Source organism: Antechinus flavipes, chromosome 2 (genome assembly GCF_016432865.1).
Source record: "Antechinus flavipes isolate AdamAnt ecotype Samford, QLD, Australia chromosome 2, AdamAnt_v2, whole genome shotgun sequence".
NCBI lineage: Eukaryota > Metazoa > Chordata > Mammalia > Dasyuromorphia > Dasyuridae > Antechinus > Antechinus flavipes.
This window is the reverse complement of record NC_067399.1, coordinates 263,089,294-263,161,382: the sequence shown is the minus strand read 5'-3', so window position 1 is coordinate 263,161,382 and position 72,089 is coordinate 263,089,294. Positions and strand designations below refer to the sequence as shown.

At 34.6% G+C, this 72,089-nt stretch overlaps 5 protein-coding genes across 5 annotated transcripts; 4 read left to right on the top strand and 1 right to left on the bottom strand.

The window, feature by feature from the left end:
• The first annotated feature begins 5,213 nt into the window (after positions 1–5,213).
• LOC127549175 (olfactory receptor 4F3/4F16/4F29-like) lies at positions 5,214–6,167 on the top strand. The gene has a single exon (XM_051977007.1). The coding sequence runs from the start codon at positions 5,229–5,231 to the stop codon at positions 6,165–6,167; it is 939 nt and encodes a 312-aa protein (XP_051832967.1). The 5' UTR covers positions 5,214–5,228.
• A 13,937-nt stretch (positions 6,168–20,104) lies between these two features.
• LOC127549167 (olfactory receptor 4F3/4F16/4F29-like) lies at positions 20,105–27,363 on the top strand. Its single transcript, XM_051977002.1, has 2 exons — positions 20,105–20,529; positions 26,850–27,363. Exons 1-2 carry the CDS (start codon positions 20,105–20,107, stop codon positions 27,361–27,363), a joined length of 939 nt encoding a protein of 312 aa, XP_051832962.1.
• Positions 27,364–40,721: 13,358 nt separating this feature from the next.
• Positions 40,722–41,660, top strand: LOC127549164 (olfactory receptor 4F3/4F16/4F29-like). The gene has a single exon (XM_051976998.1). It carries the CDS (start codon positions 40,722–40,724, stop codon positions 41,658–41,660), a length of 939 nt encoding a protein of 312 aa, XP_051832958.1.
• A 15,633-nt stretch (positions 41,661–57,293) lies between these two features.
• LOC127546622 (olfactory receptor 4F3/4F16/4F29-like) lies at positions 57,294–58,253 on the top strand. The gene has a single exon (XM_051973647.1). It carries the CDS (start codon positions 57,294–57,296, stop codon positions 58,251–58,253), a length of 960 nt encoding a protein of 319 aa, XP_051829607.1.
• A 7,175-nt stretch (positions 58,254–65,428) lies between these two features.
• On the bottom strand, positions 65,429–66,373 carry LOC127549158 (olfactory receptor 4F3/4F16/4F29-like). Its single transcript, XM_051976991.1, has one exon. The coding sequence runs from the start codon at positions 66,371–66,373 to the stop codon at positions 65,429–65,431; it is 945 nt and encodes a 314-aa protein (XP_051832951.1).
• Between the last annotated feature and the right edge of the window lie 5,716 nt (positions 66,374–72,089).

The window sequence follows — 72,089 nt, the reverse complement described above, 5'->3', positions numbered from 1 at the left end:
ACAAAGTCATAGATCTGTTTCTATGGTGAGTGGAGGAAGTTCTCATACTGTGTATTCTCCCAGGGTGATGAAAGTAAAGCTCTTTTAACTACTTATGTGGTTCATGCTATATACCCCATGATATAAGATTATTATTTTATATGAAATTACTATATACTTTCTTCTTTCACTTGATCAGATTCACTGCAGAAAGCCAGATGAAATTTGGTGCAATAAAGTGACTGATTTTATGTTGAAGTCTGAAAATATGTTTGTTTCTCATGTTTTCTAGATATATCTTTGTTGCTAAATTAGTCCAGAAAAGGGTCAAATGGCCTTTTTCACAAGGAACATTCACATCTCTTCCTAGTTATACTTTATTAACATTTCTACCTAGTTACCATGGGAAAACCAGCAGAATCCTAGGAGACAAGTCCTTTGGTGAAATGATGTCAAGCTGGTAAAACTATTCTTTACAGCATCACTTGGCTGCTAAAGATCTGTCTTTTTGCACTTAGCAGAGTTTTATAATGCTTTTAGTGCTTCTAGTGACTACAAATATTCAGAAGGCTGATTTTTGGAATCCTTTCTGCACAGCTATAGTATCAGGTCCTATGATATAACAGGTAAGTGAGAGACATAGGAATAATTCTCCAACAAATAAAACTGTACCAGCAGAAGATCAGATTTGGCCAGATCTCCATGTTTCAGGGTGAATAGATGATGCTGGGAGCAGCATCATTCATTACATGTGACTGTGATGGTTTGGAGTGAAGGCAGGTCTGGAGCTGACCTATTCAAGGAAAAGAGTCAACAGAGAGAAGAAGCTAAATCCATAAAGGGAGGATCAATGTGAAGAGTTCCTATGCCATGGATATATACCTGGAAAGAGAACTTGATTTCATCTCCTGACAAATGTGTTAGAGAAATAAGAATAAAGATAAAAATTTAAAAATAATTTAACCATCTCCTCCAAACTTAAGGAATTTTCTTTTTCTCAGTGAAAATGTCTACCCTTCCCCCTTTCTTTAGAATATTTATTCCCTTTGTTTACCTTAACTTGCTACCTTATGCTGTCTGGATTTCATGGTTGACCATTTCCAAGGTAAGCTCTTTTAAATACTAGGTTCTAATGATTTCTAGATTTTTTTTCCTATATCTGCAATGAAAGTGGCAATGTCTTATCATTGGATTTTTAGTCCAATCCTATTGCCTGATGTTTCTGGAGAAAGTCACAAAATCCTAATGCCAAGTTCATTGTAAATTTACCCTATTCCAACTCAACTGAAATCCTATTGCTATTAATTATTTTTCATCGCTTATGAATCTTAGTTGCATACCTGTAGTAGTAATTCTAATCTTTCTCATATTCTTCAACCTCTCATATTACATTCCCTAACATTCTGTAGATGATCTTGTCTCCTACTTTAATAAAAAATTAAAGTCATCTACTATGAACCTCCTTCTCTTTCATTTTGTACCTATCACCACACTTTACCACTTCAATATTTTGCCGTCTCTTTTCCTATTCTCTTCTATTTTCTCATTATTTCAGAAAAAGAGCCATGGTGGTAACATCTTCCCAGGTTAATTCTCCTAACTGCATCTTTGAGATTATCTCCTTTTGCTTTCATCAGATGTTCCAAGTGATTTATCAATTGGCTGTCTTTTCGGATCTTTAATTCTTCTCTTTTACACTCATTACTTTTCCTTCATTTATAAACCTCTCCTATAATAAAGAACAAAACAAAACAAAACAAATACCCATCCAGTCAATGCAAGCAATCAGGATGCTGTTTATTTCATTTCTAAAAGTAGTGTCTAAGCTAATTTCACTTTAGTTCTACAAGTATTCATTGAGTACCTGAAAAGTATGAGTCAAGAAGCAGTGTGACAAAATGGACAGAATCTTTGGACTTAGATTCATGAAGATGCGTGTTGGAGTCAAGTAAACTTATCAAAAGTCATCAATCATTATAAAACACCTACTATGTTCCAGACAATATGGTAAATTCTTCTTTTTATACATATTACCTAAACTATATCACTGGAAGGAATTTTCAATCTAGATTAAAAATACAGGTTCTTTTCCTCCTGCTTCCTCCCACAAAAGTGGCCAAATCACTTTGATAATGATATGGATACAAAGATTCAAAGGTAGAAACTTTGAATGTCATACTCTTGATCCTGGCCTCTCCTCCCATTTAAGGCTTCTGATTTTTATTCAATAGATAGTGATTGTTGGAGTAAAGACTATTGGAAGTTTTGTGATGTGATTAGAGCTTCTCTTTAGGAAGACTGCATGTCAGTAGTGTCTAGTTTAGATAGAAAGGGAGAATCAGAAAGACCATAAAGGAGATTATTACAGAAATGTCAATTAAAAATAAAAATGGAATGAATCAGGGTAGCAGAGCACAGAAGCTGGTTTGGGGGATGGGATACTTGCTATCTCTCTACTCCCTTAAGAATAGTTTAGAATTAGATTAAGAAGCAGCTATTTATCACTGGCAGTTGGCTTTTAGTTCTGAATTAGGAAGGCACATTCAATGGTAAAGGATTCATAAATGTTTATTGATTAATTATAAAGCCTTGAAGAACAGTTTAAATTTATAACTTCACTGTTCTTTGTATTCTTTTGCCACCTTTTTTTCCCTGTCAATGTCTTAGTTCTTTTCCCTTCCTTATTATTATAGACATTTTGCCTCTTTGAAATATTCTTTAAAAATTTTCATTTTCTTGTTCTCATCATATTTATTTTAGTTCCTTTCCTTTTTTTTTTTTTCTTGATCATTTCTTCCTCTTTGGCATTTGCCAGGGATTCATTGAGTATGGGAGATAAGGGCTGCTATTCCACAGATAGAAATATATAATAATAGTGTCAAGGTACCCTCTGTTTGAGAAATCCTTAAATATCTTGGCAAAAAATTTTAATTAGACAAACTTCTTTTCTTTCTACTTGATATACTTGGAAATAATAATGTTATTAATAAATAATACTAAAGAATGAAGTGAAAATAAATATATTTTTTTAAAGAGGTGGGGTAGGAATAAGAGAGTAAGGTACAAAATTATTACCAGAAACAACAAGCAACTTAAGGAATAACTTTTAGAAGACAGAGATGTTAATCAATCTACCCATTTATTAAGTGTTTCTTTTATAACTTGGACTACTAAATAAAGCAAAACTTTTTTTCTGCAAAAAGTATAAAGATAGAGTTGGAGAAATAAAAGATTGAGACATGGAATAACTTAAAAACTTGTATAAACAGAATTAAATTTTGTTATATAAATGGAGAACAAGGAATTCACTGTATCATGGGCTTCCTTTAAATTCCAGCTAAAATCCCATGTTTTATTGGAAGGCTTTATCAAACCTTTTTAATAAGAAGTATCTTCTGTTTGTTAATTATTTTTCTATTTATTCTGTACATAGCTTGGTTTGTATATATTTGTATGTTTTCTCCTTATTAGACTGGAAGATCCTTCAGGGAAGAGACTGTCTTTTTACTCCAAGCACCTAGTACAATGCTTGGCACAAAGTAGACTTTTAATAAGTGTTTATGGATTGATTGATTAATCATAGGACCTAAAATTACACAGGATTTTATACATGATATAGGCCATTGCTTTACAGATCAAGAATTGAAGGCATGAGAGCTTAAGCAATGTGTGCAAAGTTCCACAGGGAGTAACAGCTGATTAAGAATCAGGACTGGGATGTAGGACTCTTTCCATTAAACTAAAGATATTTGATGCCTTTCCTGCCACAATTCCACAGTATACTTTTAGTCATCCTAGCAGTGTTAATAATAGTTAATACTTGAACCTGGGTCTTTTGATTTCTCAGCGAGTGTACTTTCTACCATCCTGTGTTTTTTTCTAGAGATTAAGACTAAGAGTATACTGACTCTAAATAATGGTTGAATCAGCTCACAACTCCACTGAAAGTAGTTAATATCTCCATTTTCCCACATCCCCTCCAACATCTGTCCTTTTCTTTCCTATTAGCTTTTAAAATTATATCTCCTGAATCTAGTTTTCAGATCAGTTATTTTTCCAATGAGATATTTTACATTTGCTTCCATTTTCCCATTCTTTTGGTTTTGCTTTATTGTTTCTTGATATCTCATAAATCATTATTTTTTCATTTTCCAAATTCTAATTTATTTTTTTAAATTGAGCTCTTCTAAAAGGATTTTTTTTGGGGGGGACTGAGATATTTTTATTCTGTTGTTTGTTCATTTTCCCAGACTATTTTTGACTTTTAACTCTTTGCTAAAGTTAAACTCTGCTTTCGGGATGGAAGGTTCAGTATCCCAAGCTTTAGGGGTTTTGTACATCAGTCTTCAGGGCTAGTTCTGATAGTCTTTATGCTTTCAATTTTTCCAAGTTAGTATGATGTGTTTACTTTTCTCCTGGTCTGTTTTCTTGTCTCTGAGAGACCATAAGCACTCTTTTTTCTTTTACTCTGGAACTATGACTAGGGTCTCTGCTCCACTGTGTCTGCAAGCTTTGGGTATGCTGGTGCTCTTTTTTACCCTAGGATTGCCACACAGGACTGTGATTCAAATCTGAGTGTGGAAAAAGAGTCCTGTCCCAAGTGCCAGCAAACAGAGCTCTGTAATTTTTTTCTGACCAGTCATCTCTTGCCCTTTCTACCCATCTTGCTATAAATATAATAAAAACTATATTACAACAGCTAGGTCAAGATAAGTGAGAATTAAGAATCTTATACTCAAATCTTACCTTTTGAAGTTATTACTATATAAAAATTGCCCTTGTTTTAGATTAATGGAAATGTACAGTGAATTAGAATAATGCTACCACATCATGGGATTCATTACTTCCACTATTCATTTTGTCCTACCTCATATTCTGAGTCCCTTTCTACTTTCTAAAACAGAACTCCAATAAATCTAATCAAATATTTTTTATTTTGTTTTTATATGAAGCATGAGTGAAATGGTATGAAAAGATAAAAAAGTATAAATAATAATAACCTTTCTTCTTACATGAACTTTTGTATTTATTACCTCAGATGTTTCGCACAAAAAACTTCTGAATTATAATAGGCAACAAAGGAAGTATTATTAGATTTCCATAGTTTTTGTTACACATCAGTGGCCCTTGAGTAGTGTTTATTGAATTGACTTGAATTCTGGGATAACATTATCATATCCAGTAATCTGAATTCTCTCTTTATTCTCTTTCTACAGGCAACTTCAGAGGTTGCCTTGCTGACTGAATCAATGGACAGAATGAATTACACAGCAGTGTCTGAGTTTGTGTTCTTGGGACTTACTAATTCTTGGGACATTCAGCTTTTACTCTTTGTGTTCTCCTCTGTGTTCTACCTAGCAAGCATGCTGGGAAATTCCCTCATTGTGTTTACAGTGACTTCTGACCCTCACTTGCACTCTCCCATGTACTTCCTACTGGCCAACCTTTCCTTCATTGACCTGGGGATTTCCTCTGTCACTTCCCCAAAGATGATATGTGACCTTTTCAAAAAACACAAAGTCATTTCATTCTTTGGCTGTATCACCCAGATGTTTTTTATTCATTTGATTGGTGGTGTTGAGATGGTGCTACTTGTAGCCATGGCTTTTGATAGATATGTTGCCATATGTAAGCCTCTCCATTATTTGATTATTATGTGTCCAAGAATGTGCACATTACTTCTGGCTGCTGCCTGGATCATTGGTTTCATTCACTCAGTGGTCCAAATGGCTTTTGTGATTAACTTGCCCTTCTGTGGCCCCAATGAGCTAGATAGTTTTTATTGTGATCTCCCTCGGTTCATCAAACTTGCTTGTACAGATACATATAAACTTCAATTCATGGTCACTGCCAACAGTGGCTTCATGTCCTTAGGTGTCTTTCTCATTTTGATCATATCCTACATTTTCATCCTAGTCACTGTTCAAAAACATTCATCAAGTGGTTCTTCTAAGGCTCTTTCCACTCTTTCAGCTCACATCATTGTGGTAATTTTCTTTTTTGGTCCAATTATCTTTTTCTATGCATGGCCATTTAATTCATCACATCTGGACAAATTTCTTGCTATCTTTGATGCAATTCTAACTCCCTTTCTGAATCCAGTCATCTACACACTAAGGAACAAGGAGATGCAATTGGCAATGAAAAGAGTGTGCAGTCAGTTTGTGAATTTCAGAAAAATCTCTTAAATGACCTAATGAGAAAGCAAGAACTTCCAATTTCCACAAGAAGAAAGTCTAGAAAAAGAAATTGTAAGGGAAGAAAATGAGTTTGATTTTAAAAAAATGTTGATTTTGAATTTCTAGGTAGACCCAATGGGAATTTTCATGTACAGATTTGGAAACGAGTTTAGAGATGGAAAAAAGCTTAAGGCAGTAAATTTGAATGTTGCATACATGAAAACATAGCTCTAACAATAAATATGCATGGAATTATCATTGGAGAGAATAGATGGAACAGAAAGGAAATCTAAGGGTAGAAATTTGAGGGAATTTACTACAATTGTGAGATGAAAGGAAGCAAATGAAGACTAGTGAAAGAAACAGAAACATAAAGGGTCAAGATTAGATTGAGAAGATTCTTATGTTAGAAAACTCGAGCATGAGGAGAATATCTATAAAGAGGTGTTTATTGACAATTAAAAATTGAGGAAATAGCTAAAAGTTTTCGTTATCTTCTTATCATCAACTCTAGGGCAAAATCCTTTCTTATTTATTCCAGGTGCATTAACTCTAAGGGAAAAAAATCTTTTTTTTGCAATTGAAAAACAACTCCCTATCCATGTTGATTCCTATGAAGAAGACTGTCAATGACTTTTTGAATAATTAAAGTACTACTACCATGCATATTACATATGTACTATTTTAAAAGAATTTGGTTTTGGAGTCCCTGAAAAAAATTTTAATGAAATTTTTTTTGTTGCTTGATACATGTGTTTAGTATGTACCTAATGAATCATTCCCTAGGGTCTTCTTGATTCTGTTGGATTAGAAACTCTAAAATTTTTGAAAAAGGACCTTTCTTTATTTAAAGAGACCAGATTTTGTTAATCTTTTGGCCATTTGGCCCTTTTTTGATGGCTATTTTTAAATTTTGGTCTGGGTCTTCATTAAAACTTGGTCTCTGAGACTCTTGTGTGAATATTTGAAATTTTAATCTCCGCTTTTCAAGCTGAAGTTTGATTTTATATATAGTTCTTATTCTAGATTCAAATACTTTTCATGAAGAATTTTATTGGTTTTTCTATTACCAACTAAAATATTCATTTATAAAATTCAATTCAACTCAATTCATTTTAAGTATTTCTTATAGTCTGGGCCATTTATATGCCTATATGCTGGGCATATAAACAAAATAGAAAGAAGTTCATGTCATCTAGAAATTTATCTTTTACTTAGGGTGGTATGGATTCAGCATATATAAAAACAAGAAAGTAAAAAAACATACAAAATAATAGATGGAGAGAATGCTAGTAACTGAAGGAATCAGGACACACCATGAATATAATCATGAAATTTAACCACACATTTTACAGGGGACTATGATTCTTTTTTCCTCTGGAATCATGATTAGTGAGATCAAAGCTATTTGGCTTAGAATAAGACATGTCTGGGATTTTCTTGATTACATTTTTGTTACAAGGCTTCTTTCTTCTCTTCTTACTTCCTCCCTCTCTCCTTCTGTCCCTCTCTGCTTCTTTCCTTCCTTCCTTCCTTCCTTCCTTCCTTCCTTCCTTCCTTCCTTCCTTCCTTCCTTCCTTCCTTCCTTCTTTCTTTCCTTCTCTCTTTTTTTCTCCCCTCTTTTCTTCCTTTCTTCCTCCCTCATTCTCCTCTTTTCTTCCCTCCCTACTTTCCTCCTTCCTTCCTTCTTTCTTTTTTTCTATCTTTCATTTTTTCTTTCTCCCTCCCTGCTACTTCTCGTTCTCTCTGCCATCTTTTCTCTCTCCCTCCCTCCCTCCATGCCTCCTTTCCTTCTTCCTCTCTCTTCAGAGATATGGGGCAATCATATTTATATCCTTTATGTTCTCACAGAAAATTTCAGATATAGTCTTTCTCATAAGCTGGATGTGTAGAATTGCTTGGTCTTCAGAAGAAGGGTTGATTACTAGTCTTCTGTTCTTTCCTTATTAGTGTTCCTTTATTATTTGCTGTAATTTGTTATTTTGTTCTCTTTAAATTTGCAAAAGTTTTTGTCACTTCATTCATTTGTGGCAATCAGATTTCATCAATTTATTCACCAAATTCTTGCTAGGATTATACTATGCACTTTGATTAGGACTGTGGCATTTGCAAAGAAGGATAAAATTTTGTCACACTCTCAAGAAGCTTATAATCTAGTGATATGTGGAACTCAAGAAATCTCAAATAAGGATGCAAATGACAACAGTTCTAGAATGATGAAAAAGCAATGTAACAACTTAATGCCAAAGATGTGGAATGGGCTATGTCACAAAAACCCTGAGTTTAGGGAAGGGAGAGATCATTTTAGGTTGGAGTGGTCAGGGAAGTCTTTATGGAGGAATCTTGTAGTATGGGTAGAATGCGGACATATAGGCCTAGGATATAAAGTAGAGTATTTCATATGGAAAAAATAATAAAGAAAAAAGCAAAGAGCCTGGCAAAAATTGCATGTTTAAAGGAAAATAGACTTAAAACTCAAAAGAGAGGTTGGAATGAAATTGGGGTTTGTGTTGAATTTGATAAACTCCATCATGAGACAATGTACATAAAATATTTAACAAATCTTAAAGCACTATGAAGAACTTTATTATTATTATTATGAAATAATAGAGAATAAATGAAGGTCATTGAAAAGTTTTAGGAAGATCAATATCATATCACAGTGGATTAATGAGAGGATGGGAAAGAAAAACTACATATAGAAGTATTTTCTTGTAATTAGTTGGAATATCCTAAGTGAGAGCCAATGAGGATTTGAATGAGGTGGTAGCAGTGGGACTAGAGAGAAGGAAAAGAATATGAGATATTAAGGAGCTAAAAAATCAATAGAGGTGACTATTTTGATCTTGAGTGCAGTGGAGATAGGAGAATCCAGAATCAATCAGTTTGTTTGATAAAGAAAATACTGTAAGAAATAGAGAAATTAAGAATGAGAATCAAATTTTAGGGGAAAATTATTGATTTAGACCAGTACGTAAGTAGAGAAGTAGAAAACTACACAGGATAGTTTTTGAAGTTTGAGAATAGCAAGGATGGTCAAGGAGGATATAATTGTGAACAATGTCAGGGCCCTAGATAGAACATAAAGGATCTTGGCTTCAAGATTCTTAAGAGGACAAATGAAATCAAAAGGTGGCATCTTTTAGAGAGCCCAATTCTGATTTCTCCTTTCCTCATGAATTTTTAGCTCACAAGAAACTTGCATTCATTCATTGACTAATATTCAAGTTTATTAAAACTGGTTGTGTGATTTGACCCATAAAGGGGTTTTTATTAATAATCTATATCAACTTGGAATGGTGTTTCTAGTGTATCGACTCAGGAATCTCCCCTCAGTCCCTTTCCTATTCACTGTTTCAATTATTTAATTGACTAAAGGAAACACAGACTGGAAGGGACACATTTGATATTATAGGCTTGGTGCAAAAAATGGTTTGCCCACCAAGAATGATGAGATTAATTCAATAAGTGAAGGTCAATGATACTAAATGTAAAGTTTTGGATATCAATTAAACAATAATCTTACAAAAACCAAAGATGTATAGAAAATAGTCTGTGTGAAGCAGATTTTGGGTTTTAAGATCAAAATGAGTCAGCATAGTAGATTGGCAGCCAAAGAAATGCTCTCTTGGGTTACCTACAGTAGATATGATGAGTAAAATGAGAGTGATGATATTTCTAGTGTAGTATGAATAGAGAAAACCACATTTACAATATTTGTTCCTTTCAATTTATTTTAGTTCAGTTCAAAAAGGATATTGACAAACTGTAGAGCACTGATAGGAAACTAGAAATTAGGACATGTGAAGAATACTAACACTAAGGTGAGGAATTTTAGTTATACAAAAGTGAAATGGGCTACCCAAGAAGATGATCAAATTCCCTTCAATTGGGAGTTTTCAGGAAGTGATATAAAGTCTACTTGTGAGAAAATTGTATGATTCCCAAGTGAAATTCAGGTTGGAATAGATTAGTCTATAAGGTTCTTTGTAACTTTGAGATTCTGTGATTTCGTGATTGTTAGAAAGGCAAGAATGCTTGATATCATCATTTTCATTAGTTGGTGTAAATAAGAGCTATATTTCTTTAAGAGATCTTTAAATTTTAATTCTATTTAAAATACTATTGCAAAATATATTTAAATATATTAAAATATTAGTTTGAAATGCATTGTAAATGTATTGAGATACAATTGTAATCTAGAATTAAATGCCCCAAAATGGTATTTCTGTGTAATGGGCTGAGGCTTGAGTTAATGCACTGAAGTCCCAAGCACGTGAGGCTAAATAGTAATTGGACCATACTCTATTAATATATATACTTGGAGAAAGAATGGCCCCCACCCACTCTGTGCAAGTCCTGATGTGGTGTATAGGAAATGATGATTTTGGTGGGTGGAGGCAAGGGGGCGGAAAAGGGAAGCGGAAAGACTGATGGCTGGCATCTTGTCACAGCTGCTTGCATTGCTATTGCGACTGCCCTTCACCTCCGATCCCCTTTTCATCTGCAATCCCCCTTCACCTCTGCTAGCTGGCTTCCTGTTGCAGCTGCCCATATTGCTGTCACAATCCTTATTCATCTCTACTAAGAATAAAGATTGAAGATTTTTCTTTTAACCTAAATTCCTGACTCCAGCTGATCTTAAATACACGGTCATCACATTTGGCGTCTCCAAGTATATTTATTAAGAGAGTATGGTCCAATTACTATTTAGCCTCACGTGCTTGGGACCTCAGTGCATCAACTCAAGCCTCAGCCCATTCTGTATACACCAAACAGAAAAGAGAATTATATATGAAACTGTGAATTTCTATTTCACTTGCTTCTTAATATGTGTATGTGTGTTCATACATGCACATAAACACATATACATACAATTACATGTAATATTTTCAAAATTGTTGTCTGTGATTCTTTTAGAATTTCATTGTATATGTTTAAAATGTTTCAACCTTTTTCTTTTAAAAAATATTGTTATTACCTTCTTTCCTTGACCATCCCTTTCTTCCTCCTTCCCAGTGCTAGATCCAATTAAAATCTGACAAAAAGAAAAAAAAATGTGTCTTTTCTTGTACTTTGAATCCATTATCTTTCTGTCAGAATGTGGGTGACATGATCAGAGTTTTTGAATTTTTCAGTGTTTTTAGTCTTTACAATGTTATCCTTGGTCAAATTTTTTTCTTGGCCCACTTCATTCTCCATCAGTTCATATTATCCAGGATTCTTTGAAATAATTTGTTTTGTATTCTCTTATGGCACAATAACATTTTATTTCATTCATATGCTATTCCCCAAATGAGAGGGGCATTGTTAAATTCTAATTTTTTCCTTTTTCATTCCCCCTTCTTAATTCTCTCTACAAGGTCATGAAGTTTATTTTGCATGTGATCATTGTTTTCTAAGAATTACTCTTCCTGTTATCCTGCCTTCCTCACTATTGCTTCCCTGCTATTTGATGTATCTCTATATCTGTGAATGTTTGACCATTTTTTGTTGTTTATATATGAGTGAGATTCAATTGATATTTATTTTCTCCTTTTTCCTCCATGTTTGTATACTATTTTCATGCATCTCAATTTTGAAAAATATTAGGTTCCAATCCTTTTTCCTCCTTTCATCATGATATTCCTTTATTTTTTAAAAATCTTCCCCCCTTTCCCTTCTTCAAACATTCAGAATAGAACTAATACATTCTTAGACCCTTCATTTTCTTGCTTTAACTGCCTCAGTACTCTGAAGTCATTAAGTTTATGAAGAGAAACATATTTCTTTCCCTTCATGAGGATATGGTCACTATACCATCACATAGTACATTTCAACTCCTCAAATTAGTTTATCTTCCTAGATTTCTCTTGATTCTTGTGTTTATATTTCAAAGCTCCTTGTAGTGTTTTCATTAGGAATGCTTGAATGTTCCCTATTTCACTAAAAATTCAATTTTTCTGTGTGCTATTTAAACTAAGTTATTCTTGTTTGTAAATTTATATAATTTGTCTTTTGGAAGAATGTATTCCAAGATCTCTTCTTTATAATATTGCCTTCTACTATGAGATCCTGATTGTGATACCTTTTTACTGGAACACCTTGTTTCTCGATGATTGTCTTTGTGTGAGCTTTGGAGTTTGATTATATTTTTCTGGGATTTTTCCTTTTGGGTTTTTTTTCTCAGAAGACTATCAATGATGATCTTCTATCTTCATTTTTCTTTTTGGTTCTAAAAGATCTGGACAATTTTCATTTATGATTTCTTAAAATGTAGAATCCAGGCTTTATTTTTTTAATTGTGGTTTTCAAAAAGTCCTAAGATTCTTAAAATTATCTTTCCTTGATCTGTTTTCTAGATCAGTTGCTTTTGATATTATATATCACACACACTCTTTATTTTTTTCAACATTTTTAGCTTATTCTAGAATAGTTATTTTCTCATGGAGGAATTGATATATTTGGTCTATTTTAGTTTTGGAGGAGAATGTTAGTTGGATAAGTTTCACTGCTTTTTCTTTTAAGTTACTTATTCTCTTTCCAAATTTTGTCTTCAGGGTTTTTATTTAATTTCTTATCTCTTGCTTAATTTCATGTAAATGTTAATTTAATCTTAAAGTCATTTTTTTCCTTTAAGACATTGCTTGCAATTGTTACAGAGCTATTTGCTCATTTTCTTTTTCAGGGGTGAGAGAGTCTTTGAATCTAAGATAAATTTAAAAAACTCTCTGGAACTTTCTTTCATTGATTTTTTTCAGTTATAGCTCCTGAATTGGAGCTTTGTCTAAGAGATATATCTTTGCACTATGTTTATGGGTCAAATGACTTAATATACTTTGTCTTATTCTAGATCCTTTGGTGCTAACCATAACCTCTCAAGATTAGCTCTCCCACCCCTTCATCTTTGAATTTTTAGATCGCCAAATCTTAAAGCTCCTCTATAGCAAGGCTTCTTCTTCAAGTATTTTATTTTTCCAAATACATGCAAAGATAGTTTTTAACATTCATCTTTGCAAAACATATTTCTAATTTTTCTCCCTCTCCCCCTCATGCCTTTCCCCAAGACAGAAAACAATATGATATAGGTAAACCATGTGGAATTCTTCTAAACTTAATTCCATATTTCTATGCTATTCAAGAAATATCATATCAAAAAAGAAAAAAAATACAAGAAAGAAAAAAAAAACACCTAGCAAACAAACAAACAATAACCCAAGGTGAAAATAATAGGCTTTGATCTACATTCAATCTCTGTAGTTCTTTTTCTGGATGTGGATAGTACTTTCCAGAGCAAATCTATTGGAATTATTGGAATTGCCTTGAATCAAATCATTGTTGAAAAAGAGCCAAATTATGGCTAAGTGTGGTGTTCTTTTTCTTTTAAAATAAGTAGAATAGTTCTCTCTGGGGGAGAGGGTAGGTTCCTCTGGGAAGGTTTTTCTGGAGGCAGTCTTAGTATCAGTTCAGATCAATAATTATCCCAAAACGCAGCCAGGTGATAAAAGTTCAGATCTTTTATTGTCTCCAATATAACCCAGTTAGCTTAGAGACCTATCTCTCTGCTTGGTTCCAAGAGCTCCTGCCGTCTTGTCCTTTGCCTCTGCTCCCTTCAACCTCCAGCCAGCACAAAGATTGAATGAATCTCTTGTCTCCTTCACTTGGGGCTCGGCTAACTTTCTGGCGAGTCTTTCAGACCAGCTTGGTCTCAGTGGGGGAAGTGCAGCAGCCCAGCCACCACAGGGGTGTGAGATGAAGATGAATCTGGTTGTGCCTCTGAGAGAGCCTTCTCAATCTTCAGTTCAGCTTCGACTCGTGGCTTCTTCTGATTTGATGCTCTTCTCTTCATGTAATTTGGCTGAATTCTGTCTGGGAGCCTCTGTCTGTATCTTACATATGAGAGAGAAGAATTGTGGGATATGAGAGAGAGGGATTATGAGTTTTCTCCCATAGTGCTCTCTGGCCCTAAGAGCTTTAAGGGAGGTGTGAATTCACAAAGTTACCAAGTTTACTTTGTGAATCTCACATACTTGTGAACTCCAATGAGTAAAGGTATAAACACAAGCATTGTATTAATTAGTTCTACTTAGTACCTTGTTTCAGGTTCTGGCCAAAACATCTTCTTGTAAGATCAGATCAATAATCTATCAACTCTAATGAGTTAGCAGTTTGTGAAGATTCCAACAGCTAAGCATCTTAAATAATGGGTTGTGATCTCATATAGGGTTGTGTAACTGAATGTGGGAGTTGGAAAATTAAGATTTATTATCATGTTTTATTTGTATGTCTATTTTATATACCTATATATTCAGAGTTGTATAAAAATTTCTTAGGCAAAAAAAGGATCACGAGTGGAAAAAGTTTAAGAAGCTCTGCTCTTTGGCATGACAGGACAAAATGCTAAGAACTTTGTCCCAGTATAAGCATTGCTGTACAACTTTGTTACTGCTGATCCCTAGGGCTTCTAAAGTCCCCATTCTAGGACTTTCTGATCCTATTCTAGGACAGGTTTGATAATCAAGGAAGAGAGAGAAGGGAAAAAGCATTTATGCAATACCTCCTTATGTGTTTGCTACTCAGCTAAGTATTTTTTATTTAATTTGATCCTGGTACCAATTCTGCAAGATACACATTATTCCTCCCTCTTTTTACAATTGAGGAAACTGAGATAAAGATTAAATAACAAGTCTTTCAGACTACACGTCCAACACACTATATAGCTGTCTTGAATCACTAACCATTGTAGGAATTAAACAAGGAACAGAAGAGGTTGACTCCATCTCTGAGAAAAACAGACGAACAAATACTTTTCCCATTCTATAGTAAGGCAGTGAAATATATTATTTGGTTGATATGAATGTTGTAATGTTAACAAAGTCTCTTTCACTTGGAAGCATTTGCAATAGGAAGCAGTGTGGGGATGGTCAGATTGACTTTATAAAGTTATAAAATGTTTTGTTATATTAAAATTTTACTCAGATTCCTAATTATGACATCTAGGCTTTTTGAAAATTGGGAGTTCATGACAAGAATTTTATGAGAAATTTGTTATCTAAAGGCCAATTTAGTCAAGTACATGGAGGATTATAACATTTAAAAAAATCCATCAATAATTTTGAATTTAATGAATTGAGATATAAGAGTTAAGTACTATTTATGATTGGTCTTATTCAAGGAACTAAACAAACTATGCCTAAAATATTTTTTACTTTTGAGATAAAACTCATCTAGTGCATTATCTATCAATTTAATTCCATTTAATACAATCTAATCTGATATAATATAACAAGCATATTTTAGGCACTTGTTGCATACTCTCTAGATAGAAATCCCGGAACCTGTCTTCTAGGGCCCCCATAAATAGAATGATTATTTTATGATTCAGTACAGTGCCTGACATATAGGAAGTATTTAACAATGTTTATTGATTGTTTGACTTCATTTTTAAAAATTCTTAGACTAAAGAATAAAAGATATTGAAAGAATAAGTTTGTACTTGACTTACAAGTCAAGATTTTGGAAACAATTTTTAATTCTCATTCAACAATTTGTGTGAAATCATATTCAGAAACTCCAATGATTTATACTGATAGCAAGAAGGTATGCAACCATCTAGGTATAATCTATAAATATTCCTTTCTTTTTATCTCTTTAAAAAAATAAAAAATCTTTATTAACTACAATCATGGGGTTTGTAATACCAACAAATATGAGTAGATGAGTTTACTTGTACAAGTTGTAAATTCTTCCTTGGTGACACTACATCAAAGTATATATATATATACACATACATATATATTAATATATTTATATATACATACAAATGTATACATAATATTATGTATAATTATATTACATATAATTGTACACGAGATAATTTGTATCATGATTTGTTATATACACATATGTATATATGTTATTCATACAAATATATACATGTATATATGAATATGTTAAAGAATCAAAAGGTCCTTTTCAGAGGAAGTCTGTTCACTTCTTCCCTAAGCACTCTTTATTAACAGGCTCTTCTTATAGTTATCATGGGAAAAACAACAGAATCCTAGGAGACAATTCTTTTGGCCAAATGATATCAGACTGGCAACCTCATTCTCTGTAGCATCACCTGGCTGCTACCATTTAGTGTTGTTATTTCCATCTATGGCAGTATTGTATGAGTTTCTTAGTGCGTTAAGACAAAATAAGCAGGAAAAGGGTGAGGTTTGGCAGACCATCCAATTTCCTGATAATTCTCCAAAGTAAGACTGAAGAAAAGAGTTCATGAAGAGATGAAAGCTGGTGATATAGAATGAGGATTAATGTGACAGAAGAGGTATGTGAGAGAGATTAAAATATAATCTCCAGAAGGAACTGTAGATAGTCCAAATGCTAATGTTCCACGATGAGATGATATTAGGGGCAGACTTACCCATTGCACAGAATAAATAAAGAGTTATTGTATATAATAGGAAAGGGAATGGAGTTAATATGATTATATAGAATTAGGAAGGACCTCAGAGGATTAATTCAACCCTGTCATTTTACTCAGGAAAACATGAAGTCTCAGAGACATTAAGTGCCCTCTCCAGCATCATCCAGAGAGGAGAAGATGAAGAATTTAATCCTAAATTTTCTGACTCCTAAGGCAATACTCTTTTTGTTATTCTGCATGGAACAGGATAGTCAGGATGAATTCCCTATTATGGAGATTATCCATTAGGAAAATGACTTGATTTTATCTCCTGATTAATACCAGAGAATTGTAAGGGGCCCAAGAGTAAGGATTAAAATAAAAAATCAAGGAAGAATTAAAATTATCTCCAATCTCCTAATTTAAGGAATTTTGGCTTTTTTGAAAGAAATCTTTATTATCCCCCATTCTGTCAGTATATTTCCTTTGTGAAGTTTAATTTTTTTTTCTCTGTGGAGTCTGGTTCATGACTAATCATACCCATGGTAAGTTAAGTGGTCCTCAAAACTTCACTGTTCCCCCATCCTAGCTGATAATTCCTTATTCTGGGGGCACTCCATTATCTGTGTTCTTTTGTGCTTCTCTTTTAGCCTATTATTACCAGAGAAGTCCAAAAGGTCATACTGAATCTCTTGTTAATCTATTTTCACTAAGTGGTAATTTGAAACCTCTTCCAGGTTCTTCAAGTGAACAACTTCCTTTATTCTTGGGATTGAAGGGAGTGATATTGTCTACTATTTTAGAAGAAAATATTGAGATTATTTACTGGGAGCATCCTAATATCCCCCTTTTTCTTGTCTCCTTATTTTCTCACCAATTCAAAATATGTCCTATCTTCATTCATTCTTTTCCATATTATCAAAGACAGTGGTATGGAGATAATTCCTTTTGAAAGTTAATTTTTCCTTCTGTACTTGTGAAACCATCTTCTTTTGCCTTCATTAGTTTTTTTAAGTGAAATCTCCAGATTTTCCTCTCTTTTCATTGAGTTCATTTCTCTTGTTTGCAAACTCTTCCCCCTACAATAAAAAGAGTGTTTCATTGATATTGAGAAGCAAGTAGAGGTGTAATCTTTCTCCACAATTTAAACATCACAGGAGGGAGCATGATAGGCTGGATATGACACTTGGAGTTATGAAGACTTGGGTTCAACACCTACCTTTGACAAATACTGAGGAAGTTTCAAAACAAAAATCCCATATCAATGAGGTCCCTCTATTATAGGGACAGAATAGCAAGAGACCTTAGATATTAGGAAAGTTGGTGGGTAGTGCAGTGGATAGAGCACTGGACTTGGAATCAGGACTACTTCTCTTTCTGAATTAAAATCTGAATTCAAAACTTATTAGCTATGTGATCCTGGGAAAGTCACTTAAACCTGTTTACCTCAGTTTCCTCATTTGTAAAATGAACTGGAGAAGGAAATGTCCAACTACTCCAAGAAAACCCCAAATGGGGTCAAGAAGAATTGAATATGATTGAAAAATGACTTAACAATAACAAATTATTGCAGGCCCTATAAAGACACAGAGGATATAAATGCTCCCTGTTCTTAAAGAGTTTCCATTTTTATCTGGGGCTACAACATGTATATACATATTACATATAATATATATGTGTGTGTATGCACATATTTATACACACACACACACACACACACACACACATATATATACATTTACCTACTATATATGTACAGAACAAACAAAATAAATTTAAAGTAATTAGGGAAGAAGGGTAGTAGCAGTTGTAAAGATTAGGAAAGACAGTTGAAAGCAAAGGTTGAGTTATACCTTGAAGGAAAAGGTGAGTTTTTTTTTTTTTTCTGAGCAAGGAAGATGGTCAATGCTAAAGGACAGAGAGAGGTGGTAGAATGCCTTTTGTGAAGAATAGAAAGAAGACCAGTTTGGCTGCATAGCAGAAAGAGAGTAACATACAACAAGACTACAAACTGAATTGTAAACTTTCTCAGTATAGATATTATTTTATTTTTATCTTTGTCCCCAGTTCCTAGTTTAGCTGCCATGTAGTAGGCACTTAACAAGTTCTTGTTGATGAATAAATATTTTAAAAGTGAACTGATAAAAGTAAATAAATGCAAGTAAAACATCAGGCTATGTTTTAGAGTGTCATTATTTTCTTTTGGTAGCAAGGATTTGGAAAACTACATGCAGGAACTTTCATTTCATTAAGAAGATATTGAGGATAGATGAAGAAGTAGGGAATAGAGTATACCATATTATGAATGTTGAAAAGTACACAGAATATAATTTAGGAAGGGTCAGAGGCTTAGTATTTTAGAAGGCATGGTATCAAGAAGCGAATAGTGTAAAACAAACTAGGAAATATAGGGTAGCTTCAGGTTGTAGATATCTTTGAATTTCAGACTAAAAATTCCAAATTTGATTGGGTTTCATGCAGAGCGGTTGAAATCTTTTGAACAGTTGGTTGACATGATTTAATCCATATGTTAAGAAGTTTAAGCTGGAAGAGATGTGAAGAAGGGATTGGTGAATTGAGAAAGTGGAGGAGGAAAGATAAATGTAATCAGAGGTTACTATAATAGTTTATATAGGTGAAAATTAAGGCCAATAATAGGAGAATAATGACACTGGAGAAAAAAGAAGAGGGGATATATTTAAGAGGTATTTTGGAAATAAATGTACCAAAGATTTTGATTAGAATGTGATTTACAGATTATTGTTGAATAGGAGAGAGGTAAGGGATAGAGGGAAAAAAACTGGAACTCAAAATTTTCCAAAAATGGATGTAGAATGTGGAGTAAGAGAAATTAAAAAAAAACTACCATTTTTTGGAATGCATATATATATATAGCTCAATGATGTAAACAGCAGAATTTGTCACTGATGCAGGGCTTCTTCCTTGTTTTGTATACCCAGTGCTTAGAGCCAGGCACACACATAATAAAAGTGCTTGTTGGCTGATTGAATGACCCAAGTCCAATGCATTCTTTGTAACCACAGGGAGAAAGAGAGTGTGAATCAGAGGCCCTTAATGTTTTTGATAAGATAGGAGGAGTCCATGGTACAAAAAAGAAGTAAAAGAGTATTAAATTTTCCATGGAAGTAGTCATCAACAAAAATCACAACCACAGGGGGATATAGATGAATTTCTTAATTCTTTCTTTTTCTTTTCAGATTCTGCACTGACCATTCTTCCCCTTATTTCTCCTCCCTCCACTCCTAACCATTTACTATGCAGCCATCATGCCTTTCCTTTCAGGAAAGTCTTTCTAGGAAGTAGTTAGAGAAATGCCATTGAAGGTTATGGTGTTAACTTTGGGTAGTGCTCTAAGTCAGTCACTTTCCAGTTAAATTTCAGTGATATGAATTGGTTAATTATGCTTTGCAAAATGTAGACCTTTGCCAACTAGCTGTTGAGTTGACTTGGATTCTGGAATATTATTTAAATATCTAGTAATTGGATTCTTTATTCTTTTTTTAATATAATTTCAGAGGAAGCTCTGCTGACTGAATCAATGGATAGAGTAAATCGCACTGCAGTGTCTGAGTTTGTGTTCCTGGGACTCTCCAATTCTTGGGATATTCAGCTTCTACTCTTTGTATTTTCTTCTGTGTTCTATTTGGCAAGCATGCTGGGAAACTCTCTCATTATGTTCACAGTGTCTTCTGATCCTCACTTACACTCTCCCATGTATTTCCTGCTGGCCAACCTCTCCTTCATTGACTTGGGGATTTCCTCTGCCACATCTCCTAAGATGATATGTGACCTTTTCAGAAAGCGCAAAGTCATTTCATTCTCTGGCTGCATTACCCAGATATTCTTTATTCATTTGATTGGTGGTGTGGAGATGGTGCTACTTATAGCTATGGCCTTTGATAGATATGTTGCTATATGTAAACCTCTCCATTATTTGATTATTATGTGTCCAAGAATGTGCACATTGCTTCTTTGTTCCGATTTTTTTTTTTTTTTTTTTTCCCCCTCCCTCCCTCCACCCCCTCCCCTAGATGGCAAGCAGTCCTCTACATGCTGGATATGTTGCAGTATATCCTAGATACAATATATGTTTGCAGAACCGAACAGTTCTCTTGTTGCATAGGGAGAATTGGATTCAGAAGGTATAAATAATCCGGGAAGAGAAACAAAAATGCAGATAGTTCACATTCGTTTCCCAGTGTTCTTTCTTTGGGTGTAGCTGCTTTTGTCCGTCATTTATCAATTGAAACTCAGGTCTCTTTGTCAAAGAAATCCACTTCCATCAAAATATGTCCTCATACAATATCGTTGTCGAAGTGTATAATGATCTCCTGGTTCTGCTCATTTCACTTAGCATCAGTTCATGTAGGTCTCTCCAAGCCTCTCTGTATTCATCCTGCTGGTCATTTCTTACAGAACAATAATATTCCATAACATTCATATACCACAATTTACCCAGCCATTCTCCAATTGATGGGCATCCATTCATTTTCCAGTTTCTAGCCACTACAAACAGGGCTGCTACAAACATTTTGGCACATACAGGTCCCTTTCCCTTCTTTAGTATTTCTTTGGGATATAAGCCCAATAGAAACACTGCTGGATCAAAGGATATGCACATTTTGATAATTTTTTGGGCATAATTCCAGATTGCTCTCCAGAATGGTTGGATTCGTTCACAACTCCACCAACAATGCATTAGTGTCCCAGTTTTCCCGCATCCCCTCCAACATTCATCATTATTTTTTCCTGTCATCTTAGCCAATCTGACAGGTGTGTAGTGGTATCTCAGAGTTGTCTTAATTTGCATTTCTCTGATCAATAATGATTTGGAACACTCTTTCATATGAGTGGTAATAGTTTCAATCTCATCCTCTGAAAATTGTCTGTTCATATCCTTTGACCATTTATCAATTGGAGAATGGCTTGATTTCTTATAAATTTGAGTCAGTTCTCTATATATTTTGGAAATGAGGCCTTTATCAGAACCTTTAACTGTGAAAATGTTTTCCCAGTTTGTCGCTTCCCTTCTAATCTTGTTTGCATTAGTTTTATTTGTACAAAGGCTTTTTAATTTGATGTAATCGAAATTTTCTATTCTGTGATCAGTAATGGTCTCTAGTTCATCTTTGGTCACAAATTTCTTTCTCCTCCACAAGTCTGAGAGATAAACTATTCTATGTTCCTCTAATTTATTTATAGTCTCGTTCTTTATGCCTAGGTCATAGACCCATTTTGATCTTATCTTGGTATATGGTGTTAAGTGTGGGTCCATGCCTAATTTCTGCCATACTAATTTCCAATTATCCCAGCAGTTTTTATCAAATAATGAATTCTTTTCCCAGAAGTTAGGGGCTTGGGGTTTGTCAAACACTAGATTGCTATAGTTGACTATTCTGTCTTGTGAGCCTAGCCTTTTCCACTGATCCACTAATCTATTTCTTAGCCAATACCAAATGGTTTTGGTGACTGCTGCTTTATAATATAATTTTAGATCAGGTACAGCTAGGCCACCTTCATTTGATTTTTTTTTCATTAGTTCCCTTGAGATTCTCGACTTTTTATTGTTCCATATGAATTTTGTTGTTATTTTTTCTAGATCAATAAAATATTTTCTTGGAAGTCTGATTGGTATAGCACTAAATAAATAGATTAGTTTAGGGAGTATTGTCATCTTTATTATGTTCGCTCGGCCGATCCAAGAGCACTTAATATTTTTCCAATTATTTAAGTCTGACTTTATTTGTGTGGAGACTTTTTTATAATTTTGCTCATATAATTCCTGACTTTCCTTTGGTAGATAGATTCCCAAATATTTTATGGTATCAACAGTTATTCTGAATGGAATTTCTCTTTGTATCTCTTGCTGTTGGGTTTTGTTGGTGATGTATAAAAATGCTGAGGATTTATGGGGATTTATTTTGTAGCCAGCTACTTTGCTAAAATTATGAATTATTTCCAATAGCTTTTTGGTAGAATCTCTGGGGTTCTCTAGGTATACCATCATATCATCTGCAAAGAGTGATAGTTTGGTTTCCTCATTGCCTACTCTAATTCCTTTTATATCTTTCTCGACTCTTATTGCCGAGGCTAGTGTTTCTAATACGATATTAAATAATAATGGTGATAGTGGGCAACCTTGCTTCACTCCAGATCTTACTGGGAAAGGTTCCAGTTTTTCCCCATTGCATATGATGCTTACTGATGGTTTTAAATATATGCTCCTGACTATTTTAAGGAAAAGTCCATTTATTCCTATGCTCTCAAGTGTTTTTATTAGGAATGGATGTTGGATTTTATCAAATGCTTTTTCTGCATCTATTGAGATGATCATGTGGTTTTTGTTTGTTTGGTTATTGATATAGTCAATTATGTTAATAGTTTTCCTAATATTGAACCAGCCCTGCATTCCTGGTATAAATCCTACTTGGTCATAGTGTATTATCCTGGTGACAATTTTCTGTAATCTTTTTGCTAATATTTTATTTAAGATTTTAGCATCAATATTCATTAGGGAGATTGGTCTATAATTTTCTTTCTCTGTTTTCAGCCTACCTGGTTTAGGTATCAGTACCATATCTGTGTCATAAAAGGAGTTTGGTAGGACTCCTTCAATCCCTATTTTTTCAAATAGTTTATATAACATTGGAGTTAATTGTTCTTTAAATGTTTGGTAGAATTCACATGTAAATCCATCTGGTCCTGGGGATTTTTTCTTAGGGAGTTGATTGATAGTTTGTTCTATTTCTTTTTCTGAGATGGGACTGTTTAGGATATTTACTTCTTCCTCTGTTAGTTTGGGCAAGCTGTATTTTTGGAGGTATTTTTCTATTTCATTTAAGTTGTCGAATTTATTGGCATAAAGTTGGGCAAAGTAACTCCTAATTATTGCTCTAATTTCCTCTTCGTTAGTGGTGAGTTCTCCCTTTTCATTTTTAAGACTAACAATTTGATTTTCCTCTTTCCTTTTTTTAATCAGATTTACTAAGGGTTTGTCTATTTTGTTGGTTTTTTCATAGAACCAACTCTTAGTTTTATTAATCAATTCAATAGTTTTTTTACTTTCAATTTTATTGATCTCACCTTTTACTTTTAGAATTTCAAGTTTAGTGTTTGACTGGGGGTTTTTAATTTGTTCCTTTTCTAGCATTTTTAATTGCAAACCCAATTCATTGACCTTCTCTTTCTCTATTTTATACAAATAGGCCTCTAGAGATATGAAATTTCCCCTTATTACCGCTTTGGCTGCATCCCATACATTTTGGTATGATGTCTCATTATTATCGTTTTCTTGGGTGAAGTTATTAATTATGTCTATGATTTGCTGTTTTACCCAATCATTCTTTAGTATGAGATTATTTAGTTTCCAATTATTTTTTGGTCTACTTCCCCCTGCTTTTTTGTTGAATGTAATTTTCATTGCATCGTGGTCTGAAAAGGATGCATTTACTATTTCTGCCTTACTACATTTGAGTTTGAGGTTTTTATGTCCTAATATATGGTCAATTTTTGTATAGGTTCCATGAACTGCTGAAAAGAAAGTGTATTCCTTTCTGTCTCCATTACATTTTCTCCAGAGATCTATCATATCTAGCTTTTCTAGTATTCTGTTTACCTCTTTGACTTCTTTCTTATTTATTTTCTGGTTTGATTTATCTAATTCTGAGAGTGCAAGGTTAAGATCTCCCACTATTATAGTTTTACTGTCTATTTCTTCTTGCAGCTCTCTTAGTTTCTCTTTTAAGAATTTAGATGCTACCCCACTTGGTGCATATATGTTTAATATAGATAGTGCTTCATTATCCATGCTACCCTTTAGCAAGATATAGTGTCCTTCCTTATCTCTTTTAATTAGGTCAATTTTTGCTTTAGCTTGATCTGAGATCAGGATGGCTACCCCTGCTTTTTTGACTTCACCTGAAGCATAGTAGATTTTGCTCCAACCTTTTACCTTTAACCTGCATGTATCTCCCCGCTTCAGGTGTGTTTCCTGTAAACAACATATTGTAGGATTCTGGCTTTTAATCCATTCTGCTAACCGCTTTCTCTTTATGGGGGAGTTTACCCCGTTCACGTTTATGGTTAGAATGACCAATTCTGTATTACTTGCCATCTTGTTAACCCCGGTTTATGCTTTCCTCCCTTCTTTCCCCTTTCCCCCCTTCCAAGTATTAAGCTTGTGAGCACCCCTTGCTTCTCACAGCCCTCCCTTTTTAGTATCCCTCCCCCTCCTTAGAGTTCCTCCCCCTATCTTACCCCTTTCCCTCCCAGTTCCCGTATTCCCTTCCCCTTAGCTTATTCCTTCCCTTTCCACTTTTCCCTTCTCACTTTTCAATGAGATGGGAGAAGTTTCACCATAGATTGAATATGTCTTAAGATTTTTCACTTAAAGCCAATTCTGAAGGCAGTAAGATACCCACTATATTCATCCCCCTCCATTCTTTCTCTCAGATATAATAGGTTTCCTATGCCTCTTCATGAGATGTACTACCCCCACTTTACCCTTTTTCTGGTACAATGTCCTTTCCACATCAATTTCTAGAACAAGGTATACATGTATTCTTTATACATCTATATAGTCAAAATATAGTTCCCAAGATTAATCTTTACCTTTTTAGATTTCTCTTGAGTTCTATATTTGTAGATCAAACTTTTTGTTAAGTTCTGGTTTTTTCATCAGAAATAGATGAAATTCGCTTACTTCGTTGAATGTCCATCTTCTTCCCTGGAAAAAGATGCTCATTCTCGCTGGGTAAGTTATTTTTGGTTGCATACCAAGTTCCTTAGCTTTTCGGAATATCATATTCCAGGCCCTTCGATCTTTTAATGTGGATGCTGCCAGATCCTGGGTGATCCTTATTGTGGCTCCTTGATACTTGAATTGGGTTTTTCTAGCCGCTTGCAATATTTTTTCTTTCACCTGAGGGTTCTGGCATTTGGCCACTATATTCCTTGGTGTTTTGATTTTAGGATCCCTTTCAGTGGGTGATCGATGAATCCTTTCAATGTTTATTTTTTCCTCTGTTCCTATGACTTCTGGGCAGTTCTCTTTGATAATTTCCTGGAAGACAGTGTCCAGGCTTTTTTTTTCATCATGTTTTTCTGGGAGTCCAATGATTCTCAGATTGTCTCTCCTGGATCTGTTTTCCAGGTCTGTTGTCTTCCCCAGAAGGTATTTCACATTTTTCTCCATTGTTTGATTTTTTTGGATTTGCTTGACTGATTCTTCTTGTCTCCTCGAGTCATTCAATTCCACTTGTTCAATTCTGATTTTCAGTGAAGTATTCTCTTCACTCACTTTTTTAAAATCTTTCTCTAATTGTCCAATTGAGTTCTTTTGTTCTGTGGAATTTTTTTCCATTTCGCCAATTTTGTTTTTTAGAGAGCTGTTTTCTGTTTCCAGTTCACTAATCCTATTTTTCAAGGATTTTACTTCTTTATCCACTCTCTCTTTAACTTTCTCCAGACTCTTTTCCCATTTTTCTTCTAGCTCCCTTGTGAGAGCCTTTTTAATCACTTCTATGAGGTTCATCTGTGCTGAGGAACAGCCGATCTCCTCCTTTGGGGAATCACCTGGGGACTGCCTGTTTTTAGTCTCCTCAGGATTTAGAGTCTGCTCTCTATCTGTATAGAAGCTGTCAAGGGTTAAAGTCCTCTTCAGCTTCTTGCTCATTCTGTCTATTAATCAGAGATAAACTACCAAAGAAAAACAGAAAAAACTGGAGTCTTTCTTTGGGGGAGGGGCTGGGTGTGTTATCGAGCTTCCTCTACAGACTGCAGGTGGCAGCAGTGAGGCACTAGCAGGACTGTGCTGCGCCTGCGCTCTGAGATCCCAGAGCGTGCTGAGTCACTGGGGGGGGGAAGGGGGGGCAGCCAGGTCCTGAAAGACTTCAGCTGTTTGCGGTTGTATTCTTCAGCCCCGGTGTTTTTAGCTTTTCTGCTGGGCTGTTGACTTGCTGCCGGAGGAAATTATCCAAACCTGTAGCGAAGCTCTCCCCGCAGAAACGGCTACGATCACTCCCCACCCCCTCTGCAGTCTGCTCCCGTGCTCTCACTGCCGCTGCCCGCCGCCTGCGCCCGATCTAAAACCGCCCCAGCCCTCCAGTAAAGACTGACCTTTCTTGGCGGATCTCAAGGATGGCTTCTCTTGGTAACTATTTGTGGGTTTTTTTTCAGTCAAGCATTGATTCAGAGGCTTGTAATGAAGTGGATAGTGAGAGAAAGCGCGGAGCTTATGCAACTGTGAGCCTCCTCTCCGCCATCTTAACCGGAAGTCCCCGCACATTGCTTCTTGCTGCTGCCTGGATCATTGGTTTCATCCATTCAGGGGTCCAAATGGCTTTTATAATTAATCTGCCATTTTGTGGTCCCAATGAGCTGGACAGTTTTTATTGTGATCTCCCTCGGTTCATCCAACTTGCCTGTATTGACACATATAGACTAAATCTCATGGTAACAGTCATTAGTGGCTTCATGTCCATAGGTGTCTTCTTCATTTTAATTATATCTTACATTTTCATCTTGGTCACTGTTCAAAAACATTCATCAGGTGGTTCCTCTAAGGCTCTCTCCACTCTTTCAGCTCACATTATTGTGGTGATTTTGTTCTTTGTTCCATGCTTATCTTTCTATACATGGCCATTCAACCCATCACAACTAGACAAATACCTTGCTATCTTTGATGCAGTTCTGACTCCCTTTCTAAATCCAGTCATCTACACACTCAGAAATAAAGAGATGAAGTTGGCAATGAGGAGAGTGTGCAGTCACCTTGTGGGTTTCAGTAGCATCTCTTAAATGACTTGATGAGGACACAAAAACCTTTAATGATTAAAAGTGAATACTTAGAAAAGTTCATTTAAAGAAAAGAAGATGGTTTAGGACATAATGTTTGAATTCCTGGAGGAACATCAACTGGAACTGCATATAGTTGGAAACATGGATCTGGAATTGAGCTTGAGGCTATATTTTTGGCAGCCATCTACATTAAAACAAATGAAAGCTCAAAAAGGATTAGCATGAGATCACCAGAAGAAAGCATATAGAAAGCAGAAAAGAATTTGGTTATAAAATTCGAAGAATGGCTCTATTTAAGTGACAGGAGGAAAAAATACTAAAGAAGGAAATACAGAAATAGTGGTCAGAAAGGCAAAAGGGAATACAAAGGATTTAATGCCCCCAGAAAACTAGTGTAAAAAGTTTCAAGAAAGAAGTGATGTTTCACATACTTGAAGGTGAGGAAAGGACTAAGGGTTAATTCCTTATTATTAGCTCCAGTACAACTCCTTTATGGTGGGTTTTAAAATTATTTACTCTTAAGAAATAGCCATTTATCCAATGCAAAGCAAACAAATAAACCCCATGCCTCTATTCCTATAAAGAAACTTATCAATCTATTTTGGGTAATTAAAGTATTGCCATCATTCATATTGTGATATTTTAAAAGATTTTATTATTGTTTGCTTTAAAGCTCATTTCTGAAGTTGTTTGATTTAGGTTGGATTTGCTTAACATTTATTTTGTATTTAACAAAGAATTTTGCTATGTAAGGCTTTCCTCTTTTTTTTATTTTTAAAGATAGCCTTTTTTTCTATGAGAATCAGCTTTTTAAGCAATCTGAAACATTGTACTTTGTGTTAACTTGCTTTCCATTTAGTATTCCTTGTGACTACAACTTTTGTTCTTTTAACATGTATATATATACACACACACATATACACACACACATATATACACACACACACAGATATATGTATACATGTAATATGTACCACATACACATATGTATATACACATTCTGACTTTTCAATTTTGTAAATTGTATTTTATAAAAATAGTCTCCTGACTTCCTGTGAATCTTTGAATTTTAATATTTTGCTTTCACTGTTTCCTAAGCTAAAATTTGAGTTTAGATATTTTTTTCCTTAAAGTTACATAATTTCATGAGAGTTTCCTTTGGTTTTCCATTTCCCACCGAAATATTTATTTATTTATTCCTCTTCAGCCACCTCCCCCCAGTAGAATTTAAGCTCCTAGAGATGGTCAGTTTCATTATTGTGTTTGTAATCCCAGAAACAATATGGTGTCTTTAACATAACAGGTGCCTAATAACTGCTTATTAGTCAATTGATTCATATGGAAATGATTTTGTCATGATTATTATTTTATTGGTACCCATCCATATTAGTCTCCTGCACTAATTCCTGTTAACTAATGAGGACCAAGGTAAAGTGCTTTATCCTTTCCTATTTATTGGAATGACAACTGGTGTACAATGATCTATTTTGTACTTTGTTCCATGTCCTAAATCTTTGATTTCTGTTTTCATGAGGAATTCTGTCAACATATTTTTATATAATTAAAATCTCTGATTATTAATAATTTAATATTTTAGTTTGTTCATTCATTGTTTCTAAATCGGTCTAATTATCCCAATTTGGTGATACATAGTTTACTTCTATTACACTTAAAAGAGGGTGGGGAAAAGCGGATGTCATGCATTTACTCAATGTTTACTACGTGTTGATTACTGTGCTAAGCACTTTACAAATATCTCATTTGATCCTCATAATATCCCCATGAAGTAGGTAATATTATTTTCATTTTGCAATTCAGGAAATTGAAGCAGACAGTGGTTAAATGACCTACCTAGTGTCAGTCACATTGCTAGTAAGTTTCTGAGGCTGGATTTGAATTCAGGTCTTCCTGATTCTAGACTCAGCATTCTGTCCATTGTGTCCCCTAACTAGAAATTCAATTGAACAAATGTTTATTAAATGCTTACTCTCTACAAGACATTAGTGTTATGTTCTAGGAACACAAATCCAAAATAAAACCATCCCTGCCTTCAAGGAATTGTCATTCTTCTGGAACTACATTTAGTAGTTAGGAAGAGGAATAAATCATGGAAAGAGTAAATAAATATAAAATATATTAAAAATACAAATTAATTTTAAGAGTGAGAGAATGTAAGGACCTGGAGTAATCAGGATAGGCCATGCATAGCAACTGAATGAATTGTGCTTATAAAGAAGCCAGGAATCCTGTCTATTTCCTCAGAGATGATGTAGTTTACTTATGTTGGGCATGGCACAGAACTCCTTCTTAGTCTTATAGTCCTCTTTGGTCTTATGGTTCATCCTTTTAAGACTTATATTCTTTTCTCATTATTCCTGATTTCTCCCTACCCCAAACATATAATTGTCACTTTTCTCTTTAGATTTTAACTCATCTACTTATCCGTTCATTTGCTCATTCATGGTGATATCAAATTTCATCACTTTATTTATTCCACAAAAACCTCTTGGTTATAAACTATGTATGTGTGCATTAAAAGGAAATATGGTGTATATGTAGAAAAGATTGATATTTTGTCAGACCCTCAAGGATTTTATAATTTAATTATAGAGGGAAAGCATGCAACCATAAAAAGTCAAATGATATTAGAAATGTTAAATGATAATTTGTGACAGCAATGCAAGAGCTAATAAAAGGCAGCATATTTGTTAAAAGCCTAAAGAGTAGAACAGGCCTTGGGGCATATGTCTAATGGTAGCAGTTCTGATAAGTGAATGTTATTAGTTTAGAGGATGAAGAGATCATTATGAGTTGGAGTGGTGAGGGAAAGCTTCATGTAAGAGGTGATATCTAATATGGCAAATGTAGCATGGATAGGAAAAAAAATATGAACAGAGCTAAGATATAGGGCATTCCAGGTATGAGAAATAATATGAGAAGAAGAAAAGGGCGGAAAAATATGAAGTAAGTTTTTGGAATGAGAAAATTAGTCTTGTGTCATGTATGGTGTGTGTGTGGGTGTAGAGGAATAGTAAGAGATAAAACTGGAAAGGTAGGTTGGAGTGAAATTATGGTGGTTTTGAATGTCATATAAAAGAATTTGGACTTCATTTGGTCAACAACAGGGAGTCACTGAAGTTTGTTGATAATGAGAAAGATGACAACAGAATTGTGTTTGAGGAAGATTAATTGGCTAGTAGGATTATAGGGAGAGAAACTGGTCAGAAATAACAGCTAGGAATTATTGTAACTGTCCAGATGAGAGTGACTGAAGTTGTAAACTAGTTTGGTGGTGGGATTAAAAAGGAGGGGAAGGATATAAGAAGTATTATAGAGTTAAATCTATAGAACCCTATGTCTGCTTTGATCCTGAGGACAAATAATAAAAAAATCAGAAATGGGAATGGTAGAATGAGGTTCAAATTCTGAGGGGGTGGGGAAGATTTCATTGGAAGACAGGTGAAGAAGGTGAGAATTATGTAGTGTACTTTTCTAAGGTTGAAAAGGTCATATTGAGTGATTTAAAGGATCTAGGTAGAATGTTGATGAAATGGTTTAGGAAATTCAGTTAGTTAAGAGTTTATTTGTGATTGGTTTTGGAATAATTCTTTCTTCTGGTATTTTATCTTGCTGTTATTTTGATTTTTTATATGTAAATCCAATATAGACATACATATTTATACAATTATCTTGCTGCACAATAAGAATCAGATCAAAAACGAAAAAAATGAGAAAGGCAATAAAATACAAGCAAACAACAACAAAAGAAGTGAAAATGCTATGTTGTGATTCACATTCAATTCCCGTAGTCCTCTCTCTGAGTATAGATGGTTCTCATTATCACAAGATCATTGGAACTCACCTGAATCGTTTCATTGTTGAGAAAAGCCACATCCATCAGAATTAATCATCATATAATTTTGCCATTGCCATGTACAACGAAATCTTGGTTCTGCTCATTTTACTTAGCATCAGTTCATGTAACTCCCACCAGCCCTCTCTAAAATCATCCTGCTGTTCATTTCTTATAGAATAATAATATTCCATACCATGCATGTATCATACCTTATTCAGCCATTCTCAAACTGATGGGTTTCCACTCAATTCCTTGCTGCTACAAAAAGGGCTGCCACAGACATTTTTGCACATTTAGGTCCCTTTCCCTCCTTTAAGATCTTGTTGGGATGTAAGTCCAGTACAAACACTGCTGGATCAAAGGGTATGCACAGTTTGACAACCTTTTGAGCATAGTTCCAGATTGCTCTGCAGAATGGCTGGATCCATTCACAATTCCACCAACAATGTATCAGTGTCCCAGTTTTCCCACATCCCCTTCAACATTCATCATTATCTTTTCAAGCCATCTTAGCCAATCTGAGAGGTATATATGGTATCTGAGTTGTCTTAATTTGCATTTCTCTGATCAATAGTGATTTAGTACCTCTTCATATGACTAGAAATGGTTTCAATTTCTTCATCTGAAAATTGTCTGTTCATATCCTTTGACCTTTTATCAGTTGAGGAATGACTTGAATTCTTATAAATTCTCTCTATATTTTAGAAATGAGGCCTTTATCAGAACCCTTAAATGTAAAAATATTTTCCCAATTTATTGCTTCCCTTCTAATATTGTCTGCATTAGTTTTGCTTGTACAAAACCTTTTTAACTTTATTAAATCAAGATTATCTATTTGGTGTTCAATAATGAGTTCTGTTCTTTGGTCACAAATTTTTTCCTTCTCCACACATCTGAGAGGTAAACTATCCTATGCTCTTCTTATTTGCTTATATCATCTAAATCATGAGCCTATTTTGACCTTATCTTGATCTATAGTGGTATATAGGTGTGGGCCAATGCCTAGTTTCGGCCATACTAATTTCCAATTTTCCCTTGCTGTTAAATTGTTAAGAGAAAATCTGGGTTCAGTCTCTCTTTGGCCAATAAGACAAAGGAGTTTATTAGAATATCAAAGCAGCAAGCAGTTGCGTCAGACAGCTCTTTTTATCTATAGGAATAAATAACTTCCACATAAAGGTAAAATATGTTGATTGGTGAATGCCATAAACATCAATGAACAAATGGGATTAGTGCCACCTCATTACAGTGTCATAGAGTGATAGGATGTTTGTGTGCAGACCCCTGTGTTCTGCAGGCTGGCTGAAGATGTATCTGAAGTAAACAAGGCTAAAAATGGAATCCCTGGGACTGATTGCAGAGGAGGCTGACTTTGCACAGTATTTTCTTATTGTGCTAAGAGTTTTCCATTTGCTAATGTTCTTAGCCTAAGAATTTGTGCCAGGACCAGGTTTTTTTTTTTTTTCCTGCTAAATTGCTATAAACGCTATTAAAATCTTAGAATAGGTAGGGATTATACCTAAGCGAGGTCCTATACCCACTACAATTTGGAAGCCACTATTTTGCCTCATTCTTGGATGAGGTGGCTGGGTTTTCATCTTGCCATTGCTTATTATATAGTACGTGGATAGGATAGTCCTTGGGAAGTTTATAATTTATTGATGTAACCAACACAAGAACATTTTCTGGAGCGTGTTTTTATAGATATGATTTAGAATGGGTAGAGAGCATGATTACTTGTTGTATGACTGATTCTATGAGGATTGAGGATAGCACAAACCTTTAGAAAGAAGAAAAATTCTTATTTATTATTTTGTAATTCTTTTTAAAGAATTTTTTTGAACTTTTCCAAGAGAACCTTTTGAGCTTGAAACTACTTCATGTCCCACTTTGAGGCTTTACCTGGGGGTATTTTGTCTTTAGTGTTCTCATCTGGGTTTGGGTTCTGGTCTTATCTGTCTCCATAGTAGCTCTCTATGGTTAGAGCTCTTTTTGCCTTTTTTTTTTTTTTGCACAGGGTTGATTATTCCCAGCTTCCTTTACAGGGTGACAGAGGCCAGCTGACTGCCCTGGAGCCAGTGATACTGCAGGCTTCCCCCCCAGTGCCAGGAGTGGGCCTGGCCAAGTCCTACCTCTTATGCTGGGGTTCACAGGCTCACTATTTGCCTTCTGTAGGTCTTATAGATAATCTGTGTATTCAATGGCTTTCCGAACCAGGACAGAGTAGCCAATGCTTTTGTAGTGAGAGAGTCTGCCACTAGATTCCTAGTTCTGGGACTCTCTTCCCTGGGTCTCCCAGCTCTGTGCCTGTGTTGGGCCACATCCCCCCCCTGTCTATTTGAGACAGAATTTTCTTGAAATCGTTCAGGATATCTTATGCTGGAAAATTATCACACTCCAAATATTTATGGGTTCTGTTACTCCAATATCCATTAAAATCAATCCATTGATTTAGTATTGATTCTGAGGGAAGCCAGGAGAAGTTCAGGAAAAGTCCTGTCTACTATCTGCCATATTGGTTTTGCTCCCTTATTTATTACTTTGAAAGAGGATACACAGCCTTCCAGTGTTCCAGACTCTCTTTAGAGCAAGATCTGTGGAGAATTAATAGAATCTGGTAATCAAGAACATGATGAAGAACTGACTTTCCCCTATATATTCTCCTACAAAGTTTATTCAAATCTTGCAGTAGACTAGTTCAAGATTATTCTGGCTTTAGACCAGTCTTCTAGGGTGTCCCTAAAAATCTCCTATCAGTAAGGCATGCTGATCTTGTCCCAGTTTCCTTACATTTGGACATCATTCCTTCAAGCCTGATTTCTTTTTCAATACTTCATGAGATGGGGATAATTCTATGTTTTTTTTCTCTTTGATTTTGTTATATCTTCATATTTAGTAGTTGCTTCTTTGAGGAGCTGGACTTGTCTAAAAAGTTTCAAATCTCCATAGAGAAATTTATTTTTGAAATACCAATTCAGTTTCTATACTCTTTTGCATTATATTGATGTTGTTTGACTCAAAGAGGGCCATTATGTCAGAGAGGTGGGTTGTGCAAAGTCACAACCTTACTTTTAACTCTCATTCAGACTCAGTGAAAAGATATATAACAGGATGATTGGAGATGGCTTTAGATTCAGTGGGAGAACTTGGTCTTTTTAAGCTAAGGTCTTTACCAGAACTCAGTTTGACTGAGGCAATGGCCAATCAATGACTAAGACCAGGTAATAAATGGATCAGAAAAGGGCCTATTTTACCTAATCAAAAATAAAATATGAATCTGGGAGGGAAGAAATAAAAGATATAGAAACTAGCTGTTTTGACCTTTCTACTTAGAGTATATTTTCTTTTACTGAACTTGTGGTTCAAACATGTAGGGACAATGTAGTATAAAAGATAGACCATGACTCAGAATCAGGAAGATGATGGGTCAAAAATCTTATCTTCTATGTGATACCGAGCCAATCACATTATCCCTTTGGGCACTGGAAAACTATCTAAGAGTTAAGAGTTCTCCATGATGGAAAAAGTATGGATCCTTCACCTATTTGAATAGCTCATGCTGTAGATTCTACATTGCAGGATAATTTTTTTATTTGTAATTTCTATATACTTTCCCCTTTTACTTGTATAGTCATTGGTTGTAAGTAGTCTAGAATTTGGAAAAGTAAAGCAAATATTTTAATTTATGAGTTTGTGAAATTATATATTTTAAAAATATTGTGTGGATATTTCTTAATTGCCCCTTCATAAAGCAATGATTTGAAAGCTGGTCCAGGAAAGAGCCAAAAGGGACATTCATGCTTTGTTCTAACCACCTTTTATTAACTGCATCTCCCTTTAGTTATCATGGGAAAACCAAAAAGATCCTAGGAGACAATTGTTTTGGCCAAATGATATCAGAGTAGCAGCCACAGCTTCTGCAGCTTTACTTGACTGCTACCTTTTAATGTTGCTAATGAGTTGCTTTTTCATCTATGATAGCATTTTATAATGCTCTTAGTGCTTTTGATCCTTATAAGCAGTAGCAGGCTAAAGTTTGAGAGCCTTTCAAACATTACATCAATTCTCCAATGTCAGGTACTGTGAGAGAAGAGGTAGGTGACAGAAACAGGAATAAAACCTTCATCAGGAAGTAGAGTCCTTGTTTCAGCAGACACCAGATGATGATAAGGAAGGATTAGCCATTATATAAGACAACAGAGAGCTGCCTCTTAGTAGGATAGGATTCAAAAAAAGGGGAAGGAAGAAGAAGCTAAACACAGGAAAGGAGAATCAATTTGAAGAATTTCAGATTATGGAAATGGGCAAATACACCTGAAAAGTGCATTTAATTTCATCTGGAAATCAGAGACCCCATAGGAAGGACCAAAATTCAAGAGTAAAAGAAGAATCTAGCTTCTCCCACTCTGCTCTGCTTAGTGGACTTCTATTTTTTTTTTTTTTTGATGAAAATCTCTCCCATCTCCACATTCTCTGAATATCTCCTCTTTCCAGTTTTGCATGGCTCCCTAAACTGCCTAGAGCTCATTGTTGACCCTTTCCCTAGTCATCTCTCTTCAATGCTAGATTCTCTTGCTTCCTAAACTTTCTCTGCTTTCCTTGAATATCTCTAGCACCAAGAATGTCCCATTTTCTATTTTCTTTCATGGCCATCCATGCTGCCTAACATTTTTAGAGGGAATATTGGTGGGGTTAACACAAATTTAAACTATTCATACTCACTTAGGTCCTTGTTGTATAGATAGGTTTTTCTGTTTATTCCTTTATTTATTTATTTATTTTTTCTTCATTTCTTTTTAATCTTACTTATTTGATTAAACAGTGATTCTAAACCTTTTCCCACATTATTCTTCTGTCCTACTCACTTCATACTGTCATCAGGACACAAGGTCCTATTTTACTGAAAAAGTTGATACTACCTACTGAAGGATAGCTCTCTAATCTTTCTTCCCCTTTATCTGTTACCACACTTCCTTATCACTTTTCTTATTTATTGTCTTCTCCTATTGTCCTTTTCTTCTTTTTTGTTTTAGAGGAATAGATTTGGAGAAACTTTATTTTCAATGTTAATTTTTCCACTTGTTCCTTTGAGACTATGCTTCTCCTTTTGCCTTTATTGATTGCTCAGTCGGCCCTCCTCTTGTATCTTCATTTTTTTCCTTCTCTCTAATTCCTTTACCCCTCAATTTTTCCTCATATTAAAAAAAACACTTTCAATCCTCATGTACTTTTGACTTGATTTCTTTTCTTTTTTCTAATTACCAAGCTTCTTAAAAATTTTGTACTAATTTTCAGTTTCATCCAGCAAACATTCATTAAGCTTTTACTATAGGTATAAATCAAGATAAATAACACGGGGGGCTAAATCATGGAATTCTGAAGATTGCAGTTCAAGTCCTATATCTGACTAGTTTACTTCTATTTCTGGGTATGATTTTCAAACCAATTCCTTGCATTGATTTAATTATTATGTCCTTATAATTGCATAATACCTTAAAAATCATCTAGTCCAACTCCCTTATTTTATAGATAAGTATATCCAACCCCAGAAAGGTTAAATAGATTCCTCGAGGTTTCAAATCCAATAATTTGTAGATTCACAATTAGAAAATAGGTATATTTACTCTTTTCATTAAGCCAGGCATTGTTCTTCCTATTCCTTTCCCTATCTACCTTCCCTCCCATTGAGCCCACAGTTGTCTTCATATCCCCCTGATTTCTACTGAAACAATGTGGTACAGTAGAAAGTATATTATCCTTGAAATCAAATTACTAAGGTTCAGGCTCCAAATTTCTTACTTGTGCCCTGTGAAATCTTTCCAGGTCTTAGCTTCTTAATCTATTAAAATAAAGATTTGGACTGGAAGGCTCCTATTTCTAACACTTTGGTGTTCATTTGTCATTTATCATTTATCACATGCGACCCTTATATTAGTTCATTCTTTTAAATCTAAGGTAAGAATCTGATAATGTTATTTTCCATCTCAAAAATCTTGTGCCTCCCTCTGGCCTCTAGGATTAAAATCATAGTCCTCAGTCTGAAATTTTAATATCTCTCTATTCTGTGCCAAACCCATGTTTCCATTTGTCATTAATTCAAATCATGCATTTCTCTCTTAAACAAACTAGCAGTTCTTGAACTTTAACATTCCAACGTCCATATCCATAGGCTATTCCTGTGTTTCTGTCTCCTGTAATTAGTTTTTTTCAAACCTCAACTGAAATATTATTACCTACATGAAGCCTGTCCTGGACTTAGAAAATGCCGTGCTTTCTCTATCTTCAAATTGCATTCTTTCACTTAATCTGTGTACATGTTCTATTGCCCAAGTAGAAACAAGTTCCTTGATCATCTGCATCACTTAATTTTTCTCTTTAACTTAAATGTGTATATTAGAGCCTTTATAATAGTAGCTGAATAAGTAATGTTTAATGATCATTGAAAGGAGATTTGAACTAGAGAAATCCATAAACCCCAACCAAGTGAGTTTATTGAAAATTTATCTTATTCAAACTCAGCTGGATCCTGATTGCTGTGTATTAAGGTTTTACTTTGCTGATCTTATATATTAGGGGCAGTTAAGTGGTTTAATGGATAGAGGGCTGGCTGAAGAAGGCCTGAGTTTAAATTTGATCTCAGATACTTACTAAATGTGTGATCCTGGGCAAGTCACCTTACCTTCTTTGCCTCAGTTCCCTCATCTGTAAAATGAGCTGGAGAATGAAATGGCAAATCACCATAGTATCTTTGCAAAAACCAAACCAAACAAAACAAAATCCATATAAAGTCACAGAGTCCATTGCAAGTGAAATGACTCAATAACATTTTTTAACTATTTACCCTCTGTTGTACTTCCAAACATTTTCTAATTAGTATTTTAATCCTACCCATCTTCCTTCATTTTCAGTAGATGACTTTGTCTCTCATTTTAATTTTAAAAATGTTAAAAATGACCTACGGAGAGCTCCCTAATCTTCCCCACACCTCTTCTCCATCTTCATTATCTAGTATCTTCTCTCATTTCCTTTTTCTTCCTTTTGTTTTTAGAGGAAGACAATTCCTTTCCAAGGTCAATCCTTCCATTCCTTTCATCTCTATTTTCTTAAAGGGTTATCAGCATTTTTCTAATAGGTGGTTGGGAAGGTATCATCAAGGAATCATTATTTAAGTAGATAAATATTTGATGTGGCATTCAAGGAGCAGGGGCCAGTTAGTATGGGCATGTATTGAGGTGATATGCATAACATATGTACAGAGAAGGTGAAAGGTGTAATCATAATAAGGTAGTGAAATTGTAAGACAGAAGAGTGAAAATAAAGTTAGAAACATTAAATGACTCCAGGTAAATAACTTTGATTAAATTTTAGGCTAAGCATATTAAACTTGACCAGGGTTTGTTTACAAGGGAGCTGTTGCAGGGTTTTGATCAAAGAATTAACATGATAAGATCTTTTTATTAGGAAGATTAGTCTGGAAAAGATATGAAGGATGGATTGGAGGAGATGGACAGGAATATAGGTTGGGACTCTGTTCAGTCAGTTATGAAAGCCTCCATTAAGGCAGTGGCCATAAGGATAGAGAGAAAGAAATAGATTTAAGATATTTTAGAATTAGTTGGCATATGTATCTGGTATCTGGTATATGACAGTGGGGGAAGGGATAGAGAAAAATCAAATTAACACCATGGTTTTGAAAACAAGTGAGTCAGTGAAAAATGTTACCATCAATAGAAAAGGGTGTGGGGATGGAGATAATTCATTTTGTTATTATTTAAATATGAATTGCTTCTGGTAGACCTCTTCTTGGAGATATACCTAATGCATTTCCAGATATGGATATGAAACCCAGGGTAATCACCCACTGCCAAAGACTTTGGATTTATCTGTAAAGGAATGACAAAAGAAACTATGCCAATAGATGAAATAGCTAGTAGTTAGTAGAGTTAGTAGGGAGAAGAATGGTTTTTATATGAAATTGAATCTCCATTAGATTAGCTCCATTTTAGAAAAGCTAAAAAGAAAGTTTTAGAAATAGACTTCTGTAACATCATTCCAAATCATTTGTTGTTGTTTTTAAAAAAATTATTTATTTATGCTGATCTTAAACACCCCAAAGAACATTTATATAAACAACAGAATAGAAAGATGGATCAGGCTCAGGGGGAGTTCTTGTCTTATTGAGTTTAGGAAAAAAGGGAAACATGGAAGGAAACTGAAAAAGAACTCCTACTAAGGTAAGAGGAGACAGTGAAAGATTGCTCACAATATCATTCATGCTCTGACTTGACTACCATCTACTAGAATGGGTTTCAAGTGCTAAATGCAACTAAGTGTTGTTCCTGCCTTTTTTTTTTTTTTTTTGCATGCATTGTGATGATGATGGTATATCAGCTAGAGTTTATATAGCTCTTTAAGATTTGCAAAGCACTTTCAGGTCTTCCTGATTCCACATCCAATACTCTATCTACTTTATCACCTGATAGTATAAAAGTACTATACAAGATAGTACTAATAATATTAGCACATTTTACAAAACCCTGTCTAGATACCAAGCATCCATTCTATCATTCAGTTACCACTAGAGTCCTGTGAGGTAGGTAGGGCAGGGAGTATTGTTTTTATTCTATATTGGAGAAAACTAAGGCTCAGAGAAATAGGTGACTTGGCTAAGGTGTTGCAGAAAATAAACACCTGAATATGAACTTGATGTTGCTGAGAGAAAGTGTGTGTGTGTGTGTGTGTGTGTGTGTGTGTGTGTGTGTAAGAGAGAGACAGAGTGAGGCAAAGAGAAAGAAAGATCTTATAAATCAATATCTATGTATACCTATCTATTTATCTATCTATCTGTTTATCTCTCTCCTATCCCCAGGTAAATCATGGCACCAGTCATTTCAGGAGATAGGGAGGCAATCATCTCATCTAGACAAGAGTTGATTTTGGTTTTCACCATTACTTCATCTCCAAGGAAGATTCTAACTCTCATTCTTATACTTTCCTAAAGGGAAAGGTCAGGAAAGAGCTGTAAGTTGAAGAAAGTATATTTGTTGATATTTTTAGAGAAGCTAAAAAGGAAGTTTTAGAAATATACTTCTGTAACATCATTCCAAATAATTTGTTGTTGTTTTAAAAAAAATTATTTTTTTATCCTGAACTTAAACACCCAAAAGAACATTTATATAAACAACAGAATAGAAAGATTTTATATGAAATTGAATCTCCATTCCACCCAACTCATTAATGATATCTGCATATGTATATGTACATATGTATGTACACATACACATATATACATATACACAGATATAGAATCAACATGTATTTTTTAAAACTATCCTGCTTGGACTTCTTTATGAATTGATGTTTTCTTCTGTGCATTTGAAATGTTTTAATAGCCCTCTTTTTACTTTTTAGACATCACTGTTGCTAACTCATTTACAGTAATTTGGAATCTCTTGGATTTTTCTTTTTTATAGGTAACATAAGAGATGATCCTGTTGAGTCGATGGACAAAGAGAATTATTCTGTGGTGTCTGAATTTGTATTCCTGGGATTTTCCAATTCTTGGAATATTCAGCTTTTTCTCTTTGTATTCTCCTCTGTGTTCTACATGGCAAGCATGCTGGGAAATTCTCTCATTGTGCTCACAGTGACCTCTGAATCTCACTTGCACTCTCCCATGTATTTTCTGTTGGCCAATCTCTCCTTTATTGACCTGGGGATGTCCTCTGTCATTTCCCCTAAGATGATGAGTGATCTTTTCCGAAAGCACAAAGTTATCTCATTCTCTGGTTGCATCACTCAGATGTTCTTTATTCATCTGATTGGCGGTGTTGAGATGGTGCTGCTTATAGCCATGGCCTTTGATAGATACGTAGCCATATGCAAACCTCTCCACTACCTCATTATTATGTGTCCAAGAATGTGCATTTTGCTTTTGGCTGCTGCCTGGATCATTGGTCTCATTCATTCAGTGGCCCAACTGGCTTTTGTAGTCCACTTGCCTTTGTGTGGCCCTAATGAATTAGATAGTTTTTATTGTGATTTTCCTCAATTTATCAAACTTGCTTGCAGAGACACATATAGATTACAGTTCATAGTCACTGCTAACAGTGGTTTCATGTCCCTGTGTGTGTTTTTCATCTTGATCATCTCCTATATCTTCATCCTAATCACTGTTCAGAAGCGTTCATCAGGTGGTGTCTCTAAGGCCCTCTCCACTCTGTCAGCTCATATCACTGTTGTGGTTTTATTCTTTGGTCCACTGATCTTTGTTTATACAAGGCCACATACTACATCACGTCTTGATAACTTCCTTGCTGTCTTCGATGTAGTTCTTACTCCCTCCCTGAATCCAATCATCTATACCTTAAGGAACAAAGAGATGAAAGTAGCAATGAAGAAAATGTGCAGCCAGTTTGTGAGTTTCAAGAAAATCTCTTAAGTAATTTGATGAAAATATGAAAACTCCCTGTTAGAAGAACTAGCAAAGTCTGGAGGAGAATTTATTTATAGAAGAAAATAAGAGTTATATTTTGAAAACACTCAATTGGAGATTTATATTATAGAAGCTGAAACAAGGGTATGTAGCCAAAAATGAATAAGGGGCATGTTCCTATAAGAATGGTTCTAAAAGTGGGAGTGTGTGTGTGTGTGTGTGTGTGTGCACGCATGCATGTGTGTGAAAGAGATAGACATAGAGACAGAGTGAGAAAAAGAGACAGAAAAAGTTTATAAATCTATATCTACATCTATCTATCTATCTATCTATCTATCTATCTATCTATCTATCTGTTTCTCTTCCCAGGTAAATCATAGCAGCAGTCATTTCAGGGGCTGGGGAGGCAATCATCTCATCTAGACAAGAGTTGATTTTGGTTTTCACCACTACTTCATTTCCAAGGAAGACCCTAACCCTCATTCTTATACTTTCCTAAAGGGAAAAGTCAGGAAAAAGTTGTAAGTTGAAGAAAGACTATTTATTGATATTTTTAGAGAAACTAAAAAGGAAGTTTTAGAATTATACTTCAGTAACATCATTCCAAGTAATTTGTTGTATTTAAAAAAATTATTAAGACCCAGAATAAGTTGTCCTTGGGAATGAATGTTCTAGAAAACACTAACGAGTTTAAAAAAGCTATGTTGGGCAAGAAGGACATTCCAAAAAGAGGATGGGATGATTGAAAAAAGGCAGAACTACTCAATCCTTATTTTGCTTTTACCAAGGAGAATGATCTTTGGACTGAGAAATACAGAGCAGTCACAATTATTAGGGATATGAAATGAACACAAGTGATAATGATAAGAAAGTTGTCCTTAATGATTCAAGTTTCCAGGCCTAGATCCCATAATCCTGAAAAAAATTGATAAATGTGATTTATGAGATACTATAAGTAATCTTTAAAAGGTAATGGAGTAAGAAATAGAAATGACCTTTTAGATATGATGAAATGGATGTTTTCAGAGAACTCTGGGAAGATTTGTATGAATTAATGCAGATCAAGATGACAGGTTATACTATGACAATAACATTATAAACATGAACAAGTATGAATTACTTAAGAGCTGTATCAATGCAATGACTGATTATGATTTCAGAGCATCAATGATGAAGAATCACTATTGATCTCTTGGCTGAGAAGTGATGCAGAATGAGTTACACATCTTTGTACATGGTCAGTGTGGAAATATCTTGATTTTCAGAAAAATCAAAAAATACTGAAACCTTAAAACTAACTCTTAACTCTAACTTAAAACCTTAAAAGCTAACTCAACTGATTACTAGCAAATTCCAGGCTAAATCATTAATGTGATAACTTGTGGTTTAGAAAAAGACAGTTATGATTATTCTGGGTCAACATGCTTATCAAAAAAACTACTGCTTTTTAGGTGAAATAATTTAGTAGCTCTGGCCCTTAGTTTCCTGAATCCTAAAGTAAAAATAGATACTGAATGATTTTTTAAATCCTTTCAGCTTTAAGTCTATGATTCTAAACTAATTGTGAGAATTGTGATATTTACTTTTCTGCTGGGATTATTATATTGATTATACTAATAAATATTGAATTTCAGAAAAGCATTTGACAACTTGTTAATAATCTCTTTTTGGCAAAGATAGATGTGGGCTAGATGACAATGTTTAGATATAGTAGATAGTAGAAATACAAAAGATAGTACAGTTTGGCCCATATATTGAAAATGATTCATAAATAATAAGGGCAAGTCACTTAACCTCTCTCATCCTCAATTTTTTCATCTGTAAAATTGGTATAATAATAGTACCTACTATCCAGAGTTGTTATAAGAATGAAATAAAATGATATTTCTAAAGTGCTTTGTAAACTTTAAAGCTCTTTGAAAATTCTATTATTAGTATTAATAGTGTTCTAATAGAGTTTTTTTTAAATCAGCTTCATAAGTACAGGGAAAAGGATACCTAGTTAGATAAGAATTTGTGTACAAAATGCTCTGGGAGTTTTAGTGGTAAATTCAATTAAAATCAATAGTGTGACATATCATTCAAAAATCTAATGACTAATACTGCATTAATAAAGACAAGGAATGTGTCAGTCCTTCTGTTGCGTCATATCTTCAGCATTACATATTTTGATAAGAATAAGCTAAACTGGAATATATTCAGAGATGGATGAATAGAAAGGTTAAAGACAGAGACTTTGAAATATTAAGATTGGTTGAATTATCTGAGGTTAATTAGGTTGCAGAAAAGAAGACTGTAGGAAGGTCATTATAGCTAGTGTCAAGTATTTGAAGGATTACCATACAGAAGAGGGGTTAAAGATATTATATTTGGACCCAATAGATCTTTGTAGAAGTTTTTGTTCAATTATTCAGTTATATATAACTCTATATGACTATCATAAACCAGGGAAGTTTCTTGGCAAACTTACTGAAGTAGCTTGTCATCTCCTTCTTCAGTATGTCCCTGGTTTACAGATGAGGAATCAAGGCAACTAGGAATAAAATAACTTGCCCAAGATTACACATATGTGTCTGAGGCAGGACATGAACTTATATCTTTCTGACTCTAGGTCCAGTGTTCTATCCATGGTACCACCTAGCTGTCCTTCTGTAGAAGTTGCAGAGAAGTAGATTTCAACTTAATGTAAGGAAGAAATTCCTAATAACATGCAAACATGGCATGGATTGCCTTGGGAGACAGTGGGTTGCTTTCTCATTACTGAAGGCTTTCTTTTTTTGGATTAAATTATTTTATTTTCAATGAACAATCATTTATTTTCAATACTTCTCCTTCTCTTCTGACCCCCAACACTGGGAAAAAAAACAAGCAACATCCTTAGAACAAATGTACACTCATCGTGTCCAAAAATATGTGACTCATTCTGTGCATTTAGTCAGTTAGCTTTTTGCCAGGAGGAGGGTGGTAATTTTTCATCCTAAGTTATTTGGAATCATAATTTTTTTATGATTGGTCATTATATTGACACAGTTCCTAAGTAATTAAGTTTTTTTCATGTTTATAATTTCATTGTTATAATAGAAATTATTCTCTCTCTCTTTTTTCACTTAAATCTGCATTAGTTCATACAAATCTTCCCAAGATTCTATGAAACTATCCATTTCATAATTTCTTACACAAATTATATTCCATTTCATTCATGCATCATACTTCAGCACTGGAAATTTTTCAGTAGGAACAAGTTGTGCACTTCTTGGAAACATTTAAGATGGTAATATGTCTTAAAGAGGGATTTGAGTAGATGATTCCTGAGTTTTCTTTTAATTCTGAAAATTGTAAATTCTCTCATGCAGGTGGAAATGCACAATAGGGAGTTGGAAGCCTAAGTTTAGAGCTGGAAGAAATATTAAGGCCAGAGATATAAATTTGTCAGTCACTTTCATAATTAAGATAGTTTTTTTTTTAATTAAATTTTTTATTTAATAATTACATTATATTGACACTCATTTCTGTTCCGATTTTTTTTCCCCTCCCTCCCTCCACCCCCTCCCCTAGATGGCAAGCAGTCCTTTATATGTTGGATATGTTGCAGTATATCCTAGATACAATATATGTTTGCAGAACCGAACAGTTCTCTTGTTGCGTAGGGAGAATTGGATTCAGAAGGTATAAATAATCCGGGAAGAAAAACAAAAATGCAGATAGTTCACATTCGTTTCCCAGTGTTCTTTCTTTGGGTGTAGCTGCTTTTGTCCATCATTTATCAATTGAAACTCAGGTCTCTTTGTCAAAGAAATCCACTTCCATCAAAATATGTCCTCATACAATATCGTTGTCGAAGTGTATAATGATCTCCTGGTTCTGCTCATTTCACTTAGCATCAGTTCATGTAGGTCTCTCCAAGCCTCTCTGTATTCATCCTGCTGGTCATTTCTTACAGAACAATAATATTCCATAACATTCATATACCACAATTTACCCAGCCATTCTCCAATTGATGGGCATCCATTCATTTTCCAGTTTCTAGCCACTACAAACAGGGCTGCTACAAACATTTTGGCACATACAGGTCCCTTTCCCTTCTTTAGTATTTCTTTGGGATATAAGCCCAATAGAAACACTGCTGGATCAAAGGATATGCACATTTTGATAATTTTTTGGGCATAATTCCAGATTGCTCTCCAGAATGGTTGGATTCGTTCACAACTCCACCAACAATGCATTAGTGTCCCAGTTTTCCCGCATCCCCTCCAACATTCATCATTATTTTTTCCTGTCATCTTAGCCAATCTGACAGGTGTGTAGTGATACCTCAGAGTTGTCTTAATTTGCATTTCTCTGATCAATAATGATTTGGAACACTCTTTCATATGAGTGGTAATAGTTTCAATCTCATCCTCTGAAAATTGTCTGTTCATATCCTTTGACCATTTATCAATTGGAGAATGGCTTGATTTCTTATAAATTTGAGTCAGTTCTCTATATATTTTGGAAATGAGGCCTTTATCAGAACCTTTAACTGTGAAAATGTTTTCCCAGTTTGTTGCTTCCCTTCTAATCTTGTTTGCATTAGTTTTATTTGTACAAAGGCTTTTTAATTTGATGTAATCGAAATTTTCTATTCTGTGATCAGTAATGGTCTCTAGTTCATCTTTGGTCACAAATTTCTTTCTCCTCCACAAGTCTGAGAGATAAACTATTCTATGTTCCTCTAATTTATTTATAATCTCGTTCTTTATGCCTAGGTCATAGACCCATTTTGATCTTATCTTGGTATATGGTGTTAAGTGTGGGTCCATGCCTAATTTCTGCCATACTAATTTCCAATTATCCCAGCAGTTTTTATCAAATAATGAATTCTTTTCCCAGAAGTTAGGGGCTTTGGGTTTGTCAAACACTAGATTGCTATAATTGACTATTCTGTCTTGTGAGCCTAGCCTTTTCCACTGATCCACTAATCTATTTCTTAGCCAATACCAAATGGTTTTGGTGACTGCTGCTTTATAATATAATTTTAGATCAGGTACAGCTAGGCCACCTTCATTTGATTTTTTTTTCATTAGTTCCCTTGAGATTCTCGACTTTTTATTGTTCCATATGAATTTTGTTGTTATTTTTTCTAGATCAATAAAATATTTTCTTGGAAGTCTGATTGGTATAGCACTAAATAAATAGATTAGTTTAGGGAGTATTGTCATCTTTATTATGTTCGCTCGGCCGATCCAAGAGCACTTAATATTTTTCCAATTATTTAAGTCTGACTTTGTGTGGAGACTTTTTTATAATTTTGCTCATATAATTCCTGACTTTCCTTTGGTAGATAGATTCCCAAATATTTTATGGTATCAACAGTTATTCTGAATGGAATTTCTCTTTGTATCTCTTGCTGTTGGGTTTTGTTGGTGATGTATAAAAATGCTGAGCATTTATGGGGATTTATTTTGTAGCCAGCTACTTTGCTAAAATTATGAATTATTTCCAATAGCTTTTTGGTAGAATCTCTGGGGTTCTCTAGGTATACCATCATATCATCTGCAAAGAGTGATAGTTTGGTTTCCTCATTGCCTACTCTAATTCCTTTTATATCTTTCTCGACTCTTATTGCCGAGGCTAGTGTTTCTAATACGATATTAAATAATAATGGTGATAGTGGGCAACCTTGCTTCACTCCAGATCTTACTGGGAAAGGTTCCAGTTTTTCCCCATTGCATATGATGCTTACTGATGGTTTTAAATATATGCTCCTGACTATTTTAAGGAAAAGTCCATTTATTCCTATGCTCTCAAGTGTTTTTATTAGGAATGGATGTTGGATTTTATCAAATGCTTTTTCTGCATCTATTGAGATGATCATGTGGTTTTTGTTTGTTTGGTTATTGATATAGTCAATTATGCTAATAGTTTTCCTAATATTGAACCAGCCCTGCATTCCTGGTATAAATCCTACTTGGTCATAGTGTATTATCCTGGTGACAATTTTCTGTAATCTTTTTGCTAATATTTTATTTAAGATTTTAGCATCAATATTCATTAGGGAGATTGGTCTATAATTTTCTTTCTCTGTTTTCAGCCTACCTGGTTTAGGTATCAGTACCATATCTGTGTCATAAAAGGAGTTTGGTAGGACTCCTTCAATCCCTATTTTTTCAAATAGTTTATATAACATTGAAGTTAATTGTTCTTTAAATGTTTGGTAGAATTCACATGTAAATCCATCTGGTCCTGGGGATTTTTTCTTAGGGAGTTGATTGATAGTTTGTTCTATTTCTTTTTCTGAGATGGGACTGTTTAGGATATTTACTTCTTCCTCTGTTAGTTTGGGCAAGCTGTATTTTTGGAGGTATTTTTCTATTTCGTTTAAGTTGTCGAATTTATTGGCATAAAGTTGGGCAAAGTAACTCCTAATTATTGCTCTAATTTCCTCTTCGTTAGTGGTGAGTTCTCCCTTTTCATTTTTAAGACTAACAATTTGATTTTCCTCTTTCCTTTTTTTAATCAGATTTACTAAGGGTTTGTCTATTTTGTTGGTTTTTTCATAGAACCAACTCTTAGTTTTATTAATCAATTCAATAGTTTTTTTACTTTCAATTTTATTGATCTCACCTTTTACTTTTAGAATTTCAAGTTTAGTGTTTGACTGGGGGTTTTTAATTTGTTCCTTTTCTAGCCTTTTTAATTGCAAACCCAATTCATTGACCTTCTCTTTCTCTATTTTATACAAATAGGCCTCTAGAGATATGAAATTTCCCCTTATTACCGCTTTGGCTGCATCCCATACATTTTGGTATGATGTCTCATTATTATCGTTTTCTTGGGTGAAGTTATTAATTATGTCTATGATTTGCTGTTTTACCCAATCATTCTTTAGTATGAGATTATTTAGTTTCCAATTATTTTTTGGTCTACTTCCCCCTGGTTTTTTGTTGAATGTAATTTTCATTGCATCGTGGTCTGAAAAGGATGCATTTACTATTTCTGCCTTACTGCATTTGAGTTTGAGGTTTTTATGCCCTAATATATGGTCAATTTTTGTATAGGTTCCATGAACTGCTGAAAAGAAAGTGTATTCCTTTCTGTCTCCATTACATTTTCTCCAGAGATCTATCATATCTAACTTTTCTAGTATTCTATTTACCTCTTTGACTTCTTTCTTATTTATTTTCTGGTTTGATTTATCTAATTCTGAGAGTGCAAGGTTAAGATCTCCCACTATTATAGTTTTACTGTCTATTTCTTCTTGCAGCTCTCTTAGTTTCTCTTTTAAGAATTTAGATGCTACCCCACTTGGTGCATATATGTTTAATATAGATAGTGCTTCATTATCCATGCTACCCTTTAGCAAGATGTAGTGTCCTTCCTTATCTCTTTTAATTAGGTCAATTTTTGCTTTAGCTTGATCTGAGATCAGGATGGCTACCCCTGCTTTTTTGACTTCACCTGAAGCATAGTAAATTTTGCTCCAACCTTTTACCTTTAACCTGCATGTATCTCCCCGCTTCAGGTGTGTTTCCTGTAAACAACATATTGTAGGATTCTGGCTTTTAATCCATTCTGCTAACCGCTTCCTCTTTATGGGGGAGTTTACCCCGTTCACATTTATGGTTAGAATGACCAATTCTGTATTACTTGCCATCTTGTTAACCCCGATTTATGCTTTCCTCCCTTCTTTCCCCTTTCCCCCCTTCCAAGTATTAAGCTTGTGAGCACCCCTTGCTTCTCACAGCCCTCCCTTTTTAGTGTCCCTCCCCCCGCCTTAGAGTTCCTCCCCCTATCTTACCCCTTTCCCTCCCAGTTCCCGTATTCCCTTCCGCTTAGCTTATTCCTTCCCTTTCCACTTTTCCCTTCTCACTTTTCAATGAGATGGGAGAAGTTTCACCATAGATTGAATATGTCTTAAGATTTTTCACTTAAAGCCAATTCTGAAGGCAGTAAGATACCCACTATATTCATCCCCCTCCATTCTTTCTCTCAGATATAATAGGTTTCCTATGCCTCATCATGTGATGTACTACCCCCACTTTACCCTTTTTCTGGTACAATGTCCTTTCCACATCAATTTCTAGAACAAGGTATACATGTATTCTTTATACATCTATATAGTCAAAATATAGTTCCCAAGATTAATCTTTACCTTTTTAGATTTCTCTTGAGTTCTATATTTGTAGATCAAACTTTTTGTTAAGTTCTGGTTTTTTCATCAGAAATAGATGAAATTCGCTTACTTCGTTGAATGTCCATCTTCTTCCCTGGAAAAAGATGCTCATTCTCGCTGGGTAAGTTATTTTTGGTTGCATACCAAGTTCCTTAGCCTTTCGGAATATCATATTCCAGGCCCTTCGATCTTTTAATGTGGATGCTGCCAGATCCTGGGTGATCCTTATTGTGGCTCCTTGATACTTGAATTGGGTTTTTCTAGCCGCTTGCAATATTTTTTCTTTCATCTGAGGGTTCTGGCATTTGGCCACTATATTCCTTGGTGTTTTGATTTTAGGATCCCTTTCAGTGGGTGATCGATGAATCCTTTCAATGTTTATTTTTTCCTCTGTTCCTATGACTTCTGGGCAGTTCTCTTTGATAATTTCCTGGAAGACAATGTCCAGGCTCTTTTTTTCATCATGTTTTTCTGGGAGTCCAATGATTCTCAGATTGTCTCTCCTGGATCTGTTTTCCAGGTCTGTTGTCTTCCCCAGAAGGTATTTCACATTTTTCTCCATTGTTTGATTTTTTTGGATTTGCTTGACTGATTCTTCTTGTCTCCTCGAGTCATTCAATTCCACTTGTTCAATTCTGATTTTCAGTGAAGTATTCTCTTCACTCACTTTTTTAAAATCTTTCTCTAATTGTCCGATTGAGTTCTTTTGTTCTGTGGAATTTTTTTCCATTTCGCCAATTTTGTTTTTTAGAGAGCTGTTTTCTGTTTCCAGTTCACTAATCCTATTTTTCAAGGATTTTACTTCTTTATCCACTCTCTCTTTAACTGACTTCTCCAGGCTCTTTTCCCACTTTTCTTCTAGCTCCCTTGTGAGAGCCTTTTTAATCACTTCTATGAGGTTCATCTGTGCTGAGGAACAGACGCTCTCCTCCTTTGGGGAATCACCTGGGGACTGCCTATTTTTAGTCTCCTCAGGATTTAGAGTCTGCTCTCTATCTGTATAGAAGCTGTCAAGGGTTAAAGTCCTCTTCAGCTTCTTGCTCATTCTGTCTATTAATCAGAGACAAACTAGCAAAGAAAAACAGAAAAAACTGGAGTCTTTCTTTGGGGGGGGGCTGGGTGTGTTATCGAGCTTCCTCTACAGACTGCAGGGGGCAGCAGTGAGGCACTAGCAGGACTGTGCTGGGCCTGCGCTCTGAGATCCCAAAGCGTGCTGAGTCACTGAGGGGGGGGAAGGGGGCGGCGGCCAGGTCCTGAGAGACTCCAGCTGTTTGCGGTTGTGTTCTTCAGCCCCGGTGTTTTTAGCTTCTCTGCTGGGCTGTTGACTTGCTGCAGGTTCCAAACCTGTAGCGAAGCTCTCCCCGCAGAAACGGCTACGATCACTCCCCACCCCCTCTCCAGTCTGCTCCCGTGCTCTCACTGCCGCTGCCCTCAGCCTGCGCCCGATCTAAAACCGCCCCAGCCCTCCAGTAAAGACAGACCTTTCTTGGCGGATCTCAAGGATGGCTTCTCTTGGTAACTATTTGTGGGTTTTTTTCAGTCAAGCATTGATTCAGAGGCTTGTAATGAAGTGGATAGTGAGAGAAAGCGCGGAGCTTATGCAACTGTGAGCCTCCTCTCCGCCATCTTAACCGGAAGTCCCCATAATTAAGATAGTTGGAACATGGATGTAATGAAATCATCAAGAGAGAATGCAGATAAATAAGAGTTTTGGAGATGGGATTTGAGAAATTCCTATACTTAAACGGCAAAAAGAGGGCAAAAATTCTTGGAGACAATGCTGTAATGATCAAAAAGAGAAAAGGAAAGTTAGACAATCATGAGCAAAGAAGTCCAGGATAGAATTTTATTAAAAAAAATTGGGGTGATTGACAGATACAAATGTCACAGAATGAGAATCAGAAAAGTTGGGGTTAACTGCTAAGCACCAAGTATGATTTATTGCACATTCTAGAACTACTTATCCTAGAAATAGCCATAAAAAAGAACAAAAACAACCAACCAAATAAACCAAAAAAAAAAAAAAAACCTCCCTTCACTCTCTTTATAAATAAAGAATACTATAATTTACTTTAAAAAAATAAAGTATTATTATCATTCTAGTATTATAGTTTCTTCATATTAAGATATTTTGCTGGGGCAGCTAAATGATGCAGTGGATAGAGCACCAGCCCTGAAGTCAGAAGGACCTGATTTCAAATCTGACCTTAAATACTTAACACTTCCTGAAGGTGCAACTCTGGGCAAGTCACTTAACCCTAAACAGCAAAAATAAAATAAAATATTTTGCTGCACTTTTATTGTTTTGCAGATTAAATCATATTCTGTAAAGAATCTTGCAATAAAATTTTAATTCTGACTACACACTTTATTAGTTGTTTGATATTGAATTTTAGTGTCCTCCTTGGGAAAATGGAGATAATAATACCCACACTATTTACCTCACAGGACTATTGTGAGAGTAAAATAGAATAATGGATGTGAAAGTACTTTAAATGTAAAGGATTATACAACTGGAAGCCATTACTGCATATTTCTATTATTACATTCTTATTATGTGTAAACATTTACTCATATACACAGATTCTGTAGTATTATTTTTTCAGCGAAATTTTTATCTGTTATGATTTATGTTTCCCTCACATGCAATGCTATATCTTCTTACTTCAGTTATAGTGAAGATTTCTTCAGAATTATACCTTTTGTGATTTTTAATGATTTGTCAATGAATTTATTCTCTTTTTCTGATAGAAATTCAATTTATTTCAACTTGATTTGATTTAATACAATCCAGTCTCCTTAGTAGGTCATCTCACTTTTGTATTTGCATTTTCATTGTCTAGCACAGTTTCTAGCATATAATAAACACTTCATAAATGTTTGTTGATAGATGAAATTTGATTCAATGCAAAAAGCATTTATTAAACATACAGTATTTAAAATACTGTGCTTGGTATTGGAGCTACAGCAAACAAACCAAAAAACAAACAAAAAACACCAATTCCCCAAACTTAACAAATAGCCCCCGTCTTCAAGGAGCTTACATTCTACTGGGGAAGGGGGACACCAGAAGTATATAGATAATAAATATCCATTGTTTAATAAGATGTAAATATAACATAAAGCCAAAGTACTAAGGAAAAACCTAAGAATTAAGGTTCAGAGAACACCAAGACTTCAGCTATATTTCTTGTCTCTTATACTCCTCAAAATTTAGCTCTGGTGCCTAATCTTACCACTATGACTACTCCATTTTTAGCCCTTCCCTTCCTCCATCCTATCTCCATATTCTGTTTTCCTCCTACTTTCCTGAAATGTAAGATAGATTTCTAGTGAGTATGTATGTTATATATGTTTTTTCCTCTTTGAGTCAATTCTGATGACAGTAAGGTTCATTCTCTCAAGGGATGTGATTCCTTATGTAGACAGGGAGAGGAGAGAAGGAAAGAAAAGAAGAAATGAAAAATAAAAAGAAAGAAAAAAATGAGGAAAGAAGGAAAAAGGAAAGGAGGAGGGAGGAAGGGATGTAAAAAGGAAGAAAGGAACTGGTTTGTTCAACTGAAACTGGTAAGGTGGTCCTCAGTGGGGCAGCTCTTAATATTTACAGATTGTTGTTTGTCCTTTGTTTTCAAAGAGGACTATGATGTCAGGCATTCAGGAAGATGATGGCATGACTTGTAAGGAACTGGATTAAGTGAGGCAGGGCTCTGCAAAGTCATCAGTCTCACTGTCTCCTCCGGAATTATGTGGTACAAATATCTCTGGTACCATCATGATCTAGTGTAGAATTGTGGCCTCAAAATCATAAAAATCAGCCTTCAAACCCTGCCTCTGAAATATTCTGACACATACTCTGAACCTAAAGAAAGTCATTTAATCTCTCAGTGAAGCTTGGACTTTTCTAAGCTTATAACTCAAGATCAAGATGCAATGATGGAAGTTTTCTCATTGGGAATTCTTTATGCCAGTGAAATTGCAGATGCTACCAAATCCCAACAGGAGTAATATTTGAAATTTTTGCAATGCCATAAGGTATTAAAGTGGTTTAATGTGCTTTGTTTTTTTCATTTGAACCATCTTGGAAGCTAACATTAGAATTCTACCCATTTCTAACTTGGGGCCTACATACATTGGCGCTCATTCACTTGACTTGACCCAAATCATTTTACTCACCTTTCAATATCAAAGAATTATTTTGCTTCTAATTTATTTAGGGTGAATTTTTTTAGATTAAATTGGGATTTGTGTGAACTCCACATTTTGGGTCTTTTTAAAAAAAGCTGAACCATCCATGTAATTCTCACCCTCTCCATTTTCCAAATTAAATGGTATAAAGCATATACTTGAATTCTGAAAATTACTTTTCTGAAATTGCATTTTAAAATGTTCTCTAGGGATTATTCCTTATTTATATCACGGAATAAAAATCACTACATGGGTGAAGAAAATTATGAAAGACTTCCAAAAAAGATTCTCTTCTCTTTATTAATGTCTGCTTTCCTTGGTTCTCCTGGAAAAACTAACCATTCTAGAACTTAATTTATTTATTATATGAGTTAAGGTTGACAATTTCTAATCTCTACAGCATCACTTGGTCAATGCCATTCAGAACTACAAATTATCTGCCTTTCTTATTGTTGTAATCTTTTATATGGCTCTTTGTGCTAAAAGGAAATGATACTACAAGGAAGCAAGTTAAAATATTTGAGGTCTTTGAGAATACTACTTGTTGGAAATATTTTAAAAGGGATATTTGGTCATGTATGGTGAGTTGGATTGAATGTCCTCTTTAATTTCTTTCAAATCTTATATTGTGTGATTTATGATTTTTCACACCAATGCTTATCTCAATTAGTCAACTCCCACTTATTGAGGCTTATTTATTACTAAATGAATTTCTTCTCATTTCACTAAATCACCCAACTCTTCCGAGTCACTTCTTTTCAGTTTCTCTCCTTCCCTTTCATTACTTTGGAACTCTCCTAACATTTTTACCCTGGGGAAAAACCACCATTATTTTATGGCATGATTCCCAGGTCAAGTAAACTCCACACTGGTTATTCCCAGATCTCAGCAATATCATTTGATCACTAACATGGTTTGGCTAATAACCCACTTTTACATAGGAAAAGTTACATAGAATTCTTTCTTTCAAAAAATATTCTTCTGTGAGAGAGATTTTAATATCGCTGATATCATTAAACCACTGAAAATATTGCTGACTTACTCTTTATAAACCAGGTAAAATAGTTGCCATTAACATATTTACAAGCTTTTCCTCATGTACATGGCTCTTTGTTCTTTCTTATAACCTGTATTGTATTTACTATTCTATTGATTTTTCCCCTTTCTCCTTACTTGTCTCTATTTCCATTCATCTATTCAGTTCATTAAGTAAAAATGTTTATTATTTAGTATAAAAAGTTGTTTGCTAGACTAAAACATTATCCAAACTTTAAAGAATTTATAATCTGGTTGTGGTCACAAGATACATGGTGAGGCAATATTAAGCTTAATTTTTATCTTCCTGAGTTTTGGAATATAAATGAATAGGATCTTAGATTTGAAGACCTGGGACCTGTATTCAAATATCTGCTACTATAGAGTTTAAATTTTCATCCTGTTTTAATTGTGTGACTAACATTAGGGAGTTGTATTAACTGACCTCAAAAAATCATTTCCACATCTAAATTCTGTAATTGTTCCCCATAATATAATACTTCTTTCCCCACTATATCAATTTTTCTCCCCCACCTCTCTCTGATGTTATTTCTTTTTCTCCTTTTCTCTTTCTACCTTTTCCTCTTAATTTTTATTTTTTTTTTCTTTCTTATCTTGGTACTCAGTCTTCCACTCAATGCTTATTGTTTCTCTAAATCTCTGTAGGCAAATGCTTCAGTTCCATAGCTTCTATCCTGTAGTTTTCATTCTTTTTGAATTCCTAAATCAGATTTTTAGCTTTTGCTTTTGTTGAACTCTCATGTTTCACTTTGTCTAGCCCATTTTTCCCCCTAATGATTGTACTTGACTCCATGATCAATAGCCATTCCTGGTCCATCCAAGTCTTGGAAAGGTTTAGGAAGAAGTAAGACATAGTAAATTCTTGCGTTTATCTGTTTAGCTCAGAAATTAACCCCCAAAATAGTTTATACCAAACAAGTGCCTATAAAATTGGATTCTCTAGATGGAAAAACAAGACTGTTTTAGCAACAGCAGATTAGAGAAGGGTAGTCAAATGGAAAGAAAAAATTATATGAGTTGAGGAATTTGGACTGAATTTGATGTTATCCTAATAGGTGGCAAATAGAATAAATGATTAAACATTCTTCCTTATTTGTAGGACTTAGCATTGTTGTAACAAACAAATAAGGTCATATTCAGTGCCTCTATTTGTCAAGTATATTAAAAAATAGTTTCCATCATATAGTATAGGATATTAGACACAAAATTGATAATATTAAAATGGGTAGATAGGACAAGACTTGACTTGAATTCAAGGGACCTAAAATGGAAATCTACTTGGAATATATATGTCATCATGGGCAAGTCTCCTTAGTTTTTCTTATGTGTAAAATGGGATACATAATACTTGTACTTCTTTTTTCACAGGGTCATTATGAGGAAGGCATTTCAAAAACCTTAAAGCACTATAAAAATGTGAGTACTTATAGTAACAATAATAAAATTTAGAATAGAATTTTATGTAATTTATAAAACATTTATTAAAAATCATCTGCTAATGGATGGAATAGAGAATATTTTCTTGATTTTGTTTATTAAAAATGGAGGAAAAGAGAATTTAATTTACTTACCTAACACCTCAGAGCTATGATTGAAATAGAAATTGAACATAAGTTTTCTGATACCAAATCTACCATATTTCCCCCTTCACTACAACTATCCTAATATACACTGTACAAAGATACACATTTAAAAAGTAAATGGTGGAAATCCTTTCTAATGTCTGTTTAAGAACCTGCACATATCATGAGTCATATAGATTAAATCATATGTTGGCTGATAACCTCTCTGAAACTGTTTTCATTGATTTAAGATAAAAGCATTGAACTAGATTTAATTTCCAATTTTTTGCAACTCTGAAATCTCATGAATTCTATAAACATATGAAATTAAATTTGGGTAATATATATCTAAATCATGAATTAGCCATTCTAAAATAATTGTGAGAATGGCATACATAAATATAAGGATAAATTTCTATTTTCTATATCAGTGTGCTTGGTGAGAACTCCTGGCAGGAGATATTAGGTATAGCAATACTTAATATTGAGAAGAAAGTTGAGTATCAATGGTAATCCCTAATGAAAGTTCGGTTATTGGCAGTCAGTCTTGTTGTAAGGCAGTAATTATAAAAGCCCATGAACATTTCTTAAACTCTCCCAATAATTCCTTTTTTTTCTGATTCTTTTTTTTTCCACTCTTTTCCCTTTTAGGTTACTTCAGAACTAGTCATCGTGATTTAGATAATGGATCCAGCAAATCAAACTATGGTTTCTGAGTTTGTACTGATGGGACTCACCAATTCTTGGGTGATGCAACTTATTCTCTTTATATTTTCCTCTGTATTCTGTTTTGCAAGTATATTGGGGAACGCTCTGATTGTGCTCACAGTGGCCTCTGACTGTCAATTACAATCCCCTATGTACTTCCTACTGGCTCACCTCTCCTTTATTGACATAATTGATTCATGTATTGGAACTCCCAGGATGATTAACGATCTTTTCAGGAAGCAGAAACTCATTTCATTTGAAGGTTGCATTTCTCAGATCTTCTTTATCCATGCTGTTGGGGCTACGGAAATGGTGCTTCTCATAGCTATGGCCTTTGACCGCTACATTGCAATATGTAAGCCTCTCCACTACCTGACTATTATGAACCTAAAAGTGTGCATTTCTATTCTAGTAACTTGTTGGACAATTGGAATCTCTCACTCTTTCTTCCAATTGGCCTTTGTGATAAAGTTGCCCTTCTGTGGCCCTAACAAAATAGACAGCTTCTACTGTGATCTTCCTAGGTTCATCAGACTTGCCTGCACAGATACTTACAAACTGCAGTTCCTAATTACCGCCAATAGTGGGTTCATCTCTCTGGGAGCCTTCTTCATTTTAATCATTTCCTACATTGTCATCCTGGTCACTGTTCGACAGAATTCTTCTGGGAGGTCATCCAAGGCCCTCTCTACACTGTCAGCTCACATCTCTGTGGTGATCTTGTTCTTTGGTCCATGCATCTTTGTCTATGTGTGGCCATTTCCTACATTTCCAGTGGACAAATATCTTGCCCTTTTTGATGCAATTATCACTCCTTTTCTGAATCCCACTATCTATACATTAAGGAACAAAGAGATGAAGACAGCCATGGGGAAACTATGGAATCTTATGAAATCAAGGCTTATGACACTGATGAGTTCTCAAGGAATGTCTTAAAAGCCTTCTTTGTATTAAAAAGGTTTTAGGGGTTTTTCTGTTTTTAGGCTGAGTACAGTGAGATATGGAATCTGACTGCAGTATTTAATTTTAATGTATATAACACACCAATTTTTTTTTAGTCTATGGAATATGTGCATCAAGAAAATATAAGACATTTCCTAATTCCTTTGTGGTGTGATTAGCATTGGCACTGAACTATGTACTTTGCCAGTATCTGAGGAATAAATGAAATCCCATTCTGTAAAGCCCATATGTAAATGGCTAAGAAAGCTGCTGTCCTACCCACTCTTTGACTTCCTATCTATAGTGCCAAATAGAGACTTCTGATTGACATTGGATATTTGTTTGTTGTGTACAATTCATAATTAAGCCTTAGTGTAATAAGCTACACATGAAGATGATTTTTCTGACCTGAAAAATTGAACAATATTGCTCATTATATTTTATCAGAACTATTTCATAAGATTATACAATTTTAGATTTAAATCTAGAAGGGATCTTCTAGTTAGTCTCATGCTTTCATTCTACAGATGAGGAAAATATAGCCTAGAGAGATTAAAATACCTGCCCAACATCACACAAGGCTTGAATAGCAAAGCCAGGATTGGATTTAGGTCTTCTTATTCCAAATCCAGTGTTGTTGTTTGTTGATTGTTTTCACAATTTTATTCCTAAGATTATCTGTCCCTTTGGATCAATATCCCTCCAAAATAGTATGTCTTTGGATACTACCCTGTCTTTTCATTATTTCTTTGAAATCTGGACTGGGCAAGTGTTTGTGTTCTTTTTCTCATGACTCCATGACATTGAAGCTGCTTGCCATTAAGGCTTCCCACTCATTTGTACTTTAATATCTACTTTTTCCCTTACTCAATCTTTCTGTTTGATGAGGATTTTTGAATCCTTAGTGAGGATACTTGAATCTTTTCCATTTCTTGTGACACTTTTTCTTCTTTTTCTTATGCCTTGAATAATCTGTTCATCTCTGAATAGAAGTCTTTTTTTGGGGGGAGATAATTACTTAAGAGAAAAGACCAAAGTATTTTTCTTCTTAGCAAAAACAGTGAAAAAAAAATTCTGCTTTGGAGGCCAAGGGAGATTTTTAAAAAGAATTGTAAGGAATTTAATTCATACAAGTCTTGTTGGTTAAACTGTATGTTGAAAAATCAGAGAAGGTAAATAGAAATCAATTAATGTGGGATGTGAAGTAATAACTCCAAATTCAAACGAAAGATTTAATGTAAATAGTGTTTAGAAAGCAGAAGTAAAAAACAATAGATCACCGTAAGACACTAGAGAGTGCAAGTTGGAAGAAATAATATAAAACTTTATTTTTGTTTTATTCTATTGAAGGAGTTCATTATAACAGGGATGGGAATAAAAAAAATTAAAAAAAGAATGAGTGTAGAATTACTGAAGTGATGGAGAATTCTATGATGATATCTTTCATTTCAGGCTCTAAACAAAGATTGGGAAGGAGTAATGTGCAGGGATTAAAAAAAAAACTTTGAAGCTTCCTAGGCAATTTAATTTAAGGTGATTACAAAAACACTGAAAGAGTCAAGCCCTTTTTAAGTGCCTTAAAAATATGGTGGTAGAGGGAAAGGAGAAATGAAATTCAGTATTAAGAAGAAATGGATGGAAAAATTATGAATTGTCTTAATTCCAAACCTTTTTCAATATATCAAATGTGCTAATGTTAAAACACATAAACAAGGAGTTGAATCCACCAGAATTTATCTTATATAAAATGGAAAAAAATGGAATCAATGAAAGAATAATGAACAATGGAGAGGACAGTTCATTTGTAGAGAAGCTGATTACCCACATGCATCCACAGAATAATTAACTTCTTTTAAATTCAGCCCATTTCCAAAGAGGTAGGGGAGGAAAAATCCCACTTTGAGAGAAAACTTTGAGCTAATTCCTTGTTAATGGACAATTGAAAAGAAATATATCTCTTATGATCTCATCACTTGTCTCATCAGTTTTTATCAGTGGAGCAGAAGGAAGTAACCTTTATTATGGAGCTTCTTATACCAATTAGGTCATGGAGGAAGGGACAGGGGAGCTAGCACTCAGGGACAGAGTACCCATTTACCTTTCTCTCATGTTGTTGGCCACAGGAGTGGCTAGCTCCTTTAGGCTTGAAGTTATTTTTCCCAGGAATCTCCAAATATATTGTGTGGTGGTGAACTCTAGGATAGTATCAGTTCAAGTCTTTTGTACTTACAACACAAATGCTACAGACTTTTTACAGATACAGGTTGTTTCCTTGATGGAATGTAAGCTCCTTGCTTTGTTTTTGTATTTGTATCCCCAGTATTTCAAATATTAGGTGCTTAATAAGTGCTAGTTGATTTGATTGCTCTCATATTCTAAGTACAAAGTGATTGATTAATCCTGCTACTTCATCCCCAATCTTCAAGGGTCTATTCAAATTGGGCTGCTATGAATTTCCTTCTCTTTTGTGGGTGTTTTGAATAATCAAAAGCCTACATTACTTACTATTTTTTCTTTATTTGTTTCTATTTTTATTGATATCTTTTCTTTTGCTATCTCCTGTCTTCCTCTTTCCCTAGTAGCAGAGTGGAATATTAAACTGAAATTCAGGAAGACTTGAGTTACAATACTGCCTCAGATACTTTCTAGCTATATAATCCTGGGCAATTTACTAACCAATCTCAGCTTCAGTTGTCTGATCTGTAAATTGTAAAAAAAAATTGTAATAGCACCCACCTTCCACAAATGTTATGAAGATATAATAAAATATGTAAAATTATTTGTAAACTTTAAAAATATGTAGCAACTTTTATTGTTATCATTATTAAATATTATTATCTACTATCTTATGAAAAGAAACATAGAAAGAAAAAAAAGAACATTTTAACAATGCTAATCAGCGCTGTATGATATATGTAATGTTTCAAGCTCTGTGAACCTGCACAAGCTACTTCTCTCTTTTGAGTTTCAGTTTCCCTGTCTATGAAATGGGATAATGCTAGTAGTTTCTATTTCACAGGATTGTTTTAAGAATCAAATGATATTAATATGTAAAACTATTTTTAAACCTTAACTACCTAATATAAAATTTCAATTATTATTTGATTACTCTCAGACCAAAGGAAGATGAATGTCAAAACTATCTCCTACATACTGTGAGGGCTTTCTCACCTGCTTTTGGCAGGCCTCCTCCTGTAACCAACCCCCATATAGCTGGTGTCCAAATCACTGCACAAGATGATATTGCACACAACATAGAAAATACTTAGGTTTTTCTCTGGTCCCTGTATATCTAATGTCAAGGCTTTCCTGCTCTTCACAGAGCTGCTAAAGTAAATTTTCTAAGATATGTATCTGTGTCCCTGCCCGGCTCAAAATTCTGAGATGTTTTCCTATGGTTTCTTATATGAAAGACAAACTCTTTTCAGTCTTATGTCATATTGTTTCTTTCTTTCTCTGTTCAAATCACTTTAGAATAATAGCCATTCAAAGAACTCATAATTTTACTCATTGTCTCTGTATATTCTAGATAGGAGTCCTCAAACTTTTAAAATAGGGAACCAGTTCACTGTCCCTCAGACTATTGGAGGGCTGGACTATAGTAAAAACAAAAACTTGGTTTTGTGGACTTTTAAATAAAGAAACTTCATAGTCCTAGGTGAGGGAGATAAACATCCTCAGCTGCTGCATCTGGCCCACGGGCCGTAGTTTGAGGACCCCTGTAAGAATATGCTCTGTATGTGTTAGAATACCCACTCTTCTCAATTCCATCTTTCTTAATTGTTTTCTGGCTATTCCTTCTTCATTTCATTTGACGGATCATCATTCATTTCCTATTTGTGGGTATACAGAAAGATTCCATTCTCTTTCTACGTTGGATATCCTATATCATTCCAGCATCAAGCATGCTCAGTAGTGACAGACCAAGATGGTCAGGGATATTACAAAAAATCTGGCATTGCCAATTTTTACAGGATTATAGTCTCCATTATCAGAATTTTAAATTCACAAGCTTTTTGACTAGCCCAGCCATCTTATAAACTGTTACCATTCTGAAATCATTCTCACTTGCCAATCAAAAAGCCATTGATCTATTTTATTATCTTTTTTAGATTCAATAATTATCTAGAATCGGGTGTCTCATAGATGGATTTCTCACTCAAAGTACTTCACATTTCCATTAACTGCCTCTTCCTAGCCCTGAATACTTATTTATCAGAAGTTATTGCTTTACAATGTCTCCAGCTTAATAATCCCATCATAGAGGTTTAATACAAAGAAAACCAATATTATAATGTAGGAAGTCACCTCCACACTATAGTGTTGGGAGAAATTATTACATTTGACTTGGAGGGGTGAAGTTAAAAGTTTTTAATTATACAACTGCAGAGGTGAGTTTCCTATGCAATATAAATTCTTGGAATCAATATTTGTCCTATTTTATAACAAGATGCAAGTCCCTCCCATGAAGGGTGAGGCTGAGTACCAGAGGTCACAATGTATCAGGAGTAAGTAATCCCCTCACGTGGATTTCCACCCCTGATTACATCATTATTCTTCCCTTGGTTTTCACCTTATTTGGACAGTCCTCCCATTGGCTGAGTGCTATCCTATCTGAAGAGTCTAATTCATCCACATAAATCTGTCTCCTTCTCTGAACAGATTATTACCTCCCCTCTTCCCATGAATAAGTAATTCTCTACTTTTAATTACAATCATTTGCAAATCTGAGTTCCCCATCCCTGATTATATTTTCCCTTTTTAATTTTTATTTCCTCGTTCCATCTTAGCATTCTAGCTTCCATTTCATAACTGTGGAAACCAAACTTGCATCCAATTCTCACAGTGCTTTATGCTTTAAGGCAAAGCTTCTTAAACTTTTCCCACTCACAACCCAAGAAATTTTAAGTGACTTTGTATATATAAAATAAATATACAAATCAAACATTTACAGATAATAAATCATAACTTTGTGACCCCTATATTCAATTATGTGATCCATAGTTTAAGAAGTTTTATTTTAAGGTTTTCTGTAGGCTTATGCACCATTGTTACCCTGGCCACTATGACTCCCAAGAGTTCTTTCACTTTGATACACTACTCCCCATCTTCTCTTCATTTCTTCAACCCTTCAACCTTCAAAGTGAAATAGGTCTATGGGTTTTTAGAAGAATTGCCTCCTCTACTGCTGTGGCTGTACTTGCAGAATTTTGGCAAGCCTGTGTCCACTTTGAAAATGCCCTTGCTATTGCATGCCAACCCATCATACTACTGATATGCTAGTATCAACACCCTCTGCCCACCAAAGAGAACTGTTTTAACTATAGATGAAAGTATTTGCGATTAAGGCTTTCTAGAAGCATTCTATTCCACTTATAGACTGTACAGATAGTAAACAGGTTGGTGTATTTCATAAATGTATTGACTAGAACAACTATCTATCTTTCTACCTCAGTAAATTGGCTCTACTGCCTTCCAAACTATGCTAACAATTAGAGATATAAAGTTCCTTAGAGATCATGTAGAAAAAAAACAGACATAGTGTGGAATAGTGAATAGAGTTCTGAATGTGGAGTCTTAGCTTCAAATCCTACCTCACATAATTTGGGATCATGAATAAGTGTTCTTTTCAGGAAGGATTTCACAAAGCAAATAGGTCTTGAGTTTAGTGTTAGAAAATGAGTACGATTCTGATAAAGTTGAAAGAGATGGTAGTACAAGTGTAGAAATTATCTAAGGAAAGTAAAAAGGTAAAAAAGCACAGAAACATTTTATGGGACTTTGGAGTTTTATGAAATGCCCCATTTAAAATCATCTTTTCAACCTAAGTTGGTCTTCATATATGAATGTTAATTTTCACCATATCTATTCTGCAGGGTTGCTTTAAACTGCTTAAAGTGAAAGATCTTATTTACTTTCATTGATATTAAAAACTTAATTTATAGTTAATTTTCTTTAGCATTTTCTTCTAAGCACCAAAATTCTTTACTTGACCTCCATCACAAAAATGCTCATTCATTTGACAAATGACCCTTGTCTTTTTTTTTTCATTTTAGAGAATCTCTTGAAATTGAATTTCCTGTGGGATCCCAAGATCCCAAAACAATCCTTGATAGTTTTCCTATTGCCTATTGTTAACTCAACTGATATACAGTATCTAAATTGTAAAATTATTATTTTGTATTTTAGGTAGTTAGATGGTAGAGTAGATAGAGTAATGGGCTTAGACTCATCTTCATGAGGTCAAATCTGATCTCAGACACTGCATCTCAGACAGTGAAACAAGTCATTTAATCCTGTTGGTCTGAGGAACATGGCTGGGGTTTCCTAGATTTGATGAACCATGCCAAGATAAGAGGAAACCCAATGAAGGAGTTTGGGGTTCAGAGAGTTATTTTCTTCAGGGTATAGCTCTGGCATAATGAGAAAAGTGGTTGGATAAATGACATGATGACTGAGGAACCAAATTAAATATAACTGGGGCCTTCTAGACATAATAAGCTACCACATTCCATGTTAGTACACTTCTACTGCCTTAAATGAATCTTTACTTTTGATTTAGCCTTTATGACAGTATCATATCTAATATCTCTTCAAACCTCTTCAAAAAAAGTTTCCAAAATTATGATTATTTGGCTTAAATAAAAAGAAGTCATGCTAGTGATAAGGTAACAGAGAGAAAAAAAAAACCCAACCTTTCTAATTAATTAGGCTGCATAATATGGCAGAAATCAACTTGAATGAGGAATATTGCCTAATATCTTAGGTCAAAAGTATCATCTTCATGTTTAAATTGTAGTTTTTACATTAGGATTTAATTATGTACAGTGGAGAGTAAGCAACATGTCCATATTCAGTATCAATCAGAAACATCTATTTGGCACAGAAGAGGGAAAGGGATAGGTGGGGCAGCATCTTTGAAAGCTCCTTTCATACTGGCCTTACAGAAAAATAACCTAATACAAAACAGTATATCTGCTCCACATACACTGTCAAAGAAAGACACAAGAGAGATATTAAAAACTATCTAAAACTGGTGCATGGCTTTCATGGCCTCAGAAAGCTTGATATTTTCTGTACATTTAAATGCTAACACTGCAAGGAAGGATCTTATGACTTAATTGTTGCCAGTCTAAGGCTGAAATCTTCATTCTTTTCATCTAAAGAATTTAAGACAGTCTTGGGAGTCTCCCAAGTGTGAGCTGATTCCACAGTCTGTTCATTGACACTTTCATTTCTTTGTTTCTTAATGTATAAATAGTGGGATTCAGAAAAGGAGTGATAACTGAGTCAAAAAGGGCAAGATATTTATCCACTGGAAATGTGGGAAATGGCCACACATAGACAAAGATACATGGACCAAAGAACAAGATCACCACAGAGATGTGAGCTGACAGTGTAGAGAGGGCCTTGGATGACCCCCCAGAAGAGTTCTGTCGAACAGTGACCAGGATGACAATGTAGGAAATGATTAAAATGAAGAAGGCTCCCAGAGAGATGAACCCACTGTTGGCTGTTATCAGGAACTGCAGTTTGTAAGTATCTGTGCAGGCAAGTCTGATGAACCTAGGGAGATCACAATAAAAGCTGTCTATTTTGTTAGGGCCACAGAAGGGCAACTTTATCACAAAGGCCAATTGGAAGAAAGAGTGAGAGATTCCAATTGTCCAACAAGTTACTAGAATAGAAATGCACACTTTTAGGTTCATAATAGTCAGGTAGTAGAGAGGCTTACATATTGCAATGTAGCGGTCAAAGGCCATAGCTATGAGAAGCACCATTTCAGTAGCCCCAACAGCATGGATAAAGAAGATCTGAGAAACGCAGCCTCCAAAGGAAATGAATTTGTGCTTCCTGAAAAGGTCACTAATCATTTTGGGGTTTACCATCAAGGAATCTATCATGTCAATGAAAGAAAGGTGGGCCAGTAGGAAGTACATGGGGGATTGTAAGTGAGTGTTAGAGGCCACTGCTAGCACAATCAGAGCATTCCCCAGTATACTTGCCAAACAGAACCCAGAGGCAAATACAAAGAGAATAAATTGCATCACCCAAGAATTGGTGAGTCCCATCAGTACAAACTCAGAAACGACAGATTGATTTGTTCCATCCATTAGATCAACATAGCCAGCTCTGAAGTTACCTAAGGTAATCAGAAGAAAATAGGCAATGAGGGGAAATTCTGAATGGAAAGGTTCTCATACTTTGAAAAGCATGTATTTGTTTACACCTGAGGATTACCAATAGAGTATGTATTATAGATCACTCATGACAATAACCCAATAGCACATATTATACCTACCACCATTTAACCATGCTCCTCACCTGACGATAGAAACTTATCCCTGTTTATTAGCATTACTTTGACAATTTACATAGAAATTCATGTTGATGATACCAGTTGTTGATTAATTGCTTAGATAAATAGATGTATCTTACTTCAGGGAGATCTGGGGCCAAATTTGATTTCAGCAACTTCTTAGTTGTGTGACTCTGGGCAAGTTACTTAACTGCCTATGTATCTTAATTTTATCAACTGAAAATGGACATTATAATAATATCTACATTATAAGATTGTTGTGAGGACCAAATGAGATATTTGTGAAGTATTCAACACAGTATTTGGCATGTAATAAGCACTTAGTAAATGCTTATTTCCTTTCCTGCTTGCTCTTTAATGTTACCAAATCTTGCCATATTCCAAAAGTTTTTCTATTTCTTCACAGAATTTTAGAGTTGAAAGAGATCTTTGATATTAATTTAATATCGTCATTTTATAGCTGAGGAGACAACTAAGATTCACAGAAGTTGCCAAGCAAAAACTTTACATAATATGCTTAGCTTTTAATATACTTAATCCTTCTCTCAAATGTACTGTACAAAGGAGTTCCACTATGATTTCTTATTAAATTTGTCATCACTGGAGTTTAAGTAAAGGTCAAAGCATACTATTTTTGACTTTTAGTATTTTTTCATATTTTTTTCTTTTGGTCTGTTCCTTTTTTCACAACTGAAAACTGTCACAATGTGATAAATATAAGAATGTGTTTTATACAATCGTACACACACACACACATATAAAACCTATGTAAAATTATTTACTATCTTGGGGGGGGGAAGCTGAGAGGAGGAAGAAAACTTATAATTAAAAAATGAATGTCAAAAATTTCCTTTACTTATAATTGGGAAAAATAAAATATTAAAAAATTTGAGTTCATGATTAACTGTTGTTAAAACATTTGCAGTAGAGGGGAAGAAATCAGATTTGGAATGGTTCAAATACTATTATTACCATTTATTTGTTCTTAAACCTCAGGGAAATCATTACTTATATGCCATGATTTCTTTTTCTTTGAAATCAAGACGATAAAATATAAAAATAGAAAACCATGAAAATCAATATTATAAAATAATAAAATATACTCAGTATGACCTGGTCAGCTAAGCCATCTACACAATTCTAATTCAGCTCATCCCACATTAAGGGCTTCCAAAGCCCATTAGAAATATTTTCTTCTAGTTTTAATATTTCCTGTCTAATTTGCTGTAAATAAAGCAATTAAAATTTTTTTACCTTAGAAATCTGGGCACTTGCTTTTGTTGTACATTATTTATGGATATCAATTTCCAAGCTAAAGAGTAAATGTCAGTGTTTCCTGGATCTCTGGCTTTCCAAAAACTGTGCAAGTTGGATGGGGAAGGAGCAGGGAATACACCATTACTTCATGTGCACTCTCAATATTAGGTGCTATCAGAAGAAATAATGGATCTGAAAACTGAATTCAGCAAAGGCAAAAATTGAAACTCTGGAAACTTAAAAGAAATCAGTACAGGAATCACAGATCATGGCTGTAAGAACTAAGAGAAATACTGAATGAGAAAGGAAAGAGAAACAATGTAAATACATTGATGAAAATTGGGCTGAAGATTTAGAATGAGAAAAAATGAAAGGAAAATAAAAGAGAAGGGCAGGAGAAAAAGGTTCTCAGTGACCCAGGAGACCCAATATCACAGGATTAAGAGATGGAAGGGACATTGCAATCAATCAATAAGCATTTATTAAGTTCCTATTATGTGCCAGACAATGTTCTAAGAGGTGCTTAACACAAAGTAAGTGCTTAATTCTTGTGTATTTCAATATCCCATTTGATTTGTCTGAAGTCTCCATGCGTAAGTGCCAGAATTAAGATTTAAATTCAGTTTCCCTATCTTCAAACCCAGGAATCTTTTCAGTATATCCCAAAGATCAGGAAGATGGAAATGAGGAAGATGGCAATCTTGTTTCAATGGAAGCATTTGAAGAACTGATTCTCAAGGACAAATTCTAGTCTAATGGCAAAACAATTTTTAGACAACTCAATGAAACTCAGGTGGCTTTTTTCTAGCTTTTCACCATTCCAGGGGCAAATGAATAACAAACCAGAAGAGCAAGAGAGAGATTATGGAATTTTCTAAATTTTTCTAGAACATACTATCTGTGCGACTTTAATATTTGACACTAAGCACATCTCATTTCTTCAGCTCTGTCTGCGTATGTTAGATGCATATAGCTTGTTATCAGTTATTTGAGGATTCGGATCCTGCTACATGTATCTTTTTAATCATGCACAGTGTCTAGTATAATGGTCAAGGGTTGGTTAAAGGTACTCAAATGACATTTACTGATTGATGATTTGAATGACTAAATGGAAATGGAGACAGATATGAAGAAAAGGGGAAAACTATAGAATTTTAAACAAAGAAATTGTAGATAGCCAGAAAAACACATCCAGGTGGAAAGGATTCACCGAGATAATAATGATCTATCTCACCTGTTCTGTGATAAAACTTAAAGCAGGAACAAATTCATGGGTTTGAATAAGTCACAAAATTTAAACTTCTAGTCTTCTGTATTTTTTTTTCTATTAGGAGAGGCAGAAAATAAGTAAAATAATTTTAGTAACCATGTGATCTTGCTGAGATTTGGAAATAGCCAGTCTGGGATTGGCTTGACCTAGTAATTGTGTTATAGAGTAATGGCAGTTTTCCCAAAGGTCAAAATGTTGAGGGTTGCTAAGTAATGAAAGAAAACAGAGACAGGATGGAGAGAAGTGATCCATGAGGCCTAAATCATGCAGGCCTGGTTAAAATGAGAGGTAGCTAATTTGTTTTAAAATATCTTCTTCCCTCCCTTTCTTCCCTCCCCCCCCACCCCCCATGCAGGATCTAGGGATTTTTTAGATTGACTGAAATAAGGGTTGTATAACAGAACAAGCAAATTAAAATGGATCTCAGAGTGTCAGAAGATCATAAGCTGTATTACATCATTTTATAGATGAGAAAACTGAGGCCCAGAGAAGTGAGATGACATGTTCAACATCACACAAGTATTAAGGAATAGAGTTTGGAGCAGTTCTGTTGAATCCAAATCTATCACTGTTGGTACTGTAGCATAATCTTAAAAAAATATATTTTAGGGGCAGCTAAGTGGCGCAGTGGATAGAGCACCAGCCCTGAAGTCAGCAGGACCTGTGTTCAGATCTGTCCTCAGACACTTAACACTTCCTAGGGGTGTCACTTAACCCCAATTGCCTCAGGGGAAAAATATTTTATTAAAAAAAAAGAGTAAGGAAAAAAGAAAAACAGAAAAGAAATACAAAACAAAATAAAGCAAAACAAAAGAGAACATTGTCATGTGCCTAGGAGAACATCAGGGAGGATTCAAAACATATAAAAACAAATTACCAGATTAAGAACGTATATACATTAGTAGAAGAAATATTCACAAATGTCCACTTTTTTCCTTTATTTCCTTTTAAATTGTTTTTTGATTCTCTGCTGTGTACCTTGTTTATTTTATTCTTTTTTTCTCTTTCATCTTCCCCCACAACCCTCAAGCAAGCTATAGTTAAGAAAAGATACATTTATGTAAACATAATAAATAAACATAAATAAAATAAATAAACATATGTAGATATACACATACATACACACACTCATACAACACATATCCCATATACACACATATCTATTCTATCCCTGCTGACTCTTTCATTAAATTCTGCTCCATAACTTAGCTTACTATTACTTAATTTCTCCTCACCCAGGGAGCTCTCACCTATCTTCTTCCCTCACTCTTTGCTTCCCCATCCACCTATTCCTCCCCTCTTATTTCTTTATAGATTTTGGAGGGTGCTACTTTGAATGTACTTCATTGAACCCATTCCTGATATAAGGAGGTTTTCAGTACTATGAGCCCTTCCCCCCTACTCCCAATATCTCTATTCTACCTCTGCACCTTATTTGTATAACATGATTACTATTTTTATTTTTACTCTGCCAATCTTTTGAGTTTATCTTACTATTGACATAAATCTTAAACATAAAGTATACATTTCCCATGTTAAAAAAATAAACAATTTGTTCATGTTTAAACAGTTTATCCATATTGAGTTCCTTAAAATTGCTCTTTGATATTGGCTCATATATTAAATTTTCTGTTAAGTTTGTGTTTGATTGATAGAAGTCTGAAAATCTACAAGTTCAATGAAGGTCGATTTTTTACTCATCCAAAATTATAGATAATTTTGCTGGATATTATATTTTTGGCCACAGGCCTAGTTCTTTTGATCGTGGTAAATATGATTCCAGGTCCTGTGGTCTTTTATTGTAGCTACTGATAAGTCATGTACAATTCTAATTGTAGCTCCAGCATATTTGAATTTATTTTTTTTTTTGTTTCTTGCAAATTTTTTTCTTTGATCTGGGTTTTTTGAAATTTGTCAATAATATAATTCCTTTGTGTTTTCTACAAAGGATACTTTTGTGGTAGTGACAAATTGATTTTTTTCTATTTCTACTTTCCCCTCATGTTCTATATCATTCCAGAACAATCTTCTTGGGCTATTCCTGCATTATTGTGTCAAGGTTCTCTTTTTGTTCATTATTTTCTGGCAGTCCAATTATTTTTATGTTTTTTCTTCTTGATCTGTTCTCTAGGTCTGTTGTTTTTCTTATGTTTCACATTCTGTTCTATTTTTTCATTCTTTTAAATCTTTTTGTTATTTCTTGGTCTCACATAGCTTCACTAGTTTCCTCTTGCCCAATTCTAATTTTCAAAGAATTATTTTCATCTTTCAGACTTCCTCCTTTTCTAGTTGATTAACTTTTTTTTTTCATAAGCTTCTTGTTTTTCTTGGGTGGTTTTTATTTTTCTTTTAGTTTTTCCTCAATGTCTCTCATTTGATTTTTGAATTCTTTTTTGAGTTCTTTAAATTCTCTCTGGGCAGGGAGCCATTTCATGTTACTTTTTGGGATAGAAGCTTCTTTTTACTAAAGTGTCCTCCTCTGAAGATGAATCCCTGTCTCCCCTGTTCCCGTAAAATACTTCAATGATATGCTTTCTTCTTTGCCAGTTCATTTTTTTTTTTAAAAATGAGGTATTAGTATAAACACTTCTAATTATGGGGTGGGATATGCCTCAAGCTTCTCTTTAGCTCTCCACTTTGACCAGGAATCTCAGACCAAGAACTTCATGTTCCTGCAAATGCCCACAGCTAGCAGCATCCCTGCCCCACTGCCTCTGTATTCACCAAGGGCTGTTTCCTTCCTACCCAGGCACACAGGGCTGTATCTCAGTAGCACAGCTGGGCCTGGTGTTCCCAATCAGCTGAGGTTCACTCACTCTTCCCAGACTCAAATTCAGACTCAAACAATCTAGGAGATAAAAGTCTCTGTGGTTTTTGTTGAGGCTCCAGCCACACATAGCTAGCCCTGAAGGTGTCTGCACTTCACCAGATTAATACACAGCTTGGGGTCTTTCTTCAGATCTTCTTGGGTTGTAACAGAAGA

Coding starts and splice junctions, on each gene's coding strand:
- LOC127549175 (XM_051977007.1), top strand. CDS start 5,229: ATGGACAGAATGAATTACACAGCAGTGTCTGAGTTTGTGTTCTTGGGA.
- LOC127546622 (XM_051973647.1), top strand. CDS start 57,294: ATGGATCCAGCAAATCAAACTATGGTTTCTGAGTTTGTACTGATGGGA.
- LOC127549167 (XM_051977002.1), top strand. CDS start 20,105: ATGGATAGAGTAAATCGCACTGCAGTGTCTGAGTTTGTGTTCCTGGGA. Junction 20,530..26,849: donor ATGTGTCCAAGAATGTGCAC/ATTGCTTCTTTG, acceptor AAGTCCCCGCAC/ATTGCTTCTTGCTGCTGCCT.
- LOC127549158 (XM_051976991.1), bottom strand. CDS start 66,373: ATGGATGGAACAAATCAATCTGTCGTTTCTGAGTTTGTACTGATGGGA.
- LOC127549164 (XM_051976998.1), top strand. CDS start 40,722: ATGGACAAAGAGAATTATTCTGTGGTGTCTGAATTTGTATTCCTGGGA.